Source organism: Sapajus apella, unplaced genomic scaffold (assembly GCF_009761245.1).
Source record: "Sapajus apella isolate SASKATOON/1434 unplaced genomic scaffold, GSC_monkey_1.0 scaffold62, whole genome shotgun sequence".
NCBI lineage: Eukaryota > Metazoa > Chordata > Mammalia > Primates > Cebidae > Sapajus > Sapajus apella.
Window position 1 is genome coordinate 5146964 of NW_022437002.1, and position 70993 is coordinate 5217956.

At 49.1% G+C, this 70993-nt stretch overlaps 1 protein-coding gene across 2 annotated transcripts; it reads right to left on the bottom strand.

Annotated features, from left to right (window-relative positions):
- Nucleotides 1-15923: 15923 nt before the first annotated feature.
- TRIM62 (tripartite motif containing 62) lies at nucleotides 15924-51414 on the bottom strand. Of its 2 annotated transcripts, none has more exons than XM_032246821.1 (5): nucleotides 50340-51414; nucleotides 34090-34185; nucleotides 28343-28599; nucleotides 27268-27383; nucleotides 15924-18289 (listed from the first exon to the last, which is right to left on the bottom strand). In XM_032246821.1, the coding sequence occupies exons 1-5, from the start codon at nucleotides 50745-50747 to the stop codon at nucleotides 17739-17741; spliced, it is 1428 nt and encodes a 475-aa protein (XP_032102712.1). In that variant the 5' UTR covers nucleotides 50748-51414; the 3' UTR covers nucleotides 15924-17738. The 2 variants fall into 2 exon arrangements, with proteins under 2 accessions (XP_032102712.1, XP_032102713.1); XM_032246822.1 differs by lacking the exon at nucleotides 50340-51414 and adding an exon at nucleotides 34385-34804.
- Between the last annotated feature and the right edge of the window lie 19579 nt (nucleotides 51415-70993).

Here is a 70993-nt window from a genome sequence, read left to right on the forward strand (position 1 = left end):
AACTAATACAGAGGGATTAGAAGCAAAGAGAGAAGTAGGGAAATTAGGAAGGGGTGGTTGTTGTAGGCCATCTCTCTAATAATGAGAACCTGAATTGTGCAGTGGCTGTGCGGATAGAGAGCAGCAAATTAATTTGAGATATGTCTGGAAAAAGAATAGAAGACATTTGGCAATGGAGTTGGATGTGGAAAGGAGGGAGAAGGCAGAGGAGAGAGCAGTGCCAGTGATGGTAATGTGGGGGATGGTATTTTCTAGAGCTGCCAGCATGCAGGTCGCTGGGGATGAGTTTTAAAAGTGGCTCCTTGAGATTTCTGGCAACAAGATAGATCAACAAAGCCGACTCAACGTTGGACAAAGAAAACAGCCACTGTGGTCTGGGGAAAAAAAAATGCAGAAAAATAGAATCAAGGAAGACCTGGAGGGAATTCTTTCTTGAGTTTTATTTACTTGTCAAAGTGTATGGCATACCACCCTCCTCTTCATCCAGCCATTCTCTCCACAAATGTTTACTAAGTGCTTTCTCTGCGCTGGGCACTGGGGACACACAAGTGAACGCAAAGTTCCCTGCCTTTATGGTGTTCATAACTTGGTTGCAGAGAAACAATAAGATTTTTAGCTTGTGAATGTCACGCTCTCCAACACTGCTTAACTGTTTTAATCTGTTAATCGTTAGGATTTCAATATACGTAGGGATGATCCTTCCAACACTGTCCTCTCAGTTTCTTGACTTAGACCTTGACCTCTGTCCAATTAGCCACCACCTATGGTCATACCTTAGCCGTTCTTTCTAAGCAACACTTCCTGTATTTCCAAGTTTTCTGTCTCATATTCAGACTCCCTCAATCCTTCAACACTAGAACTGCAACCCATGAATCCTCCATATTGCATGATCTCTCTCTCTGCTAATGTCTTTTCTTCCAGCTATACAAGTCAGAATGGGCTAAGTGGGGCTACAGCAACAATCAATCCCAGAACAGTGGCTTACATTTTAAGGTTTAACACAAGAAATCTTTATTTCTTGTTCATACAAGAAAGTCAGAGAAGACTTTCTTGAGGGAGGAAAGCAACATTTACTTAATTGATCTCCTACTGTGAACCACTTTGTGTCCATAACTACCATGGACTGTGTCTCCAAGATTGAAAGGGATTTACTTTTTTTGGTTGCCAGAGAGAAAAAGGGAAGATATTTGGGTTGGAGTGGTGGGAAGAGATGTTCAAAGATGTGCAGGTGAAAAATAGCTTTAGTGTGTACAGGCAACACTGATGATGAGGGGTGTTGCTTCGGCCTCCTAAGCATCTTTTGAATTCACTTGCTTTCGATGGCCCTGCTGCTACTGCCAGGCGTCCAGGCTATCACTGTCCCTTATCTCTTATTTGGATTACTTCAAATGCCCCAACCTCTCTCCCGAACTACAGCCTCAACTGCTGTCCCATTCATTCTTTAAGTGGAAGTCAGAATGATCTTCCTAAAATGATTTTTTTTTTATTGAGACAGAGTCTCGCTTTGTCACTCAGGCTGGAGTATAGTGGTGCAATCTCAGCTCACTGCAATCTCCACCTCCTGGATTTAAGAGATACTCATGCCTCAGCCTCCTGAGTAGCTGGGATTACAGGTGCCCACCACCACACCTGGCTAATTTCTGTATTTTTGGTAAAGATGGGGTTTCACCATGTTGACCAGGCTGGTCTTGAACTCCTGACCTTAAGTAATCTGCCTGCCTTGCCCCCCCAAAGTGCTGGGATTACAGGCATGAGCCACCATGCCCGGCCCCTAAAATTAAATTTTGATCATGTTACCTTCTGGCTGGAATCCCTTCAGGGGATTCCTACTGCTCTCAGAATGAGGCTAGGACTTTTTAACCACTCAGGCAGGGCTCTGAGGGTCTAAATCTGTGCTGTCTGTTATGTTAGCCACTGGCCACCTGTGACTGTGGGATACTTGAAATGTGGCTAGTCCAAATTGAATGTGCTATAAGTGTCAAATACACCCTAGATTTAAAACATGTAGTTCAAAAGAAAAGATTGTAAAATATTTCAATAATTTTAAAATATTGATGAATATTAATTTTAGTATTATCACTGGATAACATTTTGTTTATTTAAAATAAATAAAATATTATTCAATTATTTAAATTAATTTCATTCATTTAAAAAGAAATGAGTGAAATTAATTTAAATAATATATTTTATTTATTTTGGCTATTAGAAAATTTAATAACCAAAATATGGCTATTAGAAAATTTAAAATTATATATTAAATATATCACTCATTGTATTTATGCTGGACCTCACTGACTAAACTTGTATTACCTACCAATGGGAAGTCTCTCAATGACTTTAATTTTAGTTAATGAAAGGTTTTTTTTTTTTTCATTGAAAGTAACAGAAACTTTGAGGGGAAATGAAAATTAAAAGTTAAGGGAATTGATTGCAAGAGCCTTCTGAATTAAAGGCACGGCCGATTGAGCAGTCTGGGCGAGGAGCAGGCTCCAGGAGCCTCCGCAGCAGAGCTTCACCGGCGTTCATGTGACTGGGCTCCATTTTTGAATTTGACACCCCACATTTCCAATTTCTGAGAAGATAGACTGATCAGCTCAGTTTAAATCAGGTGTATCTGCTCTGGATCCAGCTGCTATGGCTGCAGGAAGAACACACGGTGAGCTGCCTATTGCTTCCCCCCACTCCCTTACCCTCTACCACTATGTTCCCTAAAAGGCAGAGCTCTCCAATCTCTAGGGTCAGCACACCTTTTCTTTCAAAGGCCAGATAGTGAATACTTTTTTTGCTTTGTTAATCATAGGGTTTTTTTTTTTTTTTTTTCAACTACTTCATTTTGCTCTGCAGAGAAAAAGCTGCCAGAGACAATACATAAGTGATTGGACATAGCTGTGTTCCAAAACCAAGAGGTGGGCCATAGTTTGTCAACCCCTAGACTGTCCCCTCTGCCTGGACTATCCTTTCACTCCTTCCTTCCAGCAAGCGCCTAGTCATCCTTCAGGTCTCAGTTCAGATGCCACTTCCTGGAGGCGTTCCCGAATCTTCCTCTCCTGACTGGTTAGTTGTTCCTTCTCTGTGCTCCCACAGACCCCTGTATCCCATCCATGCCCTTCTCATACTCTGTTTTCATTGTTCTTTCCTAACCACTAGCTTACTAGTTCTGGGTCTCATTTGTTATAAACTCACTGCCTGGCCCACCTGGGGCACATGGCACACACTTGAGTGTCATTGGATGAGTGGAAGAAACCATGAACCTTGAGGTTGACACATAGTCAGACTAGACGTCCTGAGATCTTGGGTAGTGGTGAGAATTCTGGGCTTTTAAAATTAGCTGCATGAGAGGCACCTCCTGTAACTCCGTTACTTCAGAAAAGCATGGGAGGATGTTTTAAGATAGGACAAGTGGAAAATTCTAAGGGCTGCAAGCCCTGGATAATGTGATAAGCCACACTTCATCTGGGGTGAAACCAGGAGTACATTCCTTGGAGGAGGCTTGTGCTTCTTGGTAAGGCTCCTGTGGAGGCCCCATCAGGCCCAGGGGGTCAGGAAGGAGAGAGTGTGGAGCCTTGGCCCATAGTCACTTAGGGTCACAGTTATAGGGCAGCAGAATGGACATTCCTTGACCCAAGGGCTTGGTGAATAACATCCAACAGATCCTGAACAAGAGCAAGAGAGGCTGTGAGTCCAAAGACAGTCTTCATGGCCTCTGTGAGGCTTTATCTGGCTGAGCACATTGTCCCTGTTGCCTCAAGAGAGTAAGGAGTGTCTCCTTTTAATGTTACACTTAAATGTCACACCTTTGGGTAATACAGACTTGGTAGGGCCTTTCCTGGGTATTTTGCACAAGAAGACCAAAGAGTAAAAGAGAAATGGATCTTCCATGTCATAGTGGACCTTGAATGGCTTACCTGGGCCCCTCATGGGGATGGTGGGCTGGGGCAGGTGACCCGGGACCACCGGCGGCACGTCTTCCATATGATACAGCTGATGACCAGCAGAGTGGATGAGGAGAGTAGGGCTGGGATGGTGATCACTGCAGCTTGCAAGCCACCTGTGCCAGGACAAAGGGATGGGGCATCAGGGCACTGTAGCTTGTAAGCCAACCACGTCTGGCCAAAGAGATGGGGCATCAGGGCAGGGGTAGTGGACTGCTCCCCCAGGGCAGTCTGTGCCCCTGCCCTCAGCAGCCTTGGCCCACACAACATGGGGCTCCCATGACATGGACGAGGCACGGTGCAGAGCAAAAGCAGGCTGGGAGGCAAAGATTGAGTGACCTTGGGCAAGTGGCTAATTGTTCTTCCCCTAGTGTTTGGCACTTAGAAGGTGTGGGTATCTGTTGTGGACTCAAAGGGAGAGATGTGATCCTAATACCACCAGATGCTTTACGTGTCTTATCTTACTCAACCTGGCAAGCTACCACCACTTACCAGCTGGTGAAGCTGTGATCAGAGGCTGGCTTCTCTGAGGTTAAAATGTTTGTAAGGGGCAGAGGCAGGATTTGAGCCCAGGTCCACATGCTGCTAGGCCTTCACGCTATTCATGTGCTTCCCTACAGCATGTTCTGAACACTTACCTTGAGCCAGGCCTGTGGCCAGCCCAGTAAGATACTAGCTAGCATGTGCCAGTCACTCAATAAATTCTAGTTGTCATTAGGCATTACTATTATTTTGACTCATTTGATCCTCACAGCAACCCAGCAAAGGTATTATTTTTGTTCCTATTTTCCAGATGGGAAATCCAAGGCTATCGTAGCGAAGTGTCTTGCCTAAGGTCACACAGCTAGTTAAGTGGCAAGACCAAGAGTTAAGTGCAGGTGGACTTCCCTTTTCCCATGTCAGCTTAGGTAGCAGGGGAATCCAATACTACTGCCTCTGTGTATTTAGAATCTCTACTACAAATACAAAAAAATTAGCTGGGTGTGGTGGCATGAGCCTGTAGTCTCAGCTACTTGGTAGGCTGAGGCATGAGAATTGCTTGAGCCTGGGAGGCAGAGGTTGCAGTGAGCCAAGATCATGCCACTGCACTCCAGGCTGGGTTACAGAGCACTGTCTCAAAAAAAAAAGAAAGAAAAGAAAGAAAGGAAAAGAGAGAGAAAAGAGAGAGAGAGAGAAAAGAATGGGAAGGAGTCCTTGGAAAAGGAGTAAGCAGAGGGCTTTAAAGGACTATCCTATGGGAAGGAGGGAGGACAGAAGACAGAACTAGGACCACCAGAGACACAAGGGAACCTATGGAAGGAAAGACCTCCTAATCTAGTAGTGGAATGGGCTGCTGCACAGGTAGTGAGCTCCCTGGCACTAGACATGTTCACCTAGGGATACTGTGGCGTGGGAGATTGCAGGAATCAAATTCTAGGTTCACTTGGTACTAGAAGCACATGCAGCGGCCCTGGGCTCTTGGCCCACAGCAGCTGCCAGCTTGCTGCACCTGCCCTCTCTGGGGCTTTGTGAAATAGGGGAGTGAGGATGAGTTGTCAGCTCTGAAACAGCCCCATGCTCCAAGGAGAAATCTCTGGCTCTTCACTTCCTCTGTCTTCCACTTCCTCTTCCATCCCACCCCCAACCTCAGCCTCACCAGCACCAGCCTTGCTGCTTTCTCTCTGGGCTCCCTCCCTGCCTCCAGCTGTGTTCCACTCCACCCTCCTTCCCTACTTAAAACCTTTCATGAGGCCAGGTGCCATGGCTCATGCCTGTAATTCCAGCACTTTGGGAGGCCCATGTGGGTGGATCACCTGAGGTCAGGAGTTCAAGACCAGCCTGGCTAACATGGTGAAAGCCCATCTCTACTAAAAGTACACACACACAAAAATTAGCCAGGGGTGGTGGCACATGCCTGTAATCCCAGCTACTTGGGAGGCTGAGGCAGGAGAATCGCTTGAACCTGGAAGCAAGGTTGGAGTGAACTGAGATGGCGCCACTGAACTCCCACCTGGGTGACAGAGCGAGACCCTGTCTCAAAAAAAAAAAAAAAAAAAAAAAGACCAAACCAAACCAAACAAAACAACCCTTCATGGCTCTGTGTTGCCCACAGCATGGCAGGACTCAGTCCTGCTTTCCTCCCCATTGCTCTGTCCTTGGTCTCACATTGGATCCTCAGCCACACAGCGTCATTGCCAGCCTCCTGTCCCTCACACATGCTGTTCCTCCTTCCGGGATCACTTTGCCCGGTGCTTACTCAGCGCGCAGGTCTCAGCTTCAGCAGAACCTCCTCCAGGAGGAACCTCTTCTCTGAGTTGCTGAGAGCCCCTCCTGTTCTCCTGAGTCCTCGGCATATGTGGTATGTTTGCCTGGCCACCAGCAGCTCTTTGATATAGAGCTGGGATGCGGCTGTTGTTTCCTATCACAGTGCCCATCAAGCCGTAGGAATTGTTGGGTAATGCATGAAATGAGGGAGTAAGGGAGTGAAGAGCACAGTGAGGGGTCCACTGGCCCAGCCCCCGCTCCCCCACTCTGCAGGTAATGTATTTCTTTCTTTGGGCCTTGCCCAAAGCCAATACTTGTCTGGACTGAGCTGGGGAAGGTGGACCAGAGCTGGGCTGAACAAACATGGCCTTCCCCGCCTGACTGCCCCCATCCCTCTTCAGTTCTGAGCATTTGACTCCAGCCCAGGGGCCAGCCCTTTCTTTCTTCCTCCCTCCCTTCCTCCCTTCCTCCCTCCCTTCCTCTCTCCCATTCTCCTTCCCTCCCTTCTTCCCTTCCTCCCTCCCATCCTCCCTCCCTCCCTCACTTCCTCCCTCCCTCTTTTCCTCCTTCCCTCCCTCCTTTCCTTTTCCTCCCTTCCTCCCTCCCTCCCTCCCATCGTCTCATCCTCCCTCCCTCCCTTTCTCCCTCCCATCCTGCCTTTCTCCCTCCTTCCCGTCCTCCCTCCCATCCTCCCTCCCTTTCTTCCCTCCCTTTCTCTCTTCCTCCCTTCCTTCCCTCCTTCCTTCCCTCTCTTTCTTTTCCTTTCTCTCTCTTTTCCTTTCTTTCTTTTCTTTCTTTTTTTTTGAGACAGTGCTCTGTAACCCAGCCTGGAGTGCAGTGGCATAATCTTGGCTCACTGCAACCTCTGCCTCTCAGGCTCAAGCAATTCTCATGCCTCAGCCTACCAAGTAGCTGAGACTACAGGCTCATGCCACCACACCCAGCTAATTTTTTGTATTTGTAGTAGAGATGGGGTTTGGCCATGTTGACCAGGCTGGTCTTGAACTCCAGCCCTCAAGTGATCTGCCTGCTTTGGCCTCCCAAAGTGCTAGGATTACAGGCCTGAGCCACTGTGCCTGGCCCCAGGGACTGTTTCTGGTTCCCCAACATCTGTCTATGAAAATCAGCCAGTTCTGGGTGGGAGTAGGGGAGTGACGATTGGCCGGGAGACACAGAGCCTGGATTCACCCAGCTGTGCCATGAACTTGCTATGCGACCCTAAGGAAGAAATTGCCTTTTTCTGGCCTCAGTTTCCTCAACTGTAGCAAGGGAAAATGATCCCTACACCCTCACAGAGTAGTATGGGGACTGGAGGATTATAAGGAGCACGGGTTTGGGAGTCACACAGCCCTGGGTTCAAATCTGGACTCTACCACATAAGCAAAAAGTTATCTTAACTCTCTGGACTTCGTGTTCTCATCAGTAAAAAGGGGATAAAATGGCATCTCCTCTTAGGCTTGTTGTGAGGATTAAATGAGATGACAGCCCATAATAATTATGTGAATGATATTTCAAACCAGACCTGGTCTATAATTTGATTCAACTGATCATAAGGTATACAGGGATTTTGAGAGAAAACAGAACATTTGAAAACATGGATTCCAATTGGGTTTTAGAGTTTCAGAGCCAGGAAGGTGCCTTAGAAATCAAGTGGCTATATTTCCTCTTGTATAATTGTAAGAAGACTGATCCCCAGAGGGGAGATCTTGCCCAACATCATACTTAACCACACTATTTGGCTAGTAAATTCCTTGGGCAGAGTACAGGCGTGGACTGGGATGCTGGGTATTTGCTTTGGGAACCAGAAAACTTTCAAGTGGCTCAGCAACCTCTTTGGCCCACCTCTGGCATCTACCTGCCCCGTGCCTTCCTCAGTCCCATCAATTCTGAGGGAAAGCTGGCCACGGTACAAGGGCAAGTGGCACTGTCCCTTGCCTGGCTTGAATCCAGAGGCCCTCCCTTGCCTCACAGTCAGGACCACCAGGCCCCCACCTCCATGCTCCCCACTCTGGGTCTTGGGTTGGCAGCAGAGCTGAGGAGCCCAGGGTCCAGGGAGGTGACAGGGGAAAGGGGCGGGCTTCTACTTACTGCACCGGTGGGCAGCGCTGGAGAAGTTGCAGGGGGGCTGCATAACCATCAGTAGGGGGTGCTGGGATTTCAGCTCAGGGGAGGTGGAGGAGGCAGGTGCTCAAGGACTTCCCAGGGCATTTTATTCCTGAAAGGGAGCCAGTAGGCAGAGGTTACACCCTGCAGCAAGAGCATTCTGGTCATCTGCTGTGGCAGGTGCCCTATTCAGAATAGGGGTCAGGAAAGGTAGGCCTCTAAGGAGGCCCTGAGGTAACACAGCATACTAAACTGATGCCATAGACTAACATGGAAGAACAATCTTTTTTTTTTTTTTGAGACGGAGTTTCACTCATGTTACCCAGGCTGGAGTGCAATGGCCCGATCTCGGCTCACCGCAACCTCCGCCTCCTGGGTTCAGGCAATTCTCCTGCCTCAGCCTCCTGAGTAGCTGGGATTACAGGCACGCACCACCATGCCCAGCTAATTTTTTTTTTGTATTTTTTTAGTAGAGATGGGGTTTCACCGTGCTGACCAGGATGGTCTCGATCTCTTGACCTCGTGATCCACCCGCCTCGGCCTCCCAAAGTGCTGGGATTACAGGCTTGAGCCACCGCGCCCGGCAACAATCTTTTATTAAGTAGAAAAAAACAGATTATGGAACAATAGGTAAAGTGTTTTGATTTATGTAGAATATACTCACATAGAAAAAAGACTGTGCTAGATGCAGTGGCTCATGCCTGGAATCCCAACACTTTCAGAAGCCAAATGGAAGGTCACTTGAGACCAGGAGTTCAAGATGAGCCTAAGCAACATAGCAAGACCCTGTCTCTGCATTTTTTTTAAATTAACATGCCCAGTAGTAGCCCTAGCTACTTGGGAGGCTGAAGCACTGTGATTGTGCCACTGCGCTCCAGCGCTCCAGTCTGGGAGACAGAGCGAGATCCTGTCTCTAAAAAAAAAAAAAAAAAGACTGTAAACCTTATCATCAAAATGCTAGCAGCAGTTATCTCTGGACAGTGGCTGATGGATAATTTTTTTTACTTTGTGTCCTGAGTGTATTTTCCAAATTTTCTGTAATGAGCATGTTACAAGAAAATAAAATGACTCAGTAAATCAACACATTTTATGAGAAAATCTTTTGACCAACAATTCCATTTGTAGGACTTTACACCACAGAACGCATAGAAAGATGAAGAACAGTATGTGAAGGATGATCATATTTTTGTAGAAGGATGACATTTTGTTTATGTGTAAGCAAAAATGCCTGCAGGACTCGCGCTGCCTGTTAATAGCTGCTGACTTCTGAGACTGGGGAAGAAGGAGAATGAGGAGAATTTCTACTTTCTACTCTATTTTAATTTTTTAAAAGGAGCACAAGTTATGTTATAATTTGTTAAAAAAAAGCAAACAAATAACTTTCCTAGTCTCTGATTCTTTTCCTGGCTCTCTCTGCACAAAATCTGAGTGTGTTTGGCAGGGTGGTCAGTGGGGCTTGCTCTGGGGGCTCAGCATCGTCAGGGAGGGGCTGTCTCTGGTCTCTAAGATCCCTTCCATCTTGGAGATGGGTGGTTTCATAAGTACAGCTTGACATTAGCCAGTTTCATCCAGAAAACATTTCTGACATTCTCTCTGCACCCAGCATGCAGAACCATAGGACAGATCCCCACCTTGAGATGCTCATGCCTAGTAGCAGTGGGAGACCCAGAGTCCTTCTTGGAAAGCCCAGGATCAATGAATCTCCTGGACATGGATGACTGACACAGCCCGCCTTGAGTGGGACATGAAGGATGAGTAAGATTTCAATGGTAAGGAAAAGGAGGGCATTAGTTAGGGGGAAGAGTATTCCCAAAGCAGATGTGTTAAGGCCAAAAATATGCTTATCATTCTCCACTTGGCATCTTAAAGGTCCACATGGTCTGATGCTAACATCATGTGCATAGGTTGTTTTCCTCCTGCAGAGGAAGCCTCTGCGAACAGAAAGGCTGTGGTGTGTGGCCATTAGCCTGTATTGGGCTGCTGGTGGGGTGGACTGACTGCTGAGGACTGGGGCAAGAGTGGGACGGATCAGCTGGAAAGGTAGGACCCACTAGCACCTGCTGTAGTGGTGCCATATGGTGTCATAAGAAGTCCCCTATCTCTTTCTATACTCCCCATAATCTTTCCCCCACTGCTTGTCAGGGTGTCTGAGATCCCACCATCACCTACTCTTCTGGGAGTGGTTCCTATTATAAATGTGCATAGGTTGTGAACAGGGGCACATCTTAAGTCGTAAGCCAGTTACCCTGCGGAACACAGGAGGGTAAATTTAATGGAGGAATAAAAGAAGTGGGGAAGGACTTTCCAGGAGTGTGGCAGAGGGGGTTCCCTAAGAGGAAAGTCGAGTGATAGGGTGGGGGTACCATTGGACAAACTCCAGGAAGCTGCCTCAGGGTAGAACCTTTACTCGTCCCTCCTGTTGAGCTGAAGAGAAACAGGGATGCTTAAGGTGTGATGAAGGAGCTGTCCAGGGTCATTGATGAGTCACAGATGGAGCTGGGGTTCACCCAGGTCTTGACCCACAGCCCCACCCTCGTGAGAGGCACACACCTCCAGCCTGTCTGCTTTTTTTGGTGACCTTTTGGGTCCCACATCTGCTCCCTTCTCCCAATGGCAAGAACAGAGCTGCTGGGCCCCAGGACCTTGCTTCTGGTTGGCAGATCTGGCAGCTTGGTGAGGGAAGGCCTTTGGCCTGGTGTATGTGGTGAGCAGAGGAAGTAGGCATAGGGACTCAGCCTGCAGGGAGTGAGGGGTAAGAGCCCCTTTTCTGGGGAAAAGGACTCCAAAACCTTCAAATCACCTGATATCCCAGGGTTTTCTCTGGTGCCATGAAATCAGGGGACCCCCTTGGGCCATCAGTCCCAATGCCCTCACTTACCTGGGACTCCCTGCAGCTCCAGGAGCTGCCTGGGCTGGGCTTTGTCCTTGCTCTGGCTGGTGCTAGCTCTGAACTCTGTTGCCAGCGAGGGAGGATCAGATGTGGGCAGGCATGAAGTGGCTCTGCCCTGGAGGTCCAGGCCAGCTCTCTCTTCTCCTTGGGGAGGATGACAGAGGAAGGCACCCAGCTCCTGGTGCCTGGGGTTGGCGGAGCCCTGCTTGCTTTCCATCGCCTTCTGCTTAGGCTCCAGTTCCCAGGGGGTAGGAGGAGGTACCAGAATCCACAAGAGGGAGACTGAAGTTTGCTTGAAAAGAGCCGATGGCTGGGAGTCAGGAGACCTGGATCTGGGCCTGACTGTGCCCCGCAGGCTGCTGTCTTTGCATCTAGGTCTCAGTTTGCTTCAGGGATCTCTCATCAGCCATGCCGTGGTCCGTGATGCTGACTGGCGTGTTCACCCCAGGAAGGACTTCCCGATTTGGTCACCCCTTTAACTCCTCCTTCTCCTCTCAGAGGAGCTGCACTCCCCAACTCTGATAGGCACCCTTGTACCCCCACAGACCTTCTTAGATTCAGGACCCTGAGCACCTCCCTCCTAAGCCCTGCCCCGGCCCCTTCCAGCCTGCCCTGTGCTCCTTTTCTTTGCCTAGGCTGGGGCCCTCTCAGCTGGTCAGTCTCCCTCCGCTGTGTGCTGACCGGGAACAAGGACACCTGAGTTCTACTCTCAGCTCTGCCGTATGCTGTGTGATGTGGAGCTAGAAACTAACCCTCTCAGGGTTTCAGATTGGACTAAAGGATCACTCAAACCCTTCCAGCATTCAGATTCGATCACATCTAGTCCCACAGTTTTGGGAAGCTCACCAGGACCTGAGGCTTTGTGTCTCTGATGCCAGCTTCCTGAAAGGCCCTCCCCAGCCCAGGTCATGACATCAGGGTAGGAAGTCCCTGGGTCTCTGGTCCAAAGTATCAGCCCTTCCCCCACTTCATCTAATTTCAAGGGATGGGGGAGCATTTTGTAATAGAAATATGATAGAACTGTCAAAATTTTGAAAACAGATAGAAAATTATTTGTTCTGATGTGTTCTGTGCAGCAAACCACCATGGCGCACATTTACCTATGTAACAAGCCCGCACATCCTGCACATGTATCCGGGAACGTAAGATTAAAAAAAAAATTGTGCTATTTTGTTTCCAGGGTTAAAAATACATTCTTTTCATCAAGATAGAAAACAAAAACAAAGGAAAATGAACACATTTCAAAATAAAAGTACTTCCCCCCTCCCTCTCCTGAGTTTTTTTTTGAGGCTGTGCCTCCCTTTTGCGGTTCAGGATTACAGGGAGATTGTGTAGAATCATCAGTGTCCTAGAGTAAGGGGAAATAACCATGTCCTGGTGGGCAGAGATAATTCAGCACCTTGGTTAGTACTCCACCTTCCTCTCCCACCTCCCACCTCCCTCCTAGCCCTCTACATTTAAGCTGTGATGCGGGGCCTTTGCAACTGACCTCGTGGTGATCAGAGCTGGGACCCAGACAGGAGGGGAGGAGGCAGAGAGTGCTGCCCAGGTGTGAGCAGTCAGCCTCTCGAGATGGCCTCCATGGGAGGAGGGAAGGCCCCATCCCCAGAGCCCCTAAGCGGAGTTCTGTGCTGTCGAGAGAACTTATCTCTGTTATTTTCTGTCCCTGCTGCTACCCCAGAGAGAAGGAGCCAGAGCTAATGACCTTATTAGGTGCTGAGCAGGGCAAGCTGTGGTACCTAACGTAGATTTACAGAATCCTGGACCATCAGAGGTCAGGCCCTGGCAATCAATCAACCAGAATAGATACCTAACCCTTCCCCAGTAGAGATGGGGAAACTAAGGACCAGGGAAGGAGAGAGACTTGTTCAGGGTCACATGGGGCCTTTATAACTCCTACCTCTGGCCCCGGGAGATACTTGAAGCTTGGCTCACAATTAAGACTTGACTTAGAATTGCACAATTCCACAGTGGCGTGGAGCCTGCTTTAACCTCCCACTTTGAATCCCAAGGGGATCACAGTCCTGGTGGTTGTTGCCTGTCACAGAGCCATCCTCAAAGTTGAGAAGCATTTTCAGAGAGGTCCAGTAAAGGGACCTCTGGCTGTAGCTTTGGATGGACCTGGTCTGATTTCTAGCTCTGCCAAGTACTGGCTGTGGGTCCTCTGGGAAGTGATGTTTTCCTGCTCAGACACTGAGATAATGATACCACTCCCAGGGACGTGTCTCGAAGGTTAGATAAGGTGTAAAAAGTACCAGTACTTTGCTTGCTGACTGCAAATGGGAGGCTCCAGCTGGGGTTACTGCCATTCTATCAGTTTTTATCTGCCGTGGGTAAGGCCTTTGTTGATCCCTCCTTGATCCCTCCTTCCTTCCCAAGCCTGGCCGTTGTCCCCCCTCTTAACTGTGTTAACACCTGGGGTTCCTGATATCAGCCTGACAACCCTAGATCTTTCATTCAGGAGTTTTCTAGACATGTATGCAGATATATCTCTTGGAGGTACCCCCATTTCCAGGAGTCCCCAGTAGATAATGCAAATTAGGCCTCTATAGTTACTTCCAGACTCTTGAAAACTGTGAGTAAAGCCTGGGAAGTGGACAGCATTTCTTGGAGCTGCTGGTGAGGCTGAGTGGGGAGAAGGTGGAATGCGCCATGGAGTGGGTGCTCTGAGCCCAGAGGGAGAAGGCTGAGCACAGACAGATCCACTGAGCCAAAGTGGGAGGGTGTGGTTTTAGGGCAGTCACAGGGATCTGAGAGAATGGGGAAGAGCTTGGGATAATCTAGTCTCAGAATCACCCCAGTCATTTCCCTGTGAGCAGGTGCCCTCCATCAGCCAATCAGAGACCCCTCCACCCACCCCTGCCAACAGCCCCTCCCCCATCCTCATTCTCATCCCTCTTCCTAGAAACCCAGGCAAGTCAATTACTAGGGTGGTTCCCTCTCCCCTCACCCCAGCTCCAGGCTGTAGATGAAGATCCACCTGTGGCCTGCAGTCTAACCTCCCTCATTCTGCAGGTGAGGAGGCCAAGGATGACTTAGGGTGAAAATGACTAAACAGAAAGCCAACACCAGTCCAGGACTGTAATCACTGCATACTGCAGAGAGTGCTCTGTGGCCTGGGAGACAAAGTAGCAAATGGAAGAAGCTGCTTCTCTCATTTCTGTTTACCAGCATAATTTCACAAGCCTCTGACTCAGTGGCCATGAGCAGCTCTCTGGAGGGATGTTTTGGAGATAAGATGGGAGAGTGGGCATGGCCCCCCATGTCTCTTGCCTGAGTTACTATATTTCTTGACAGATAAATGAACCAGGCCAGGCACGGTGGCTCATGCCTGTAATCCCAGCACTTTGGGAAGCCGAGGCGGGTGAATCATGAAGTCGGGAGATTGAGACCATCCTGGTCATGGTGAAACCCCATCTCAAAAAAAAGAGTTCAAGACCAGCCTGGCCAACATGGTGAAATCCTGTCTCTACAAAAATAAAAATTAAAAAAAATTAGCTGGGCATGGTGCCGGATGCCTGTAATCCCAGCTACTTGGGAAGCTGAGGCAGGAGAATCGCTTGAAACCGGGAGGTAGAGGTTGCAGTGAGCTGAGATTGTGCCATCGCACTCCAGCCTGGGCAACAAGAGCAAAACTCCGTCTCAAAAATGAAACAAAACAAGAAATAAAAAAAGAATAATGAACCTAGTCATTGCCTTTTCCTGTACAGAAGACAGCATCTCGTTTGTGATTATGCCTCTGTAATCTATAACCCCAGCGCACTCTTACATGGAAACGTTGACATGATTCCACTTTAATGTTACTTCTGAGCAAGTCTGATGTGATTTTGCATGTACTAAACCCCCACCACCTGTATATAAGCAGTGGGCTAAAATACTGTCCTGGGGCCAACTGATAGAACCTCTCTAAAGGGACACTGCTGGGCTCTAGGCCTGTCTATAGTACTCAGTAAGACTTCTAAGTAAAATGAACTTTAATTATTTAAAAGCTTGGTATTTTTCCTTTAGTCGACAGTCTTTTCCACTTAAGTGTGCACAGCCCGTGTGTCTACATGCAGAGCCTGTCCTAACTCCCAGCCAGTATGCTTCCCTGTCATTCAGAGGTGGGATGGACCTCAGGACTGTCCTGGCCTAGGTGGTCCCATACCTGTCACAGGCTACAAGGAGGAAGACGGACTTCTTAGGTCAGAGCCAGCCTAGAGGTTCAGGAAACCCACACAGCTCCAGGCACTGACTCTGAAAGGTAGCTGGGGGGATAGGTAGGGCCTCAAGCGCACTGCACTTTACAGCTTACCGATAAATAACGTGAAATGGGTGATATTATCCTCGTCTTCCATGTGGGAAAACTGAGGCCCAGAGAGGGTCGTTATTTTTCTAAAGTCACACAGTGATGGAGCCTGGATTTGAGTCCAGGTCTGTGTGGTTCCCGAGACCGGGCTTCTGCCACTGCCCCATGGGCTTCTCCCTGCCTGCTCCCAAGACTGCCACCACCTCTCCTCCAGGTAGGGACTAACAGCCTTCCTTGGCTGGTAAGTTTTTCGACAGGTTTGTGGTGTGGCACTTGTCAGTGTGGGATATGGGACTCCAGGCAAATCACGGCGTCTCTCTGAACCTCATTTTTCCTCCTCTGCAAAATGAACATGGTACCATTTACCCAGCCAGGCTGCTTTGTGGAATAGCTATGTTCATGCGTGTGCACTGTCTGGGACGGAGCTGGGTGGGCCTGTGTGTTCCTCAAAATGAAAGGAACTGGCTACTGACATCTGTAACTTTAATACAAATTCATCATAACTCATAAAATGTGTAACATTTTAAATAAAAATACTGCTGGGGTGGCCCAGATTCTGGTAGTTGAAGGGGTGGGGTAGGGCGCTGACAACTCCTCTTGCCCAAGGGAGGCCCCAAGGGGGCAGCCATTGTAAGAGCCCCCTATGTTCAGCTCTTCTTGCTACCTTGGGATGGTGTGTTCAGAGACCCCCAAGTGCAGAATCTAGGCCCCAGGACTAGAAAGAAAAGTCAAGGCCAGGGAAGCATTGCGGCTCAGTCTTGCAGCCCACTCCTCTGGTTCCTGCCTCTCAGCAGGGATAGAGCCCAGGGGAAGGACAAGCCTAGATGCAGACTCCACCCTCTCCCGAGTTCTTCACGATTGGATGCTGTGGCAAAAAAATGCAGGTGGGGCTTGCTCAACCCCCGCTAACTTCCTTCTAGTGTGTGTGCCTTTTTTGTATGCCTGAAGTTGGAAAGAGGAAAATGAATTTCCCAGACTCCCTTGCAGCCAAGGTTCTGGACCTGACTTCAGTTCCCCCAAACAGAATCTCTTGTAAAAATTTAGATTTGGGAACTGAGTGAAGTGGGAGAGAGGCAGGCCTCAGGACATCCATTGGCTGGCACAGACCCCGGCAGAGAGACACTAGTCCTGCAGTCAGCAGCTTTCTGGTGCAGTGACTTCCTGCAGCTGGGGGCAGCTTTCCTGGTCACAGTAGACATGATGAATCTGGCACTGGGAGTCGTTCCTGGAAATTCAGCAGAGTCTGCTTCTCCAGCTCTTCCTACAATTTTTGCAAGCCACCAGGGGCCAGGTAATAAATCCTCGTCTAATTAAACCAGCTACAGTGGCTCTTGTTTTCTGCAGCAGAACCCTAACTGAGATAGATGCCAAATCTGACGAGGGGTCCCAGCCAACAGCTCCTCCCAGTGCTCGGGTCCTAATTACAACAACTGCTCCCGGAAGCCTCCTGCACCCTAGCAAGTCACAGAAGCCTGGCTGAAGAGGGTTGGCTGGACTGTTGTTCAGAGCTGCTGGGGACCTCGATCGTCCAGTGAGGCTTGAACTACAGTTGCTTTTAGGCTAATGGGCTCTGCATCAGCTTTGGGACCTCACCCTGTCCTTAGGCCTGTGGGCAGGAAGGTCATGGCACATGACTGTAGTGTGTGGTCTCAACTACCAGGTGCCTTCCACAGGCCACAGCATCATCACTGGCCAGCAGATCAGTGGGAAAAGTAGGAACCATATAGTTCCTGGTGGGGGTGGCACGAGAGGCTGGTTCTCAGATAACCCTAGGACCAGGTACCACCTGTGTCCACTGTGGACTGGCGTCAAGGGTAAATGACCCATTACTGGCTTGGTCAGGGGCAAGTCTTAGGCCATGGGGCATAAGAGGGTGCTGTGTGTCTTTAGGGCGGCCAGCAGAGTACTGGCCGTACTCTGACACTTCCTGAGGCCAGGGCTGGGCAGGAGGGAGACACTGGAAGGTAGTCCCCTGCCCCTGAGAGGGTAGGGATGAGGGTTGGGCAGGGGTTGCCCTGAGGAGAAGCCATGTCACATCCTTGGATCAAAGCTGTATCCCCATCAAAGTCAGAGCTACAGAACACCGATGTTGGAAAAGGGTTTAGGAAGTAGGGAAAGCAGCCTCCATTTTACAGACAGAGAAGTGGAGGCTGACGGGTAAACAACTGGCCTGAGGTCTCCAGTGGCCACGGTGGGCCCGGAGTCCAGGTCTTCTGTCTCCTGGGCAGGGCTCTTGCAGGTGGCAGTGGCCCCAGGAGGCTGTGGTCTCCTTCCGCCTGGACTAGATGCGGACGGTGTTGATCCGCAGCGGCTGAACGTTCTTGCCGTTGGCGTGGCTCTGGCCAGGGCTGAAGTAGGAGCAGAGCTTGCCAGGAAACTTCTCGCGGAAAGTGTAGAGCCAGGACATGTCGTCAGCATTGTAGAAGATGAGCAAGCCTTGGTCGTAGTCCAGGAAGACGCCTACCTTGTCAAGCTTGTCCCGGACGTTGAGCCGCGTCCAGGGCTCGGTGCACGCGCTGTACTGGTTGCCGTCGTGCATCACGATGCAGTAGAAGCCGCGGCTGGGCTGGATCTGGATGCTGCCCTTGCGGCTCGCGGCTTCGTGCGCCAGCCCGATCACCCACTGGGTCTTCTCCGCCACCACCACCTCCCAGTAGTGGACGCCACTACTGAAGGCTTCGGAACCCAGCACCGACACCTCCACATCGAAGCGCTTTGGGGAGTCCTGCAGCGGCTGTGGGTGCAGGTTGCCGTAAGCCACAATGGTGCAGTCATCCGACAGGATCAGGCGCTGGTGGGCCGTGCCTGGGTCCAGGGTCAGAGCAGCTGGCACTGTGTGGGGTGGAGGAGGGAGAGAAGATGAGTGGGGAGAAGGGCGTGGACCTGCCATGCAGCTCCTTCCTGAGGGCAGAGTTCTGGCTGGTACCCAATCTCGGCTCACTGCAACCTCCACCTCCCAGGTTCAAGCGATTCTCATGCCTCAGCCTCTCGAGTAGCTGGGATTACAGGTGCCTGCTATCATGCCTAGCTAATTTTTTGTACTTATAGTAGAGACAGGGTTTCACCATGTTGGCCAGGCTGGTCTTGAACTCTTGACCTCAGGTGTTCCACCTACCTTGGCCTCCCAAACTGCTGGGATTACAGGTGTGAGCCCCTATGCCTTCTTCTTCTTCTTCTTTTTTTTTTTTAAATAGAGACAGGGTCTCACTCTGTCCCAGGCTGGAGTGCAGTAGTGTCATCATAGCTCACTGCAGTCTCCAATTCCTAGGCTCAAGTGATCCTGCTGCCTCAGCCTCTTGAGTAGCTGAGACTACAGGCATGCATCACTATGTGCAGCTAATTTTTAAAGTTTTTGTAGAGATGAGGTTTCACTATGTTGGCCAGTCTGGTCTCGAACTTCTGGCCTCAAGTGAGCCTGCTGCCTCAGCCTCTCACAGTGCTGGGATTATAGGTGTGAGCCACTGCACCTGGCCTGAAATTCCTTAGCTTTATTTGTGCCCTGCTACTGGCGTGGTATATTATCTTCTGTGATCACATTTTGCCCTATTTCCATTTGTACCAAGAGGGCAAGGACTGTGTACTGTCTAACTGGGTTCTCCCTTGTGTGTCCAGAGCCCAGCCTAAAGCCTGGCATGTGACATGTTTCCGGAAAGACTCACCAAATTAAATTGACCCTGTTTGTGTTGGGCAGGTGGCATGGGCTGCATTGCCTGGCTCTGGGCTGGCCACACCAGCTTAGCAGGTCTGACTCTAAAAATCTCATGAACTCTTGTTAAGGCCTGTTTACTCTCTCCTCCCTGAGGGAGCTGATAACCAGCCAGAGGAGAAGGAGGAACCTGGGATTGGCTTTCCTTAGCCTGAATGACACTTCCAGGCCAGAGCAAGACAGAGGTGAGGAAACGTGGGAAGAAGGAATTTTGCCTCCGTTCCTTGGGGTGAAGGACTTGGACATCCAGCTCTCTAGCTCTTTACTGGCGAAGTGGGGACATGGTTATGCTCGGCTGGAGCATTCCCCCTACTTCAGTTGCCTCTGTTGGCTGGGTTTATGCACAGAAATAAGATGCCTCAATGATGGGGGCTGTCTCCAAAAGGGAGCCCCAGCCAGTCCCTGAACTGTGCCTCTGTTCATATACCCTGGACCGCTGAACTGTGTCAAGCTCCTTCCATGATCCTTGTCAGGAGTCAGTTTAGTTTTGCATGTTACCCTCTTCATTTCTGTCCTTTGGACTTAGAGGGCTGTATGGAAGTAATTAGCCCGGTGAGTAGAGGGGTCAATGGAAACACAATCCTCCGTCCAGGGACATAGAAGAGAAGGAGCCAAGAGAGGACTGACATTGAGTTGGTGGCTAGACGTTTTACCCTGTGGTCTGACAGGGCACAGGCAGCTTGTCAGAACCAGGGGGCCCCTGCTCCGTGGAATGTGGGGAATTCCCACAGTGGGGTTGGGAGGTTAGGGGGGAGGGAACAGTAGGAGGAGCGTGTGGTAGGGGAAGAGTTAGGGTGAGAAAAGGAACCTAATCAGACGTAGGTGGCCCACCCCTACGACAGTGGGATGTGGATCACACTCAGGTGTGACAGTGGAGGGGCGGAAGACCGATGGGGCACAGTGCCCAGGTGTGAACAGCAGCAGTTCAGAGTGCTGGGGGACCTAGGCACTCTGGTTCCCTGGGTACCTGGGTGATTCGAGACCAGCAACAGGCAGCAACCAAGGCTCAGGGCAGAAGGACGGGTGTGGGTAGGGGTGCCCTCAGCAGGCATGAGGTCTCGGCCTCAGACTTATAGCTTACGTAGGGCAATGTGGGCCACCTGCAGTGCCACTGATGAGTGGGAGGGCACCGTAGGAGGGAGACAAGGGGGCTCTCAGTGGGTCTGAGACCAGTAGACAAAGATGAGCCTGCAGATTGGAGGAAATCCTGACACCCTGAGTGCCAGCTCTGGCGAGTGGCCCTGCATGGCTTGAAGTCCAGGGGACAGGATGAGTACTGGGCCTGCCACTCACTGGGCCTGTCGCTCACTGGGCCTGCCGCTCACTGGGCCTGCCACTCACTGGGCCTGCCTGGGCCAGGGTCTGCCGCTCACTGGGCCTGCCGCTCACTGGGCCTACCGCTCACCGGGCCTGCCTGGGCCAGGGTCTGCCGCTCACTGGGCCTGTCACTCACTGGGCCTGTCACTCACTGGGGGCCGGCCTGGGCGAGGGCCTGCCACTCTCTTAGGCAGAGGGTGTGGCCTGACTCTTAGGAGGCTTTTATACCCTAAGGGGTAAGACTAGGGCAGGGCCTGGCACCCCGGCTGGGGCCACCTCCAACGCCTTGCACGCATCATTGACACAGGGTCTTTGCTCCTGGGGCTCCCTCCTTGAGGCTAGGTCTAACAGAAGTAACAACCTTCCGACCAGAGAGGGTCCTGGAAGAGGCATGGCAACGCCCCTTCCCCCTCTAAGAAGTCAGTCCCTCCATCTGTCCCTTATCCCCAGGAGGTGACAGGCCCAGCGAAACAAGCGCAGTCCCTGGGGGCTCACTATTCTACAGGTCAGAGGTCATTTCTAAGTCCTGGGACCCCAAGATTTATAAAAACAAAAAGCCAGACACTGAGGCAGCCCGTCTGGTCTCCAGGTGTGTTCTCCATTCATTTACGCCTCTCTGAGACCTTGAGGTCAAAGGCATTCAGGAAGGATCATGGGCCGTGGAGGTCCCAGGAGATGTTTCCCGGCCACCACCGAGCAATCACATTCTGCCCAGGCAGTGGAGAAAGCCCTCCTGGGGCACAGCCCAGCACAGCTGCTTGGCAGTGAGTGGCTTGTGTTTCTTTGTTCTCAAGAACAGAGGCTTGGAGCATGCAGAGGCCTGACAGAACATGAAAGGCTGTCAGCGTTTTCCTCTGGCAGGGCCTTTAAAAAACCAGGTTCCTCAGTCCCTCAGATGTACAGGGCAGGTATTTGCAAAAACATTCTCACACTCACAAGCTTATGGGAACACCATGGACAGTCCCAGGGGCACAAATATGCCCCTGGGACTCTCGTGGTGTTCTAGCCATTTTTCAGAAGAGGAGACTGAGGCTCCCAGGGGATGACTCAGGTAAGTGACTTGCTCAAGCTGCCACCTGGGGAGGAAGCAGAGTTAGAACTTGGCTGAGGTCTTTTCACACCATGTTCTTTCCAGTATGTGGTCCTAGAAAGCCCGTTCAGCAAGACTGGGGAACCATGTGGATTCATGATCATAATAACAATAAACAGACAGGAATCAAGTACTTACTAAGTGTTACGAACAAATAACTTAATCTGCATATCTGCCCTGGGAGAGAAATGCAACTATCCTTGTTTTTCAGATGTGGAAACTGGGGCTCAAAGAGGAGTGCATTGCCCTGGGTCACACAGCTAGGCAGGGTATGTGCTAGGACTCAAAATGACTAGATTCAGATAAGCATGAGGAGGGCAGAGAGCAGCCCAGGATGGGGAGGAGGAAGGAGCAAGGCGGGCAGTGTCTGGTGTCCTTGGGACAATGGGCTTGGCTGGCCTGGCTGGGGAGGCAGTTTGTGCCTGGGAGCTGGGAGATTTAGACCAGGTGGGTAGGAAGGTGACAGTTGGAGGAGGGCTTCCTAATGTTAGGCTGGGGGTGGGACAGGGGTGGGAGGCGGGGACAGTGGAAGTACCAGAGCAGGGGAGTGACAGGTGCTGGATGGGGTTCTCAGGTGACCCAATAGGAAGCCTCTGCTGGAGGGGAGGAGCAGGCAGGAAACTGCTAGAATCCGTGGGCTAGGTCCCTGGGGGCACCCCTCCCATCTGGACATAAAGGGCTTTGGTGCTGGCAGAGGAGCCAGAGTGACTTCACAGGCCCCACAGACAAAGGAAGGGGCCCAGCCAACTAGGCTGCTGCTCTCTGAACTCCCCAGGGGCCTCTGCTCTGGGCAGGATGTTGGAGCATAGGCTGCCCTTCCCTCAGCCCCTCTCCGGCAGGCAGCTTTCTCTGGGCCAGTGGTTCTCAGCTGGGCCAGTTTTGCTTCTCAGAGACATTTGGCAAAGTCCGGAGACATTTTTGGTTGTTAGAACTGAGTGGAGTGGCTACTGGCATCTAGTGGATAGAGGCCAGGGACGCTGCTTAACATCCTGCAGAGCTCAGGGCGGGGCCCTGCAACAAGGAATGGTCCAGTCTCCAGTGTCAGTTGGGCTGAGGCTGAGAAGCCCTGCACTGGGGTGATGGCCAGTTCCACATCCCTTTGCTGACTTGTGAGGGAGTTGAGAAGGGAATGCAAGCATCCCTATTTTACAGAGGAGGAAACCGAAGCTCCGAGGAGGCAGTGACTTGTCCAAGTCTGTGCGGCAAGTTTCTTCAGTCAACAAATATTTACTAAGCACCTACTTTATGCGAGGCACTATTCTAGAAACAGAACTGGGACTAGGACCCATTCATTGGAATTTGCTGTGCTGGCTGCTGGGAGTGAATCAGACCTAGCCCCTGACCCTCAGAGTTCACAGTCTACTTAGAGTGAGACAGCCACACAGACAATGACAAAACATTGAGACCAGGTAAGCCCAGGCTGCCTTGAGAAATCCAGGAAGGCTTCTCGGAGGAAGTGTTTCTAAATTAAGATGCCAAGGAGAGCAAGAGTTGGTCATCAAAGACTAAGGATTGTGTAGAGGGCTCCAGCCAAAGGGAACGGCATGTGCAAACATGTAGATGAGGGAGAATATGGCTCATTTAAGATCTAAAGATGGGCTGGGTGTAGTGGCTCACACCTGTAATCCCAGCACTTTGGGAGGCTGGGAATAAGTTCCAGGAGGCAAAAGTGCATTCAGGGCTTTGATTCCCTCCCCAGTCACTGACCCAGGAGAGCACTGGAGCAGGGAGCCTGGGGAGCCTTCTAGCCTCAGCTGCCACCTGCTCCACGTCTGTCACAGCTTGGAGAGGCAGTCCAGGCACTTCAGCCTGGCATTCAAGGCACTATAGGATCTGAGCCCTGCCAGCTTCTCATTCTCTCTTCCGTACCTTGCTCAGCTACATGGTACCATCTTTAGATCTTTTTAAAATATGTAATTTTTTTTTTTTTTTTTTGAGATGGGGTCTCTCTCTGTTGCCTAGGCTGGAGTGCAGTGGTGTGATTTTGGCTCACTGCAGCCTCCACCTCCTGGGTTCAAGCAATTCTCCCACCTCAGCCTCCTGAGTAACTGGGACTACAGGTGCACGCCACCATGCCCAGCTAATTTTTGTATTTTTAGTAGAAACAGGATTTCACCATGTTGGCCAGGCTGGCTCAAACTCCTGACCTCAAGTGATTGACCTGCCTCAGCCTCCCAAAGTGCTGGGATTATAGGCGTGAGCCACTGTGCCTGGCCTCCCCTGACTCTTGAATGTGCCTTGAGGGACTTTTGATGTTTGTGGAACAGTAGAATGAATCCAGCCAGATGGAAGGAACTCTGACCCCTGTGTGACTGAGGGAGTCAGTGAGCCTCCCTGAGCCACGGTCTCCCCAGCCTCCTTCCTGGTGTGTGTGAGGTTGGAGAATGTCCAGTGAGCTTAGTAGGTAAGGAAGGGCACAGGCTCTGGGGCCCGACATTGGGCTTTAAGTCCTGGCTGTACCATTTCCAGGTTGTGACCATGGACAAATTCCTAACAGCTCAGTGCCTCCGTTTCTTCATCTGAAAAAATGAGGATAATAACAGTGCCCACTTCTTTTTTCATTGTTGTCTGTTTAAGACAGAGTCTTGCTCTGTCACCCAGGCTGTAGTGCAGTGGTTCGATCTTGGCTCACTGCAACCTCTGCCTCCCAGGTTCAAGTGATTCTCCTGCCTCAACCTCCTGAGAAGCTGGGACTACAGGTGCATGCCACCACGCCTGGCTAATTTTTTTGTATTTTTAGTAGAGACAGGGTTTTACCCTGTTCACTAGGATGGTCTTGATCTCCTGATGTCATCATCCACCTGCCTTGGCCTCCCAAAGTGCTGGAATTACAGGTGTGAGCCACCGTGCCCGGTCTAGTGGCCACTTCTTAGGGAAAGTTCCCTTCTCTATCCAGGTCTCTTCTCTAAAGGACATTGTGCCTGGCTCAGGAACACACAGGGTTCTCTGCTGCCAGTTGGTTTGAATCTGCCCTTGAGGGATCTGTGATTTTGGGAAGGCACTGATTTCCCAGTCTCAACACCTGATAAGTCCACTAGAAACCTGTTTCAGACCTTGTCTCTCTGCAAACCTCCCATCCCCTGCTCCCATCTCAGCTGATGATCTGGCTTCCTACTTCACTGAGAAAGATGAAGCCAGAAGAGAATCCCTCAAGCGCCCACCAGTGCCCCACTGGCTTTGGTGCCCACTTACTCTACTTTCTCTGGGTTCCTGGAGATGAACTGTCTAGGCTCCCAGCGTGCAGCAGACCACAGTCAAGGCTGGGAGGCAGTGAGGCTGTCACTCCCACAACTCCCTCTCCTGCATCCGTAATTCTGTCCCCTCTACTGGATCTTTCCAATCATTTCACAGATATGCTGTATTTCTTCCATCACCAAAAACAGCACTGCCACATTCTCTCTCCCTTGCCTGAGTAAAATTCCTTTAAAGCATTGTCTCCACCTCTCTCGGACCAGCTCCAACTAGGCTTTGGCCTCTATTGCTCCACCCAAACAGCTCTCGTCAAGGCCAGCAGTGACTTTCCTGTTGCTAAACCTGGAGAATAGTCCGTTCTGGGTTCTCCCACACTTGGCTCAGCAGCCTTTGTCACTGTAAGCCACTCTCTCGTGGAAACGCTTCCTCTAGGCTTCCAGGACATACTCAGGTTGTCCTCCTATCCTGCCAACTGCTTCTTCTTGGTATCCTTGGCTGGGTCCCCCTCCTGTCCCTGACTTCTAGGAGTGTCCCGGGGCTCCTGATGTTACAGCAACCCTCTGCTTTCCTGTCTACCCCCACTTCCTAGGTGATCTTGTCCAGGCTCATTAAATGCTGTCCATATGCTAATGATGCTGGTGCTGACCTTCCCCTTGTATTGCAGGCTTGTCACCCCTAGTTCCTTTTCAACATCAGTGCTGAGAGATCTAGTCGGCATCACAGACCTTACAGACTTACAACTTCATCCTTGTAGTCACTTGGGCCGAAATCATTGCTATCTCCCTTGTCTTCTTTCTTTCATGTCTGGATTTGCTAATCTGCTAGCAAATCCTGTTGGCTGTCCCTACAAAATATGTCCTAAATCTGACCCCTTCCCACCCCGTTCACTACCACCATCCTGCTCCATACCCCCCTCACCTCTTGCCTGGGTTATGCAGTGATCTTCTAACGTGTTTCCCATTCCCCATCCTTCACCCTCTTCAGTCTGTTCTCAACCCACTAGCCAGAGGGATCCTTAAAAAACCTAAACCAGGCCGGGCGCAGTGGCTCTTGCCTGTAAACCCAGCACTTTGGGAGGCTGAGGCAGGCAAATCACCTGAGGTCAGGAGTTCGAGACCAACCTGGCCAACATGGAGAAGCCCCATCTCTACTAGAAATACCAAAATCAGCTGGGCATGGTGGTGCGTGCCTGTAATCCCAGCTACTCAGGAGGCTGAGGCAGGAGAATCGCTTGAACCAGGAGGTGGAGGTTGCAGTGAGCCAGGATCGTGCCATTGCACTCCAGCCTGGGTGACAAGAGCAAGACTCTGTCTCAAAAAAACCAAAAAACAAAAAACCTTAAGCCAGCTCACGTCATTTCACTGCTGCAAGCCCTCCATTGGCTCTCATCTCACTCAGCACAAAATCCAAAGTTCTCACAATGGCCTACAGACCGTCGTGATCTGGCCACTGCTACCTTCTCTACCTCTTCACCTTCACTCTCCTTCTCACTCATCTCCCTCCAGCCACATTAGCCTCCTTGCTCTTCCTGCCTCGGAAACAGCAAGGAGACTGGTGAGAGTGAGATGTGCTCCTGCCTCAGGGCCTTTGCACTTGCTGTTCCCATGCCAAGAACACTCTTCCTCCAGACACCTACGTGGCTCACTCTCCTTCAGCCCTTGACTCTAATGCCTCCTTCTCAGCGTGGGCTGCTTCCTGGACACCCTGTCTAAAATCTCCATCCTGTTTCACCCTCCGCAAACCCCTATCCTTATTATTTGTCAGTACTTAATATGCTCCGTATTTTTCTGATTTACTTTTGTCTACTTTCTCTCTCACACCCTAGGATGTAAGATGCACGAGGGCAGGGATTTTTGCCTGTTTTGCTTACTGTGGTTTCTCCAGCACCTAGAACAGTTCCTAGTGTGAACTGTTATATACCCATTGTATAGAAGGAGTCTATGAAGTGCCCAGGCCTCAGTCATTTCATCTGGAGAATGGGTTTGCTAATGAAACATATCTCATGGATTTTTTCTTTCTTTTTTTTCCAAGATGGAGTCTTGCTCTGTTACCCAGGCTGGAGTGCAGTGGCCAGATCTTGGCTCATTGCAACCTCTGCCTCCCGGGCTTAAGCAATTCTCCTGCCCCAGCCTCCCAAGTAGCTGGGATTACAGGTGCCCACCAGAATGCCCGGCTGATTTTTATATTTTTAGTAGAGATGGGGTTTCACCATGTTGGCCAGGCTGGTCTCAAACTCCTAACCTTGTGATCCACCCACCTCGGCCTCCCAAAGTGCTGGGATTACAGGTGTGAGCCACTGTGCCCGGCCACCTCATGGGGTTTTGTGAGGGTTCACCGAGCTGAGTGATTGTGCAGGTGCCCAGGACGGGCCCTGGAACACATGAGGTGCTCAGCAAGGCCCTCTGCTCCTTCCTCCCCACTGCCCCATGCTGTGTTTAGGACACCGGGCTGGCTGGGCTGGGCTGTGCCCCACTTAGCTCTGGCCCATGATAACCCACGCCTTACCTGGGTGGATGTCCTGGAACAGGGACTTCCAGATGGTGAACTGCAGGGGGCCTGTGTACTTGGAAGTCGGGAAATCTTCATATGTGAGGTTGGTCTCATGGATTTTTCCCTTGAGCCTGGAAGGAGGGCAGGAGAGGGGGCTGCACCAGGGACTGGATTCCTGCCCCAATGCCAGGGGCCCCGCAGCCACCTTCACGGCAGCTCACATAGGACGTGGTCATGAACCAGAAGTCTGTAGGACTCAGATTCAAGTGCCTGCTTGTGCTGCTTCTGGCCTCTCTAACCATTCCCTTGGTCTTCTCATCTTTAAAATGGGTGATACGCTAGCATCAGCCTTTTAGGCCTTTTGTAAGAATGACATGGCGTAACACATACAGATGCTCAGCACAGTGCCTGGCTCCTGACCAACGCCAAAGTCATGATGTTAGCGATCAGCCTTGATCACCAGCAAACCAATGACTAAGTGTTGTGCCTACTAAGGGGGGCTTTGGGGTCACAGAGATCCAGGCTTGAATCCTGGCTCCACCACTTACCACATGGGGGGACCTTGGCCAATGGATGTAGCTTTCCTGAGCCTCAGTTTCTACATGCAGGAAATGATGGTGACGGTGGTAACTACTTTCAAAGGGACTGAGAGAGTTACAGTAATATAAAGCCTTTATATAATAACATGTAATGCCAACATTATCATAAATAAAATAATATATATTTAGAATATATGATTGTAAACACTACTGAATGTTATCTAGTATCTATAATATACACAGAATGTATTGCAAATATAGTGATATAAATACGCAAAGTCTTTATCCCCAGCTCCTTTCTCTCCTGCACCCCTATAGCCATTGGAGCAGGGTCAAAGGTCTAGATGTTTTTCAAACACGCTGCTGCTCCTCTAGTTCAAGCCTCATTGGCTTCATGTTCCCACCCATAGCAGATGCCCCATAAATGTTTGACGAAGATTTGAGTGAAGGAATTCTCTGCTAAGGATGCCATCTGCCTCCACTCCCACTGCCCAGCATGGGTCGGGGAAGGGACATCCAGCTGGGGAGGGCCCCTGGCAGGTGGCACTTACCGCTCGGACAATGAGGCCACCCCAGCCAGGAAGGTGTGCCGGTCGGTTTCGGCCAGCCGCTCCTGCAGGATCTGGGCTCCTTCCTGCACCTTGCGCAGCTGCTGGCTGTAGCGCTGGACTTTCTGCTCGATGTCGGTCAGCGTGCGGGCCGTGTCCGCCTCCAGCTCCTCCAGCATGGCCTTCTGCCGCTCTCGAAGCAGCCGGTGCAGCCGCTCAAAGGCTTCGCCAATAGTGGTCCGCAGGCTCTTGGTGGAAGACTGTGGGGGACAGTTGTCAGGAATTATGGCCAGGGGAACAGATCGGGTGACCTCTGGGTGGGAGGAGGAAACCGAGAGCCTTGACATGTAGAGAGGAAAGGGTGGGAAAGGCACGCGTGGTGGGGGGAATGGTACACACAAAGGCATGGTGGTCGGCAAGAACAGGCATGTGCCATGTGGCCCATTAAATAGCTAATGAAATGGGCCACACAGAATATGGTGAGACAACGAGGCTTGAACTAGAGGAGCAGCAATAATGGTGAGGAACACGGTTTGAAAAACATCTAGAGGGCAGCCTCTTTGACGCTGCTGTATTGGCTGGAGGGGTGCAGGAGAGAAAGGAGCTGGGGATCACGCCCAGGTTTCTGGCTTGGGGGTAGGAGGGATGAGGGAGCTGGAGTGAGGGCTAGGGGGCAGGGTGAATATGTTGAGTTCTCTCAGGGACATAGTGAAGCCTTTAATTGTTTTTCTTTTATTATTATTATTATTATTATTTTTTGAGATGGAGTTTTGCTCTTGTCACCGAGGCTGGAGTGCAATGGCATGATCTCAGCTTACTGTAACCTCTGCCTCCTGGGTTCAAGTGATTCTCCTGACTCAGCCTCCCTAGTAGCTGGGATTACAGGCATGCGCCACCACGCCTGGGGATAATTTTTGTATTTTCAGTAGAGATGGGGTTTCACCATGTTGGCCAGGCTGATCTTGAATTCCTGACTTAGGTGATCTGCCTGCCTTGGCCTCCCAAAGTGCTGGGATTACAGACATGGGCCCTTTAAAGAAATCATTCATGGAGCTCATTCATGGGGCTCAAGGAAAGATGAAAAGGAGATCACAGACATCAAAGAGCCTTGTAAATTGCAATATGCTGGGAAAACCTTGGTGGTCACTCACTCTGTCCTGTTACCTCTAGGACCCTCTGGCTAAGGAACAGGAACTGGTGTTTATGGACAGAATCAGGGAGGTAAGCATGAACTTCCCTGGTTCTCTCTGCTTCCATGGGCACCGTGAAGCTCAGGAACGGTGGAGTATGAAGGGCACAGGTTTGGTGCCCAACAGCCTGCGTAAGGATTCTAGCTTTTGGTCTCTAGCTATGACAATGTCAGTTGCCTAAGATCTATGAACTTAGTTTTCGTATCTGTGAAAGGGGTAACAAAAACCGCATTGTGGTGAAGATGAAATGAGGGGCTATTGTTGTGACACAGCCCAACTTGCAGAGAAAGAGCCTGGTTGCACTGTTATTGAAGAGTGCATTTCTAATAAGCGTGTCCTGGAAGTCTTCAGTGAGAGTTGGCTTCTGAGCTGGGGCCTGAGGGATGGGCAGGATGTCAGCTGGGGGTGGGGGCAGCAGGCAGAGGGAGCCGCGTGAGTAAAGGCTTAGCATCAGGATGACACGGGCTACGGGAATGCGGCCGGGCTGTGGCAGCATGTGGGGCCTGCCTCTGTAATTTTACTTTATGGAATTCTGGCTGGGAGTTCATGGAGTCAGGAAACCCCACTGTGTTCAGTGCCCAGGGCTCTGTTGGAGACTCCACAAAAGCTCAATTAGGGCCTGTTCCCTCCCCGACGCGGCTGCTGGCCTGCAGGAAGAACTGCTGATGGCCAGCCAGGCTCGCTGCGCATGCCCGCCCAGAACACCAGGCAGACAAAGAGGGGGCGGAGGAGAGGCTGGGGATGCACGGCCAGGCTGCTGTGGCCTTCCTGAGTCCCCTCATCCGGGGAGGGCTGAGGTTTCTGCAGTGGCATGTTGCTGATGGGGAAGATGGGGTCCATTATCCCTGCACCACCTGGAGCTTTCCTCCACAGGCACCCGGATTCCACAGCTGCTGCTCTGGCTCCTCCTAGACTACTCTGCAGCAGCACTTAGCCCACTGGCCACTCTCTCCTAACTCAAAGTTCTGCTTTGCCTCCCATCTCTGTGGCTGCCACCTCTCTGCCTCCCATGTTCCTTGGGACTCATCCAGGTCAGTGCCTTCCATCCTCACCCTCTACACCCGCCCTCATCTTCAACTCGAACTGCCGTAAGGATGGTTCCCAAGTCCATGTGGATGGCCTCGCCTGTCTGCTGAGTGCCACACCCATTTTTCCAACGGTCTCCCCAACACATCCCCCTGGGGTCCCTCAGGTCTTTCCAACTCACTTGGTCTACACGTCAACTCTTGTCTTTGCTGGCAAACTCACTGTCAGAGTGATCCTTCTGAAGTGCCAACTGGATCACAGATGATCCTGAGTTTAGGAACCTTCCTTAGCTTCTTGATGCATAGTAAAATGCTGAACTCTTTAGTCTGGGATTCAAGGCCCTTCTCAATTTAACCCTAGCTTATTTCCCTAGTGCCACTGCATTGCAACAACACCTGCCTAGAATGACCCTACCCAAACCCTGTATTCAACTGGCAAACTCCTACTCATCCTGCAAGACCTAGCTTAAAAGTTACTTCCTTGGAGATAAATTTTCTTTCTTCCAGGCAGTTGGATGTTCCCAGAGCCTTTTGTCAACAGTTTTAATACACTGTCCTACATTTTCTGTCTCCCTGGCTAGTGAGTGAGCCCCCCTGGGTAGGAATGACATCTTCCTCAGCTCTGTACCCCTGTGCCCATCCCCAGGCCTGGCACAAGGCTGGCAATCAGGAGTTGATTGAGGGGTGAAGGAGGGAATGAGGGGAGAGTCTTGTCTGAGACTGCTCCTCAGATTTGGCTTTAGGCTCTGTCTTCTTTCTAGGCTGGGGTTTCAATGTCCCCAGGACAAGGGACGATGGAAGGGAAAGGGGGAAAGGCAGGGACAGGGCAGCCAGCAGTAGAATATCAGAGTGACAGCCACCCCTGGAGCCCCAAGTACATTCCCTATGAGTCCTGCTGACCTACCCGGCTTGCTGACCACAAAGCTGTAGCTCTTTGAGGACCCCAGGAGATATCCCAGCTGCGATATGCACTGGGCTCTGACAGGACTTGACGGTAAGCTCCCAAGTTGCCATTTACTAGCATGGGATTTCAGGCTGGTCCCTCAACCTCTCTGTGCCTCAGTTTCCTCACTGATAAAATTGAGATAACAATAGTTCCTACCAGGGATGATTTCTCTCTCCTTCCTTCTTTTCTTTTTTTTTTTTTTCGAGTTTCACTCTTGTTGCCCAGGCTGGAGTGCAGTGGTGTGATCTTGGCTCACTGCAACCTCTGCCTCTTGGGTTCAAGCAATTCTCCTGTCTCAGCCTCCCCAGTAGCTGGGATTACAAGTGCCTGCCACTATGCCCATCTAATTTTTATATTTTTAGTAGAGACAGGGTTTCGCCATGTTAGCCAGGCTGGTCTTGAACTCTTGACCTCAGGTGATCCGCCCACTTTGGCCTTCCAAAGTGCTGGGATTACAGGCATGAGCCAACGTGCCTGGCCAATTTTCTTTCATTTCACTCATGTTTTTTAAATAACTACTTGTTGTGTGCCAGACACTATGTCAGGTTTTAGGGAGTCCTGCTCTCGTGGAGGTGACATTCTGTAGGGTTGGCAGGACAATAAAGGTGAACATGATTCTCAGCAGAAAGAAAAGTTCTGCTCAGCTGATGTGCCCCATTTATTCTAGTTCTTTCTAGGGCAGAGTCACCCTTTCCCCAACCCCCTCCTTTCAGTGCCGTGGCTGGGGAAACAGCCCCCACCCCAACCCACCACATCCCTTGGAACACCCTGGGGCCTGGAGGTGCTGGGGCCCTTTCGGAAAAACACCCTGCCAAGAATGCATCACCCCACCAGGGTACCGACCAAGGAAAACACAGGGCCTGAGGAGGGAGAGCAGACAGGCCCTCAGGCTGGGCCATTGGAGGGGCAGGCACAGCAGGAAAGCAGAGTAAGGCACCAGGTGAAATATGACCTCCAAAGCATCCATAGGCATTTCTTATATAAACAGCCCAGTCCAGACAGGAAGTGGGGCTGGGGGAACTGGAGGGGGACGTGGTCCCACAGGACCCCCCAGAGGCAGACAGATGGACAGGAAAGCGGGGGAGGAAGAGGTCAGTGGAGAAAAACAAAGGGTGGGGGTGTGGAGAGAAGAGAGGAGAGTGCTGCTGGGGAGAAGGAACAGCCCATAATACTCCCCTCTCATCCAGAGAGAGGCTTCCATTTGCTTCTCATCATCCAAGAAGTACAGAATCACCAGACAGATGGGGAAACTGAGGCTTCGAGAAGCAATGAGGCCAGGATCCTATGACTGTTTATCATCTGTTGCCCACTAAGAGGCCTGCCCAGAGGCACTCTGGAATGTTCTGTGAAGAATTATTTGTCATGACCTTCTTGAGACCCCACAGTGGGTTGGTGGCCAAGCTAGGGCACAGATCTGGGTTTCCAGTGGTGTCTCCAGGCCCAGGCTGACCTCCAGAGGCCCAGCACATTCCTAAGGCTCCGCTGCAGCTCCTGCTGACAAAGTGGGGCCAGCCTGAAATTACCTCATTACACAGAGTCACTCTGTACAGTGGGGACCCCACTGGGCACATTCCAGTCCCAGAGTGCTGGACTGAGCCTGGCAGTCCCTACTGGACAGATGGAAAGACTGGGGGCCCAGAAAAGCATGCAATGTACCCAACGTCTCCCAGTGAGCTAGTGGTGGGATCAGAACTCATGTCCTTCTCAAGTCAGTGGGAAGGTTTATTTGTTTATGTATTTCCCAAACCACTGTAGCCAGAGACTGCAGAGTTTAGCCCTACCTTTCAGAGTCCCCATCCCATGGCCTGAGCTTAAAGGGAGACGATACCAGGGCTGGGCCACATCTGGAGGGCTTTGAGGGGACATGTTCAGGATTAAATCCTAGGTAATGGGCTCATTCATTCATGCATTCATTTTAGAGACAGGGTATATCACTGTCACCCAGGCTGGAGTGCATTGTCATGATCATGGCTTACTGCAGCCTTGCACTCCTGGGCTCAGGCAATCCTTCCGTCCATCTCATTCTCCAGAGTGGCTGGGACTACAGGCATGTGCCACCACGCCTGGCTATATTAATATTTATTTATTTATTTATTTATTTTTGCAGAGAAGGCGTCTGGCTGTATTGCCCAGGCTGGTCTCCAACTCTTGAGCTCAAGCCATCATCTCACCTCGGCCTCCGAAGAAACTGGAACTGCAAGTATGTGTTACCACACCGGGCTTGGGGGTTTTTAATAAAGGGAGAGGAAAAAGAGACTGGGCACATTCCCCAGCCCTTCAGCATGATAGGGGTTTCCGGAGGGTCCCTGGACCCGCCTCAACTTCCACCTAAAGTAGGAAGGGAGAAATGGCCTTATCCTTAACCCAGGGACCAGCTCAAATCCTTGGGGGGTGGGTCCCGCCCCATTTAACTTCACAGAAGCCCCACCCTCTTCCCCACCCTGCCCTTGTCACTCCAGGTTTGGCTCCGCGAAGCCTGGTTTCCACTGCACACCCGAGGCCCCGCCCGTCTTCCCCAGCTGGCCCCGCCCCTCGAAGCCCTGCCCTCATCTCTGCCGGCCCCGCCCCCCGCGCCCAGGTCACGCTTACCTTGGTCTCCGCCAGCTGTCGCTTGAGCAGCTGCAGCGCCTCGGTGTGCTCCCGCTCGCTGTCCTGAAGGGCCTGAAGTTGCTCCTTCAGCTCCCTCTGAAACACACACAGGGCTGGGATGGGGACAGAGGCCATGCCTGGCCCAGGCATTCAGCTCTGACCACTGCAGGGCCTCGCGGTTAGCCTGGCCTCTGTCCCCAACCTCCAACACTTGTCTCCCGTCACAGTTCAGCCACCAGCAAGTCCTGTAGAGTCTGTCTCCTAAATACCTCCAGAATCCGTTCCTATCTTTCACCTGCATCTTTGCGACAGCCTCCCCCTCTTTGGCCATCCTAGAGGCTTCTGTGACAATCAACCTCCATATACACACTCTTCCGCTCCTCACGCTTGGCCCTGGATCCCCGCTTAGAAGTAAGGCAGGGGTCCCCAACCCCCAGGTCACAGATGGGTACAGGTCTGTGGCCTGTTAGGAGCCTGGCCGCACAGCAGGAGATGAGCCTTGGCTGGGAGGAGCAAAACTCCCTCTGTATTTACAGCCACCCCAGTCGCTGGCCTTACCACCTGACTCCACCTCCTGTCGGATCAGTGGTGACATTAGATTCTCATAGGGGCTTGAACTACACATGTGAGGGATGTAGGTTGCCGACTCCTTATGAGAATTCAATGCCTGATGATCTATCACGTCTCCCGTCACCCCCAGATGGGACTGGTTAGCTGCCGAAAAACAAGCTCAGGGCTCCCACTGATTCTATATTATGGTGAGTTGTGAAATTATTTCATTATATATTACAATGAAATAGTAATAGAAATAAAGTCCACAATAAATGTAATGTGCTTGAATCATACCAAAACCATCACCCCGCCCCACTCCTTGTGGTCTGTGGAAAAATTGTCTTCCATGAAGCTGGTCCCTGGTGCCAAAAAGGTCGGGGACCGCTGCTCTAAGGAATCAAAACTGTACCAGCCCATTGCTACAGACTAGCTGCCAACATTCTCCAAGGGCTGCAGTGGGCTGGGCACTGTTCTTAGCGCTTTGCTTCTATTAATTCACTTGAGCCTCTCAGTAGCCCAAAGGGGGGCACGATTACTATCTCCATCTTCTGATAGAGGAAAAGGTACAGAGATGTCAAGAAGCTGGCCCAAAAGCATACAGATAAGCATAAGGGTAAGAAAGGAATTGGGACACCAGGCAGCCTGGTTGTGGAGACCATGATCTGATGCCAGGTGACACGTTTTCTACCATGATGACTCCCGTGATGAATAACAACAAATCCACAACAGACAAGATATCAACATTTTAAATAAAAACATGATCAGCATCACTGATTTTTTTTCTTTGTCTTAGGTACCACTGTGGCTCAGCAGAGCAGTTAGTGATCCTAGCCTTATTTGAAATGTTGATATTTTGTTCATTATGGGGTTTCTTTTGCATTAATTTTGATTTAAGAAATATTGCATTAAATGCTGTTCATCTCGATTGCTGAGTTTGGGGCACCCTGAGATCTCACCTTTGTCTCCACCACCCTCCCCCATCACTCCCATCCAGCCAGTGGTCTTCTTCCTGTGCCTCCACCATCCTGAGCTCCTTCCAACCTTCAGACTGTGCTCTGGCTATTTCCTCTGGCTGGTGGCCTCCACTCTCAGAGTTTCCCATGGTGACTCCTTTGTACCATTAACTTAACTCAGATGCCACCTGCTTGAAGAGTCTTGCCTGACCACCACGCACAGTGACGCCTCCTCATACCCTGTCGTGTGTCTGGATTCACAGTCTTCTTGCACCTTCCGCTGTCTGAACATATTTGACTGTGTTTATTGCTTGGCTCCTCACTAGAATGTGAGTTTCATGAGAGTAGGAATCTTGCCTGTCTTGTTCCCTGCCATATGCCCAGGGCCTCAGTGATTATTTGTCAAGTGATAAATGGGGTGTGGAGGTGAGTGCTCCCCAGCACAGAGTTGAGTGCTCCCCAGCACAGAGTCCAGCTGTCTGCATGCATTGGGAATCTAGCCCATTGTGTTATCATCGGTTGTTCTCCTGTCTGTCTCTTCTTCATCCCCATATTAGCCCACGAGTCCTCCAGGGCAGCTCCTACTGCCCCCTTTCCATATATCCCACACCCAGCAACAGGCTGGCACTGAGATGGGACTGATGTAGCTTGCCGTGTGAAGGAAATTCCTGGAAATGGCCTCTGAGTTCCCCAGTCAGCCTGGGCTGTGAGCGGTGCCAGGAAGGCTGACTTACCTGTTCACATCCACCTCCCTCCCACTCATCCAGCTTGTCAGAACAGGGAGGGCCTCGGTTAATGTCTAGTTCAATTAATTTTACAGACTACGGAGCAACATGGGAAAATAGTCATGATGACAGGCCGATGGAAGAATGCAGGAGACAAAATTGTCTTTGATTACTACCAGTTAGTCATTTGACAAAATTTCTTGGGCAACTATTATGTACCAGGCACTGCTGAGACACTGGGATACAGCAGAGGACAAGACAGACACAGTCCCTGACCATAGGGACTAATCTAGTGGGGAAGACAGACAACAAACAAGAAAAATAGTAAAGAAGTGAGGTTACCAATATGGTGTGTCCTCCAGAGAAAATAAAGCAGCGTGGGATGGAGGGGATTTTAGGTAGGGTGGCTGGGAAGGCTTCCCTGAGGAGGTAACACCAGAAGGATGAGGAGGAGCTAGCCATGAAAATGGGGGTAAGATAGAAAAACACAAGCAGCTTCTTTTAAAGAGCCCATGCAGAGGCAATGGTTGGAACTCTAGCAGCCATCTCAGGCCATGAGGCAACTGTAAAGACCCAAGTCACAAGCTGAAACCAGAAGAGCGTAAGGAAGAAGGAACCTGAGTCCCGATAACTGTGGGGCTGCCACACCAGCGCTTTGCTCAGTGTCATGCTGGAAAGCTGGCTGTCTGAGTAAAACTTTTTTTTTTTGAAGCCCCAACAGTGTTTGCCAATTTCCATGGTGTAAATGCTCCCACTCAAGTGGATTTCAAGCTATCAGTGTGAAGTAGTTGAATACGGCATTGGGCTGAGATGCACAGTCAGCACTCGGGAGCCAGTGCAACCTGCTACAGCACACCCCACCTGGAGCTTTTCCTAGAGACTTGTCTTACATGAGAGAGAAATGCACTCCATCTGACTGCAGCTACTTCAGCCAGGGCTCTGTTACTAACAGCTGAATGCCATTCCTAACATTCATGTGCAGCTTGAACAGAAGCAGTCCTTGGAGCAGAGAATCTTATTTGCCTAAGAGAATAGAAAGACTGCTCCTCAGGTGCCCCTGACAGCCTTGGGCTGTCCAGGCTGGGACACTGTGGCTGAGACGCAGATGTTGAGGAGCTGGGCTGAGTGCTACAATTCTCCCCCTTGGTGGTCCCCATGGGTCCACAGAAGACCCAGCCACCCAGGCGGCTCTTCAGCGTTTCTGAGAAAGTGCCTTGGAGGCTGTGTTCCTCACATTGCTCAGGGCACTTGAGGGACCTGGATGAATTCCTCCTCTGATTTTGGAGTCAGGGAAAAAGGATAGTAGGCTTGCTCCTTCCTCCTAGATCCCGAGAGAATCAGAATACTCATTTGCCCATTCCACAAACATGTGCCGAGACCTTGGGCCCCGCAGGTGCTGTGTCAGGGATGCGGAGAGGGGTGAGGCATGAGTCTCAAACATGATGCCACGAGGTGTACATGTGTTGGGGTGACAGTCAGGGACACAGACACTTACATCACAGGGAATGCTGCGATCGTGTTAGGAGATCCCAGACTTGCTCCTCTCCCCATATTCCCCATCTCAGTGAAGGGCACCCCTCCCCCAACTCCATCCCAGCCAGAAACCTCGGAGTGGGAGTCATCCTTGATTCCTACCGCCTCCAGGCCAATCCAGTCAGTCACCAGGTTTGCTCTGGAATTTGTTCTCTCCTCTCTATGCCTACTGCCTCTGGTTTGGTTTTCATCACTTCTTTTCCGGACTGTGGCCCCAGGCTCCTCCCTACCTCTAGCTCTCCCACTGCTCCAAGTGCCCTGCACAGCAGTTGTGATTGTTCTAAAGGGCAGATCTATAAATGCTTTCCCCTGTCACTCTCCCCATTGTGCTTGTCCACAGGATTTCCACATTGTCTGGGAAGAAAGGCACAAAGCCTTAGGGTGACATTCAAGGCTCTTCACTGCTGGCCCCGACCTTTTCCTCTCCAGTCCTAGCTCTTGGTCCAGACTTGTGCTGTCCAGTATGACACACGTGGCTATTTAAATCACAATTAATTAAAATGAAATAAAATGGAAAATTCAGCTTCTCAGCCGCACTGGCCACATTTCAAGTGCTTGCTGGCCACATGGGCTGCTGTATCACACAGTGCAGCCACAGAACTCTCCATTCTCCCAGAGAGCTGGAGTGGACAGTACTGCTCCAGACACACTGAGCGACCTGCAGGGTTCTCTAGGCCCTTGCAAATCTCTCAAAACTCAGATCAAATGTCACCTCTCCTGGTAGTCCACGTCTCAAACTCTGTGATATCCTCAGAGTTTTAAAGAAACGGAGTCTCGCTCTGTCACCCAGGCTGGACTGCAGTGGCACGGTGGCAGGGGGAGAACTGTAGCACTCAGCCCAGCTCCTCAACATCTGCATCTCAGCCACTGTGCACTCTGCGTGCACAGTGTCCCACACTTGTACCCTGATGGCACACACTGCGTTTTGATTACAGGGTTACCTGTCAATCTCCCCTACTAGGGTGGGTGCGGTAGCTAACTCACGCCTGTAATCCTAGCACTTTGGGAGGCTGAGGCTAGTGGATTACCTGAGGTCAGAAGTTCCAGACCAGCCTGGCCAACATGGCAAAACCCCATCTCTACTAAAAATACAAAAATTAGCAAGGCATGGTGGCAGGTGCCTGTAATCCCCGCTAAGATCATCCCAACGTGGAGGTTGCAGTGAGCCAAGACCGTGCCGCTTCACTCCAGCCTGGGTGACAGAGCGAGACTCCATCTCTTAAAAAAAAAAATCTCCTCTACTGGGTCGTTCGTGGGCTCTTGAGGCCAGGGACTGTGGAGAGGGGAGATTGTCACACTCTCAGTACCTAGGAGAGGGCCACGTACCACTGGCCTTACTGAGTCTGCAGGATGTCCCTGCCCAGGGATGAGGCTAGGCTGGGTCAGAGCTTACCTCTGAAAAGGTGGGAGGGGAGAGAGGGCCCTAAGCAGGCAAGATTCCCTGGGTGGGCCAGGTGCAGAGCCCAAGGGAACAGCTAACGTAGGAAAACTAAACCCTAGCGTCCAGAAGGCAGGACTTAGAAGGCTGCCAGAGCTCTGTCACCCCTGCCCCTCCAACGTGTCTCCTTCTTCTGTTAGATGACTGGCTCTACCACCCACTAGGCCGTTTGACCCTAGGATGTCACCTAACCTCTCTGTGCCCCAGTGCCTTGTCTGAAAAATGGGGATAATCACATCTCCTACGGTTGGAAGGGTAAAATAAGACAACAGTAAGAAGTGTTTAGCCTCACAGGGCACAGAGCCTGGCACACCCTGCGTGCTCGGGAGACAGAGCAATCACTGTGTATCGTGTGCGGCTTCCCAGTCGCTTCTTTGTATCTTCATCCCTCACTGTGTCCACGTGGCCCCTCCCTCCCTCCCTTCTCAGATGGCCAGAGCAGGAAGAGGCTGCAGGGACCATCTGGTCCAACCCCTTGGATTGCCAGAACAGGAAACACAGGCCCAAGGGAAGGGACTGACCTGGCCCGTGGCCACACAGCTTGACAGAGGAGAACAAACTGGAAATTTTACTCTAGCAGAGAGGTCACACAGGAAACTGGAGCCTGATAAACTCCCAAGTGATACAGCTTAACCACGAGGAAGGACACCAGTAACAGCAGGGATTCAAGACCAGAGGGGCTGGAGGCAGGTGTGGTTTGGGTTGAAATTTCATAGGCATCTTGTCAACTATTTATCACAACAATCCACAAGGTTAGTAGTGTCTTTATTGCATCCATCTCACAGAGGGGGAAACTGAGGCTTTGAGAGTTAGCTTGCCTAAATTCACACAGCTAGTAAGAGGCAGAGGGAAGGCTCTCAGTGGCTCCAAAAATTGGTGTTCAGAATCTCTTGGCCTCCCTGTCTCACATGCAATTCAATGCAGCAAAAATTTCTGAGTACCCAATGAGTGTCAGGCTTTGTGCTGGCCGCTCCAGGGGTGGGTCTATACATGGTCCTTGAAGAATTTGCAGTTCGTTGAGGAGGAAGAAACTTGAATAGGTAAAATACAAGGAAGAACAGGATAAACATGGAGGGCCTGCTAGGATCCAGTACAGCTGTCAACACCTGGCTGCGCTCATGGTGCCCTCCCTCCACCTCAGTTCCCAAATCTGTAAAGTAAGATCTTTTTTTTTTTTTTTTTTTTTTTTTTTTGAGACGGAGTCTTGCTCTGTCACCCAGCAGGCTGGAGTGTAGCAGTGTGATCTTGGCTCACTGCAACCTCCGCCTTCCGGGTTCAAGTGATTCTCCTGCCTCAGCTTCCTGAGTAGCTGGGATTGCAGACACCCCACCCCCCAACGATGCCCAGCTAATTTTTGTATTTTTAGTAGAGACAGGGTTTCACCATGTTGGCCAGGTTGGTCTTGAACTCCTGACCTCAAGTGATCCATCCACCTTGGCCTCCCAAAGTGCTGGGATTACAGGTGTGAGCCACCGCGCCCGGCCCCAAATCTGTTAAGTAAGACCCAACAGCACCTGCTCCATAGGCTTGCTCTGGGAATGAAATGACTTAATTCATGACCTGCATGACATGCAGGGTGAGCTCAATCGATCTTAGTTGTCATTATCATTATAGTAATTATGTGTAAAGTTGGGAGTCAGAATTGGGGGAGCTTCAAGGAAGGACTTTATTTCTGATGGCAGGACAAAGGAAGATGGATGGGCAGGGTTCCTTCAAGTCTCTAGGATGGGCCAGGGCATTGCAGATGGGGAAAACTGCAGTTAGGTAGGAGCCCACCCTCACGTGTGCAGGAAGTGGGGGTGGTTGGGGATGGCTGCAGCCAGGCATGTGACAGGTGGGTGGAGTCACAAGCTGGAAAGGCCAGTTGGGGCTAGCTGGGGCAGGGGTGGGCACTGGAGGAGGCCTTGAATGTCAGCCTGGGAGAGCTGAATCACACGGGGCCCCATGAGAGCAGGGGCAGGCAGGGAGGGATGAGGTGACTGGGGAGGGAGGACACACCTCAGAGGGTGGGGCTGTGGAGTTGCTGCAGCCCTGAGCACACAGTTAAGCAAATATGCCAGCTTTGTGGCTCTGGGGCTCTTGATTGTTATGAAGAAGCCAGGATTGAGGCCACAGAGGAGTTGGGGGGCACAGAGAGGTGGGGCTCAAATGTTCCCAAGGCCAGATCTCTCCTGCTGTGAGGCCATCCCTCCCTCGGACCCAGGGGACAAAGCAGCTGTGGAAAGCCATCTCAGCTCTGGCTTCAGGGACTCTTCATCGGAAAAGCCTGGGTTCACATCCTGACTGCGTGACCTTGGGTGGTTCGCTTCTTTCCCTCAGGGCTCACCTCCACAAGCTTTCACAGTGTTGTGGTAAAGGCTGAGGTGGCACCTATGACAGGGTCCAGCATGGTGCTGCACACAGTAGGTACTCAAGCTTCCCCTTTCCTCCATGCCCAGGTACTGCTCTCTCTTTCCATCTCTGATCAAGGGATGCCAGAAACCTGACCATGACAAACTGAATTTGCCTCTCCCTTTTTCTCCCCAGCCCCAATCCTAGAACTGGATGCTCCTGGTCCTCCCGAAGACCTGAATTCTACCCTGCGCACTTCCCAGCCACACAGTTTCTGGCAACATCTGGCCACTCCCTGCTTCTAGGGTCTCCCACCTTGCACACTACTGCAGAGTGCTTGGTCCATGACGCAGGCCTGGCCGGGCTGCACTTGCCTGCTCACGTCTGTTTCTGGCTTCTCAGCATCTTCAGGATCAAGCTTGGTGGGTACACGCATGTGCGTGTGTATGCATGCATGTGTATATGTGTACGTGTGTGTGTGCATGTATGTGCACATTCAAAGCCCTTCCTGAGCTGGTCAAGCCTCGATTTTCCATTCTTACCTCCTCCTGCCACACCCTCCCCTCCAGCCACAACGAACCACATGAATATGTGCTCACCTTCATGCCTGTCCCTGGTCACACTCAGATAACCTGAGTTCAAGTTCCAGTTGCAGGGACAATTAGTAGTTTTCTGACCTTAGGCGCAGTTTCTTTTTTTGTTTCCTAATTAAAAAAAAATTTTTTTTATAGATAAGGGCTCACGCTGTTACTTAGGCTGGAGTGCAATCATAGCTCACTACAGCCTCAAACTCCTGGGGCTCAAGTAATCCTCCTGCCTCAGCCTCCAAAGTACCTAGCACTACAGGCATGCACCATGCCTGGATAGTTTTCAAAAATTTATTGTAGAGGCCAGGCACAGTGGCTCATGCCTGTAATACCAGTATTTTGGGAGGCTGAGGCAGGTGGATCACGAGGTCAAGAGATCGATACCATCCTGGCCAACATGGTGAAACCCCATCTCTACTAAAAATACAAAAATTAGCCGGGCGCGGTGGCTCAAGCCTGTAATCCCAGCACTTTGGGAGGCCGAGGCGGGTGGATCACGAGGTCAAGAGATCGAGACCATCCTGGTCAACATGGTGAAACCCCATCTCTACTAAAAATACAAAAAATTAGCTGGGCATGGTGGCACGTGCCTGTAATCCCAGCTATTCAGGAGGCTGAGGCAGGAGAATTGCCTGAACCCAGGAGGCGGAGGTTGCAGTGAGCCGAGATCGTGCCATTGCACTCCAGCTTGGGTAACAAGAGCGAAACTCCGTCTCAAAAAAAAAAAAATACAAAAATTAGCTGGGCATGGTGGCACACACCTGTGATCCCAGCTACTTGAGAGGCTGAGGACAAAGAATTGCTTGAACCCGGGAGGCAGAGGTTGCAGTGAGCCGAGATCCCACCACTGGATCCAGCCTGGCAACAGAGTGAGACTCAAAAAAAAAAAAAAAATTATTATGAAGATGGAGTCTCGCTGTGTTGCCCAGGATAGTTTCGGACTTCTGGCCTCAAACGATCCTCCCACCTTTGCCTCCCAAGAGCTTGGATTAGAAGCATAAGCCACTGTGCTCAGCCTCTTTTTTAAAAAAAATTTTACCGAGGTAAAGTATACATATATAATTTATCATCTTTACCATTTTTAAGTGTACAATTCAGAGGTAGTTAATACATTTATATTCCTTTTCTCCCTTTCTTCCTCCCCCTTCTTTTCCCTTCTCCCCTTCCAGGTCCTTAGGCACAGCTTTCGGTTTTTTTTGAGACAGGGCCTCACTCTGTTGCCCAGGCTGGCTGGAGTGCAGTGGCATGATCACAGCTCACTGCAGCTTCAACCTCCCGTGCTCAAGCAATCCTCCTCCCTCAGCCTCTTGCATAACTGGGACTACATGTGTATGCCACCATGCCCAGCTAATTTTTTGTAGAGACAGGGTTTTGCCATGTTGCCCAGACTGGTCTTGAACTTCTGGGCTCAAGCAATCCTCCTGCCTTGACCTACCAAAGTACTAGAATTACAGGTGTGAGCTACTGTGCCCAGCCAGGCACAGTTTCTGAGCCTCAGTTTCTCCATTTATAAAACAGAGATCCATCTCATAGGGTTACTGTTAGAATGAAATGAGAGGTAGGATGGGGGAGAGAGAGAAGGAGAGTGTGCCTGCCTGTCAAAGCCTTGAACCCTGTCCCTAGCACAGTCTGTACCAGGCCACATGGTAGCTGCGCATGCTTTTATTCCCTCTGTCTGAAACATCTTTCTTTCTGCTCCCTGGCCTAAAGCACTCAGCACATCTTTTAGGATTCAGCTCAATAGAGCAAGCCTCAGTTACAGCAAACTTTCACTTTATGGGCCTATCTCCCAGGACCACACAGGGCCAGGTCTTGTGTAGCTCTCTCCTGGGCCCAACACAGGGCTGGCCCTCTGTAGCCATGGCACAGATACTGGCTAAAGAAAGTATATATGTATTTATTTGAGATGGAGTCTCTCTCTGCCACCCAGGCTGGAGTGCAGTGGCATGATCTTGGCTCACTGCAATCTCTGCCTCCTGGGTTCAAATGATTCTTGTGCCTCAGCCTCCCAAGTAGCTGGGATTACAGGCACGAACCATCGTGCCTGGCTAATTTTTTTTTTGTATTTTTAGTAGAGATAGGGTTTCACCATGCTGGCTAGGCTGATCTTGAACTCCTGGCCTCAGGTTATCCACCTGCCTTGGCCTTCCAAAGTGCCGGGATTACAGGTGTGAGCCACTGTGCCCAGCTCAGAAATTATTAAATGAATCCCTCAATCCAAGACAGAAGTCACCTCCAAATCCTCCTCATCCATTCTGAGTGTTCAAGCAGAGATGGAAGTGAGGAAGGCAAATGGTACTAGGAAAACACCACTGGACTGAGAGTCAGGAGAGCTGACCTCTGGTCTAACTGTGGGTAAGGCAGTTTCCCCATCTGCAAAATGGGGAGAGTATCAACCAGATGGTTTCTCAGGTTCCTCCCTATTTGGGTGCTCCCTGGGGCAGTTGGTGTGGTGGGGAGGAGGGTGAATTCTGAGTCAGTAAGACCAGTTTGAATCTCAGCTCTTCCTCCTACTTGCAGTGTGATCTTGGGAAAGTTACTGAATCTCTCAGCCTCAGTTTCTTTCTTTTCTTTCTTTCTCTCTCTCTTTTTTTTTTTTTTTTGAGATGGAGTCTTGCTCTGTAGCCCAGGCTGGAGTGTGGTGGCTCAATCTCAGCTCATTGCAACGTCCACTTCTTAGGTCCTGGTTCAAGGAATTCTCCTGCCTCAGCCTCCTAAGTAGCTGGGATTACAAGCACATGCCACCATGCCCAGCTAATTTTTGTATTTTTAGTAGAGATGGAGTTTCATCATGTTGCCCAGGCTGGTCTTGAACTCCTGACCTGGTGATCTGCCCACCTCAGCCTCCCAAAATGCTGGGATTACAGGTGTGAGATACTGCACCTGGCCATGTTTCTTAATCTGTGAGATGGTACTGATCTCAGTCCCACTCAGGGAGTAGAGAACAAAAAAATATTTGTAAGGATCAATGCCCATAACAGAACAACTGGCACATGGTAAGTGCCCCATAACTTACTTTGTGCCCCCAAAACTTGGGCTATTATTTTTTAGAGTCATTATTATGTCATTGTGGGTCCCTACCAGATCTTTTTTTCTTTCTATAAAATAAATATCTTGGAGTCCCCAGTGTCGGCCCTAAGTTTCTACACTGTGGCTGGTGTTCAGCCAAGGTGTCCTGGTTGCCCAGACACCTGTGAAGAAGGATGCCGAGATGCCAGTGGCCAGCTCTGAGTTTGACCCACAGCCAGCTTTGCCCCCACAGAGGCTGCCGTTGGCATAGAAATCCTGTCCTCTCCTTGGAAAAGTAACAGCAGAGCCACTTCCCCAGAACACAGACAACCCAGCTGCCTTCCTGTCCATGCTACAAAATAAAGTAACTTTGAATCTGTCATTTCTGTGGATGTTTAGCAACTCTTTCTCCTTCTTTACATATAAAGTGGGAGAGCTAGTTCTTACTTCCATTTCTCAGATTGGGTAAGAGAGTACCGCCCCCACTCCTGGAAGAAAGCAGTCGATATTTGAACACAGCCGCCAGCCCTGCCCCCTCCTCAGGTGGCTGCCTTGGTGTCACTGGATCACCATACCCCGCTTGCCAGGGTTTGTGTCCAAGGCTGATCCACTGCTGTCTTCGCTGGCATGAAGGAGGCCTTGGGAAGGGCTCCAATGGTCACATGAAGCCTGGAGGGGGTGGCTAAGACTGAACTGAATCCCCTCTCTGGGGGTTAGGAACCTGAGATGGCCAGAGAGCCGGATGCCACGCCTGGCCTGACCAAGATGACGTCCCAACCACCTGCCCTTGGGGCATCAGCTGACACAGATAGCCTAGCCCTGTCAATACAGAACAGGACAGGTGTCAGGGAGACCAGCCCTCAGAGGCAGCTCAGGGACTATATGTGGCCTAGTCAGACTGGCTTCAAATCTTGGCCCTGCCATTTACCAGCTGGGTGACCAAATGAGTCACCTAATTCCTCTGAGTCTTTTTCTTCATCAGTAAAATAAATAGATAACAGTACCCATCCCACAGGGTGCTGTGAAGATTAAATGAGGTAATGCAAGAAAAGCTCTTAGTGCAGTCCCAGGCATTGAGACTGGGCCCAATAAATATTGGCCAAGAAGCCCCAAACCCTTTAGAAATGGGCTCCCTTCCTCCACTTTGCTCAGTGGTCCAGGTACTCGGCAGCGGAGGTGAGGAAGAAGACACCAACACACACACACACGCACACACGCACACAGGCACACACATGCACATGCACACATACACAGGTAACATAAAAATCCTTCGAACTATATAATAACTCCTGCCATGTTTCAGGAGTATGATTACGGGAGACTTTAACTTTCACATTATATAGCTCTTCTTCTTATGTTAATTTTATAGTAAGAATAAAGATATTTAAACATAATTTTGGGGTGCCCTCCATGCCAGACACGGTACTAGGCACTTCTGATAAAGGATCTCCAGCCCTTACAACATTCTTCTCAGGAACGTCATACCCTCATGTTATAGATGACCCTTAGAGAAGGAGCCTTAGGGAAGCAAAGTGATGTGGCCAAGGACACGAAGCATGTCAGGATCTGACCCCTGTAATGGCATCTGGAGTACAAAGTGATTGTGCTTGGTAGGTCAGGGAAGGCTTCACAGAGGAGGTGATATTTGAGCTGAAGTTTTAAAGTTGAGTAGGGCTTCTCTAGGTCAGGTTTCTTAACCAGAGGTGATTTTGACTCCAGGAGACATTTGCCAATGCTTGGAGACAGTTTTGGTTGTCACAACTTGGGCGGTGGGTGGAGTTTGCTACTGGCATCTAGTGGGTAGAGACCCGGGATGCTGCTAGACTTCCTGCAACACACAAGACGGCCCTGCACAACAAACAGTTATCTAGCCCTGAATGTCAGTGGTGCTGAGTACGATGTGACCTACTAGAGCTGTCATTTATTGAGTGCTGCAAGTACAGTACCAAGTTTTTATAAACATCATCTTGTTTAATCCTAATATAATTACTTCCATGCTGTCCATGACGAATCCGAAGCCCAGAGATGGTAAATAATCTTCCTAAAGTCACATAGTAAATGGTAGAGTCAGGACTGAGATGACCTGAGTACAAAGCAGAGCTCTTAATTTCTCTGCTCTGATACCTCAAGGATTTATAATAAATGAAAAAGCTTCAGGCCAACCACTAGGTAGGGTGTTGGGAGACTCCGGCTGAGCATAGGCTCAGCCTCCTCTGGCTTATAGGCCTTGGGAAAGTCCCATTCTTCCCTCTCCCTCTACTGTTTCCCCACTGTCAAGTGGACATGGCACAGATGATCTCCATGGCCCTGCCGGCTCTGAGTCTGTAATTCTGCAGGAGAAGGGTCCCAGCTCCATCAGTCGCTGGGAGAGAAGGGGATGTGTGAGGATGGGTTCAGCCTTATTTCCGCTGCATAAATAGCTAATAAACCTTGCTTCCCCATTTGGAGGGGGATGCTGGTGGGGGTGAAGGGTGGCTTGAACCTCACTCAGGAGCACATCCTCTCCAGAGGGGAGGCAGATTTCTCTGCCACCAAATTGCCAAGCCCAGAGGACACACCATAGGAAGGCCTCCTTCTCGGGCCAGAGGAGAGAGTCTGGGCATTCACTCAGCTGGGGACATGAGCTCTGATAGGCAGAAAGAGAAAGGGTGGGCTGCATGTTGTTCTAGCCCCTACTATGTGCTTTTGAACCTCAAATAGCAGGTTCATCCCAGGTCAGCCTCATGAAAGTCCTGGTAGGAAGGAAGCATCCTGACTCCATTGTACAGACAGAGCTTCAGTGTTTACATGAAGTGACTTGCCAGTGTGCACACAGTGCCTGCACCAGGTTTGGAACTCAAGTGTGCCCAACCCCACGACAGTGCGCTAGAGAGTAAGCAAGTGGCAGTCCTTTTTTCTTATCACCCAATAATGAAAGCATTTCAACAATATTTGTGGGTAATACATGTTCAATTTCTCCTGTGTCCCCCAGGTCATGGGATATAGTACAAAAGCCCAACATACAGTAATTTGGATTTCCTGGTTTGCAGACAGGAGAACCAAGGCTCTGAAGCAGAGGCTAGAGAGTCAGACAGGGAGATCAGAGAAGAGGGATCTGGGTCAGGCTGTGCCCTCTAGCCTTGGCTCTCCCACTGTCTGGAAGTGTGGCCTTGGGCAAGTCACATCACGTCTCCAGGCCTCACTTTCCGCTCCTACATGATGAAGAGGTTGGACAGATGGTTTCAGACAGAGTCCCTTCAAACTCTTCCTGCTTATGTGACTCCATAGACAGGGAGATGGACAGTAGCAGTGCCTACCATGAGGGCTCTGGGGGTGGAGGGCCAAGCCTTGTGTAGGGTCCCAGAGGCCCAGGCCCTTGCTCACTCTCTGATGGGGCCTTCATTCTCAGACAGCTAGACTGGAAGGGAGTCAGTTGTAGTTTCAAGATAAAAGGGACAGGGAGGGGGCAATGGTGAACATGGGCCACTTCTCCTGAGGCCCATGGGCATCTGCTGGGTGCAGGCTTACTCACAGACTCGTGTGTGGAGGGGTTGGGAGCCCCTATAATACAGGGGAAAGTAGTTATGTAGTTCCTGTTTGGGTATGTTGAGGCCAGAGAGCTCATTACCTCTCAAGTTAGCCTACTCTGGTTTCACAAAATGTTTGAACCAAAAATCTTCTGCTTCCAAATGCTCCACAGTCTGGTTCAGCTTAGGCCAGGGTTGGTCATTCTTTCATTCATTAATTCAGCCTTTATTGGTCTGTACTGTGGGCCAGGCCTTGCGCCAGGCTTTGGGGCCATAGATAGGAGAAATAAGATCCTGTCTCTGGCATTGGAGAATTATGTGCTCGACTAATATCCCAAAGCCAGGAACATGGGACTGCTGGATTTAAGTGATTTAGCTTGAAAAAAGGATTCCAGGCCCAAATAAACTGGGAACCATTTTATTAAACACAATAAAATAGATTTATTTGCTTTTAATAAAAGCTTAGATTTCTCTAAGCTTTTAATATGCAAACATACACTGAAAATTCTCCAAGGGGGTGGGTATAAAAAATATACTTTGTTTCCCATACGTATTAATAGAGGCCATTTGGGGAAATGCAGTTCTAATGCCTTTTTAAAAATTGTTGATTGATTGATTGATTGATTTTGTCAGTGGAGCTTGCAGAAGGCTTCACAGAGAGGATATCTGAGCAGGGCCTTAAGAGTTGAGTAGGAATTTGTCTTAAGGGAGCCAATTAGAGTTCTAGATCAACTATGCTTAGGTCACACTGCTAATACCATTTCACTTAGTCTTCAAAGGTCCTGACGTAGGGGACAGGGCCAAAGAGGTCATCAAAAACCCCTGGAGACTCCTAGAGGTCTAGCCCCTCCCTTCTTGAATCACCTTACATCTGGGCCTTATTCTCCAAATCTTTACTTTTCAAGTCCTGGCCCCACTCAACCTGGTCTCTACTCTGGCCTAAATCTAAACTTGTTGTAGAGTATCTGGACCAGATGTCAGTCAACCCCTCACACAGCTTGGCCTAACCCTCGGCACTCAAACCTGCCTTCTCAGCAGTTTGGCACTCTAACTTACACCCCTCTATTAGGTTTTACCCTCACCTGTCCAGCACATTCTAGCCCCCGTACTCCCCTTAGTCCTGATGCACATCTGATCCAGTCTCTGCCCCACAGAACCCCCAGCCTGCCAGAGCTCAGCTACCCGGGTTAGTACGGTCCTATCCTCGTGGCCTCGCCCTCAGTCTGACAGTGGCCCTGCCTTTGCCCAGCTCTGATTCAGCTCCGTCCACAACCCTGCTCCAGCCCAGTACCTGGTCCACCTCTGATCTCACTTGCTCCCGCTGTCCCATCCCCGTCCTGGACCTCTCCCTAACCACGGACCAGCCCCTACTCCAGGTCAGTCTCAGATCCCGCGGGGTACGGACTGCCCAAGGCCCCGCCCCCTGCCCCGACACGCCGCGGCCCCGCCCCTCCCTGCCCCGCGTTACTCCTGATAGGGCCCTAACCCTGCCGGCGGCCCCGCCCCGGGACCATTCTGACTGGGTCCGCCCCGCGGTCCAGCCCTGACCCCACCCCCGTCCCAGCCCCACCTCCAGCCCGGCCCCGCCCCCGCCCCAGGCCGGCAGGGCAGCGCACCTGCAGCTCCTCGAACGCGTCGTCGATGCCGGTGACCTGGTGCTGCTCGTGCAGCGCGGGCTCGTCACAGAAGAAGCAGAGCAGCGCGCGGTCCGTGAGGCAGAAGAGCTTGACCTTGTCGTGAGCCTGGCAGGGTCGCGCGGCGCGGCGCGCGTTGAGGATGGCGTCCAGCGGGAAGGCGCTGTAGCGCTCCACGATGTTGGCCAGCTTGAGGCTGGGCGCCAGCGCGGGCTCGGCGAAAGTGCGCCGGCACTCAGGGCAGTCGCGGGCGCCCTGCGCCTCCTGCCGCACCCAGTGCTCGGTGATGCAGCGGCGGCAGAAGTAGTGCTCGCAGCCCAGGCTCACTGGGTCCTGGTAGATGCTCAGGCAGATGGAGCACAGCAGCTCGTCCTTGAGGCTGCACGCCATGGCGCCGGGGGCGGCAGAGAGAGGGGCCCGAGGGGCGGCGGGGCGGCTGAGAGAGCGCGGCGCTGTCGGGTGCAGCACCGAGGGCTGGGAGCCGGGACGAGGCCCGCACAGACAGGGGTAAGAGCTACCGGAGAAGGGAGGGGGTGCTGTCCGGGAGGAGGTTAACGCAAGGAAGGGGTGCGCAGCTGAGACTCCCCAGGACGCCAGCCCGGGAGGGAGGTCTCGAGGTAGTGGGCAGCCCAAAGCGATGGGCGCCGGAGGGAGGAGGCCGTGGGCAGCTTAGGGACGGGAATCCTGGTGAGGAGGTTCTAGGGGGCGGGGCAGTCCGAAGGGATAGGAGCTGGGAGAAGGGGATCCTGGAGGGTGTTGGAGCCCTCGAGGGGGTCGAAATCCCGGGATGGGGGCGGTGGGGGGAGGGTGAGAAGCTGGGGATGGGAATCCTGGGGGAGGGGGCAGCCAGGCTGAGCCGCACATTGGCTGTGACCCGCAGAGAAGAGGAGGGGTGCCGGCCCGCTCAGCTGCCGGATCCCGGCTCCAAACCCTGGCCCGGGGAAGCCCCTTACCCCCGCGGGCTTAGCAGCCACCGCTTCGGTCCAGCGCAGCCTCTCAACCCGGAACCAGCCGAATCCGAGCTGCTGGCCGTGGCTGCCTCCCCGCCCCCGTGGGCGGGACCCAAGCAACTCCGCCCCCGCAGCGGGCGGGGGAGGGGCGGGGCCGCCAGCCGTTTGACCCCTCCCGCCCCGCCCCCATCATCCTCCAGCTCCGGGGGAGGCGAAGCCCAGCTGTTCCTTCGGGGTGTGTACTTGGAACTGCATCCAGGTCTGGCTTAGGGTCCCCGCGGCGAGGCGGAGCGGGGAGAGCAGCTAATTTGAGAACACAACAAGTAAACAAGGAGCATCTTTCTGGATCATCCATTTGAAGATTTAGAAGAAATCATATTTTGTATTATAACGAACAAGAATATGTTTGGAATACAACTTCTGCATAAAATATAAAGCTAAAACTCTTGAAATGCCCTGCTTGTTTAGAGCAAGTTCAGGGCTCTCACACTCCTAAGCTCTGGGGTCCCATTTCCTCTTCACTTTCTTAAGGAGTGCTTGGGGAGAAGTTTGGAAAGCCCTGGCTAACGTCTGGCCTCGGGGGCTGCCTCCACTGGCAAACAATTCTGGAGTGCTGTAGTGTGTGTGTGTGTGTGTGTGTGTAAGGCATGGGGGGATGAAGCTGGAGAGAGGGAGGAAAAGTAATAGGAGACTTTGTGTTGTGTGCCAGATGGAGAGGGGATAAGGGATTTCTAGGCAGAGGAGACAGCCTGTGCGAAAGCATAGAGGCGTGAAAGGGGAGGGTGCGGTGAAGGAAGTGCAAGTAATTCTGTACTGTTGGGGGTGGGGTGGAGAAGGGGCCTGGGTGGGCTGGAGGGCCTTGTGGGTCCTGGTAAAGAATTTCTTGAAGGCATCAGGCTTTCAGGCAAGGAAATGACCTTGTCCGATTGGGTTTCAGGAAGTCTTGGAGATAATCATTATGCCATCTGCAAGGTGAAGAAGACAGGGAGTTTTTCCAATGTGTCTGCGTATGCACAGCACTCAGCACAGAGTAAGGGTGTGTAGCTGAATAACTGCAGCAATGCCATGGGTTGCAAGAGGAAGGAAAGACTGAGCATCCCTGAGGTGCTGTTGTCCTCGTGTCTAGAGGAGGCCAGACCCAAACTGGGGCCCGGACAGTGGGTAAGGAGAGAAGGCTAGGGTATTACAAGTACAGACCCGGTGAAATTTGGTGATGGTTGGATACAGGGGTGAGGGAAATGAGGCATCGAGGGTAGCTACCAGTTTCTGCCTCTCCAGAAATATCTTCACTGGTGTTAAACTTTATTGAGGTACAGTTTATGAAAAAGCTCTCAGTTTAGTTCTCTGTTGTTAACACGTTCTCCATCACACTCTCATCTGGCCCAGAATCTCCATCATTGCCAGAAAAATGCTTCGTTGCTCATGTAACAGCTGTTGCTCAACTTTTTCTTATGGGCAGAGCCCTGATTTTGTTCAGGTGGCCCCCTTCCCTATGTGACCAAAGGAAGGCTGAGCCCAGCCCATATCCGGGAGTCAGTCTTGTTTGGTACAAGTCCATTATGGTGGTCTCATTCCTCTTGCCAGTGATGGTTTGGGAAGATCTTAGTCTGAAAAACTAAAGGAAGCCTATGGCAGAGAGGGGAGTTCAGGAAAGGGTCTCTTTACTTTGCAAAACAGTCTGCCCCCTTTGCTGGGATATGTTTGGGAGCAGTGCTTGGATTTGCAGCAGCCATCTTGCTCCCAGTCTGAGGATGCAGCAGATACAGAAGGGAGGAAGAGTGCCAAGAGAGTCCTAGGGAAGAGAAGCTTTTACTCTGATGCAGAGTCTGGACTTTAGGATATGTGAGATGGTTCATCTTATTGCATAAGCCAGTTTAATAGTAGTACACTGTCACTTTGCAACCCAGAGTCTCCCAACTGATACACTGATGGGCACTCCTAGTGAGGAGGTGGGGAAGGTAAACAGGGCAGTCTAAATTATTGAAGCATTTTGAATGAAATGAGAAAAAAAGGCTTGATGGTGGATGAAACAGCGACTTCATTATTCAATTTATATTTAGTGATGCTGACTCTGAGCAGGTCTATGTGAGGGGATGCAATAAACTGTGCTCCTTCCTCCCAAGGAGCTGGCAGTCTAGAGGGAAAAACAATGAGAAATTCTTTTCAGGCACAGTAGGGCTTGCTAGGCATTCTCACATATATTACTGGATTTGAGTCTCAAAGCAGCCCTAACTAATTTATATCATTATCCTCATTTTATAGAGGAAGATACCAAGTCTCAGATAAAGGAGGTGTGGTGGAAATTGCTAGTTGTCCACTAAAATCCGTCCTCCTGTTCTATAGTAATAGAGTAGCAGTCAGAGCAGTGGCTGGTCCACTACAGACCATACATCCCAGCTGTTCTTGCAGCTGAGTGAGACTTGGTGACTAAGCTCTTTCTAATAGAACGTAAATAGAAATAGACCTTAAGGCATGAGGTTTTTGCTCTTCCATGCTCCATTTCCTCTTCCCTTGAGTTGGAACACAGATGTGTCAGGGACCCATCTTCAATAATGCTTCAAAAGGGCTGATGGAGCAAAGATATGGGAGGAACCTGGGTTCCTGAATGACTGCATGAAGTACAGACACCTACAGTAAACTTATTTTCTAAGAGGAATTATATTTTGGGTTTTCGTTGTAGCAGCCCAGCTTGCACCACACTATTTTTGTAGCTTTATTTACTTATTTATTTGACATGGAGTCTCACTCTGCTGCCCTAGCTGGAGTACAGTGGGGCAATCTCTGCTCACTACAACCTCCGCCTCCCAGGTCTAAGTGATTCTCCTGTCTCAGCCTCCCTAGTAGCTGGGACTACCGGTGCATGCTACCATGCTTGGTTCATTTTTGTATTTTTAGTAGAGACAAGGTTTCACCTTGTTGGTCAGGCTGGTCTCAAACTCCTGACCCTGTCATCTGCCTGCATTGGCCTCCAAAGTGCTGGGATAACAGGTGTAAGCCACTGTGCCCAGCCAATTTTGCAGCATTTTTAGAAGAGGTTCTGGTACTATTTTACACTACTGTCTAAATCATTTCAGTAGATAGTCCTCTTAATATGTAGCTCTAATCTCCTTCAAAGGATATAGAATATAGTTTTCTCTGGCTGAAAGTCACAGTCTCCCTCTCTCTTTTTTTTTTTTCTTTTGAGATGGAGTCTTGCTCTATTGCCCAGGATGGAGTGAAGTGGCACAATCTTGGCTCACTGCAACCTCCACCTCCTGGGCTCAAGTGATTCTCCTGCTTCAGCCTCCCAAGTAGCTGGGATTACAGGTGCCCACCACCATGCCAGGCTAATTTTTGTATTTTTAGTAGAGGCGGAGTTTCACCATGTTGGCCAGGCTGGTCTCGAAATTCTGACCTCAAGTGATCTGCCTGCCTTGGCCTCCCAAAATGCTGGGATTACAGGCATGAGCCACCGCATGTGGCCCATAGTCTCTGTTACTTTACTTTCACTTCACTTTCCAGTGTTCAGTCCTTTTATCCCCTGAGCAGTTCTTCTCTTGACCTTATTCCATCTCCATTAAGATGCAGAACACTAAAACTGTTGATTATCTTTGCGTTTGGCAAGTCATTGCTATCTCCACATTTGATGTGGTTGAGTGGTCTGAACTAAGACTTAGAGATCCTGACTGCAGTGTATGCCATCTGCTTCCATTCATACTCCAAAAATTAATGTTAGGATTTTTTTTTCTGGAAAGCTATCCAAGAGCTATTGTTAAGTGAAAAAGAAAGAAAAGAAAGACCCAAACACACATAGACACATAGACACCCACACACTTAAACACAATCACAGGCATTATTTGCATAACAAAAATTCTATAGAACTTATATTCTAATTGTGTTCATCTGTGAGCTGAGATTATGGAGGGACTTTCACATTTGATAGCTCTGTTAATTATACATATTTTACAATCAGAAAAAAGATACAGTTGATCCTCATTATTTATGGATTTCATATTTGCAAAATCATCTACTTCTAAAATTTATTTGTAACCATCAAATCAATACTTGAGGCACATTTGCATTTATTTGTGGACATACTTATGTGCAGAGGTGAAAATCTTGACTTACCCACACATATGTTCACAGCTGAGGTTGAACAAAGGGACATCCTGCCTTCTTGCTTCATAGTGTAAACAAGTATTCTTTTTGTGACTTATTTGGTGCTAATTTTTCTTATTTTTTAGGCTTTTTATTGGTAGTTTTGCTCTTTAAAATGGCCCAAGCATTGTGCTGAAGTGCTGTCTGGTGTTCTCAAGTGCAAGAAGGCTGTGATGTGCCTTAGGGAGAAAATACGTGTGCTTAATAAGCTTCTTTCAGACATGAGTTACAGTACTGTCGGCTGTGAGTTCAATGCTAACAAATCAACAATATAGATATTAAATAATCTTTAAGCAGAAACACACATTAAACAAAGTTGTGGCTGGGCGTGGTGGCTCACACCTGTAATCCCAGCACTTTGTGAGGCCAAGGCAGGCAGATCACTTGAGGTCAGAAGTTTGAGACCAACCTGGCCAACATAGCGGAACCTCATCTCTACTAAAATACAAAAATTAGCTGAGTGTGGTGGCAGGTGCCGGTAATTCCAGCTACTCGGAAGGCTGAGGCAGGAGAATCACCTGATCAGGAGGCAGAGGTTTCAGTAAGCCAAGATCGTACCACTGTATTCCAGCCTGAGGGATAGAGAAAAACTCTGTCTCAAAAAGTGAGAGAGAGAGAGAGAGAGAGAGAGAGAGAGGAAAGAAAAGAAAGAGAAAGAAAGAGAGAAAGAAAGAAGAAAAGAAAGAAGAAAGAAAGAAAGAAAGAAAGAAAGAAAGAAAGAAAGAAAGAAGGAAAGAAAGAAAGAAAAGACAGAAAGAAAGAGAAAGAAGGAAGGAAGGAAGGAAAGAAAGAAAGAGAAAGACAACAAAGTTTTGTGTTGACTGGTTGCTGAAAATGTGGCCAGAGACTCACAGGAGTCTGATGCTGTATTTCCTTTTAGGGGCACAGAGAGTAATGAGAGTCGGCTGTATTTAAAATTGTTGTGTGTAACGGCATCCACCAATACGAGGTACAACATCCACATCCCTTCCTATCCGGGTTACATTTGCTCAAGCCCACTTGAAGGTGGAGGAGCAGGAGAGGTAACATTGAGCAAATTCTGAGTGCCAGGCACTGTGCTAGGTGCCTCATGTGTGTTATTTGATTTGATCCTCACAACAGGATTCCAGACATGACTTGTTTCTCCCCACTGGCAGATGAGGAAACTGTGGCTCTGAGCGGGGAAGGGACTGACCTAAAGCCAGAGCAAGTAAGTGGCACAGGCTTCTCCTGTGATTCCTCCCCTGGGGCCCAAGCAGCTGGAGACTCCACATCATGCAGCCTGGCTGGGCCACAGCTGGGTGGTCAGCTCCACCCAGCAGACTTTATAAATGGGTCAGCTGGGCTCTGTCTCTCAGTGCCTTTCCCCTATTTCAAACCTTTGCCTGGCTCCTCTAACCTCACATTAACAGCCCTGCTTCCTCTCAGTGGGGGACCTTGTCTCTTGCATCGTGGAGGAAGTGGAGCCCCTCCGTGGGGATGTCTTAACTTCCAGTCCCTCCAACCTATCAATTTATCTCTAGAAACAGCTCAAGTCCTCAGTGAAACAAGGCAGCGAGTAGAACAAAAAAAATGGCTGAAATAAATGCATTTCTAACATTATTCATTGTCACCCCCTTCCCTGGTCCTGTAGGATGAAGCTCACCTTCTGTTGAAAACTGATTCTTCCCTTAGGGCCCCTCAGATCCCCTCAGGCCTCTTCTGCCACCTGACTCCTTCAATGAGCCCCCTTTTGACTGTATTTTTGTCTCCTTCCTTGTCATTGGCTGCTTTTCCTCAGCCTAGAAACAGGCTTAAGTTCCGCTTAAAATGATACTCTACAGTTGCCCCACCTTTAGCTACCATCTCATTTCTTGCCTGTCTCTAGCCCGGCACCTTGAGACAATTGTCTGTGCATCCCTCCGCCCCACCACCAGCCCACTGCAGCCCCCGCATCCTCCTGCCCCACCACCAGCCCACAGCAGCCCGCGCATCCTCCTGCCCCACCACCAGCCCACTGCAGCCCGCGCATCCTCCTGCCCCACCACCAGCCCACTGCAGCCCGGACATTCTCCTGCCCCACCACCAGCCCACTGCAGCCCGGGCATCCTCCTGCCCCATCACCAGCCCACTGCAGCCCGCGCATCCTCCTGCCCCATCACCAGCCCACTGCAGCCCGCGCATCCTCCTGACCACCACCAGCCCACTGCAGCCTGGCCCTGCTCCCCACCACTCCACTCATCATTTCCTAATTGCCAATTAAAATACTTTCCATGACACAGTTGCTGCTGTAGAAAAACAAAAGAGAGGAAAACTAAGAAGAAATTTGGAGTATTCATGATTCCACCATTCAGAAAGAACTGTTATTCATACTTGGATCGTATCCTTACAGATCTTTTTCACATATTCTACATGTGTGTGCACACACACTTGGGTTTAGGGGGAAGGAGAAGGGGAGTCGGGGAGGGAGAAAGAAAGAGAAAGATTTTAAAAAATATAGAAATGAGCTCACTCTCTAAATTAGTGCTTCTCAATGCATAGTCCTTGAACCACATATGTCTTAGCTTTGGTTCTTCGAAGAGCTGACCTTAAGATAGGGACTAATGTGAAAATAGTTTATTTGGGAAGAACAGGTAACACTAATAGGGAAGTGGAAAGGTGATACAGGGAAGGGAAGGCGGCCCCATAAAGGTGCACTGTTATCACAGAGTTCAGTTGCCCTCAACTGAAGATTTATCCTGCAGGGAAACTCTGGGAAATGGTACAAAATCTCAGAGTGGTAGATGCCTCGGAAGTATCCCATCCAAAAGGTGAGGGAGCTGGGGTACTTATACACCATCTTCGAGTGTTGAGTCTGCTCCCCAGTGGTGTTTAATTCCTTGGCACTTGTGAACTGTGATGTGTAGAGTTAGCTCTCTGTAGTTCTGGGAAAATGATTTATTAACTACCATATGGATGCTGGCAGTCGGAAGTCTTGGGAAAACATTGACAGGTTTGAGGGACAATGGCAGGGCATTGACAGTATCTGTCACAGTTCACCCTTGCACATGCTCAGATAAACTTGCATTCACATTAAGTTTCATGTTCTGTCACTCCTTCTTTGGGTGGTGGAAAGTCACAATTTGTTACAAAAAGGAGGGAGAAGAAGGAGGAGGAAGAGGTGGAAAAGACAACAGGTAAGAGGAGGGACAAGCTCCAGACCCCACTGCTGTAGCTGGTCCTGAAGTGTAACTGATGTTCAGTTACCGCCCCTTCTAGACGTCCCCTACCTGGTCCAGCAGGGGTCACTTATCCCTGCCAGTTCAGGAACTCCTTTCTTAGCTTGCTGGTCTGCTGTCATGAGGATCCCAAAATTGCCAGAGGCAAATATAATTTTAGGTTTAGTAAAACCATAATTATGTCCTCTGGTAGAAATGATCTCTCCCTTCCCTCTGGGAACTAGGATCTCTAGTTCAATAGAGCCTAAAACTTTGGAAATAGAAAGCATAAATCTGCCAATTGGGTCATTGGGAAGGAAGGTGAGAGGGGCCACTCCCTTCTTGGCTTCCAGACCTATGTATTCTGCCTGTCAGGGATGTAGCACCCTTATAATAGCTATTGGCTCAATTATAGAAATACATGTAAGGACAGCTCCTCAACCCTATGTTCAAGCCGATGCCTTAGCTATGCCTTCAAGTGGTTATTCCAACATTTTCTCAGGATGCAGCTCTGGTTGATATAGTAAATAGGAGGACCAGTGAATAACGTGGTCATGTGCTCACTTCCTCCATGGTCACGCTATGAGGGAATCCATGATGATAAATTGCACACCCTGGGGACTCTGAGAGAGTGCTGCTGGCCAAGACATTGTGGACAGAGAAGGCAAATATGTATCAGTTCTGTGAAGTCATAGAAGAGTCACAGCCCCTCCAGGGTGGCTGGGTCCAGTGTAATCAACTGGCGCCATGTGGCTGGGTGCCTTCCTTGAGGGGTGGTACCATGTCGAGAGCTCAGCCCTGCCTCTGCTTTGACAGATTGGACACTTAGTAGTAGTAATACCTAGGTCAGCCTTGGCCAGAGGAAGCCTGTGCTGTTGGGCCATGTGTGGCTTCCATCCCTGCTACCGTGGCTTCTCGGTTCATGGGTCTGTTGTGCATGCTCTGGGACAGCTGAGGAGAGAGGTAAGCTCATTTCCCCTGGATGAATCATCTATCTATCTGATTGTTCAGCACCTTCTCTGCAATGGGTACCCTCTGGTAGACAATGCAATGAGACAGAGACCCACATATTTTTGTGTCTTTTCTCAAAGATCAATCCACATGCTTCTTCCTCAGATCTCCTTAACTGCAGTTTTTCAGTCTTGCTCTTCACAAGTCCCTGAACAATCAGCTGGATTGTTCACTACTGCCTGGGAGTCCTGACCTCAGGCCACCTCTCTTTCTGCACCAAGTTGATGACTCAATACACCACCTAAAGTTCTGCTTCTGGGAAAAATTCCCCTTATGACTGTTCTTCAGGAGCTCTTGAGTGGGGCTGGAGTGCAGCAAGAGTGCATTTATGTTTCCCACTAACCTATTGTGCCAACCTGTCCATAAACCAGGCCCAAGCTTTTTCCTTCTCTGTCACCTGGTCATCAGGAATGTCTCATGAGTTCATAGGTGTGAGCTGAGGGGAGAGGTTCCAATGCAGAGGTCACAACAGGGGATTCTGGGCCTGCTTCTGTAATTTATCTGTGACTTCTGGTCCTGCTCAGGTCTAGTCCTGAATGTTCTGTGTCCAGCCTTCAATGCATTACTGTTGCACATACCCAACTATGTAGTTTGCTGGATCTGACAGACTTACAATGGGAAGCTCTGGCTGTGTAATCAGTTGATCTCCCATATATAATGTGTGTGTGTGTGTGTGTGTGTGTGTGTGTGTGTGTGTGTATACATATAGTTGTTACCTCTGCATTGGGTGACCCTTGCCAGTTTCTTTACAGATTAAGAAACTGATGTGAGATTTCTACCACCTGCTGAGTTTACTAATCCCAATTAAGTATTCAGGGATGGGAAAATGATTACAAGAGGGTGTGAAGACCCATTGGACTCACTGTAAAATGGGCTTTGGGAAAGACTCCATTTATCATCTTGCCTCCATTTCCCCTTACTTTAACAGTAGGGCCATGGTGGCAATTTGGATACCCTGGAATCAGTGTCAGTCTGGACCCTGCATCCCCAAACTATAGAAATATATGGGTTTTTTTGTTCTCCTATATGCAGTGACTGTGGTACTGGGTCTGAGGACTAGCTTAAGCATAAAAAACGGGTGAAGGATGGTGATTTTCCACTGTGATGGCTCACATCAGTCTTCAGATCACATGCTCTTGATCTGTTTTTATTATATTGGGTAGCAATACCCTTTTCAGCCACCCATTGATGTCGTTCTTAGGAACTCCAGGGTCTATTAGCAATCCCACAGATCTCTGTGGGTAAGGGCCCCTTGGTTGACTTTCTGACTCTGCTGCCCATTATGGTAATTCCATACACCAGGCATCTGATGGTTAATTGCTGCTACCTGGCCTCTGCTATTCTGGAATCCTATTGTTACCATTAACGAACAGTAGGAACTCCAGTTCCCTAGCAGTTACAACATAACACAGAAGGGACAGCCGCCACTGAGTTGCTCGATGATGCCAGTGCCCCTTCATGAGCTTATTCTTTATTGCTCCAGTGAAGGCGTACCAGAAACATCTCAGCTGGTGGTCTTTTGGTTTTAGGCAATACATTTCTCATCCGAACTTTTGGCTGCTTTCTCCAGTTCTGTCAGTTCACACATTTCTACATCGTTTATTGCAACTCTTCTTTCTGTCAGTTGTTAAGCTGTTGCCTCTTAGCGCCACACCCGCCCGTCTATATCAACTTGCGTGGTGCTGGAGCTGGGGTTCAGAAATTCATGTTCCAGCATTGCCAGTTGCTCCCTGTTATGCCTGCCAATGAAGAGGGCAGGAGGGAATTGATGTCGTGGCAGCAGGACGGAGGGACTTGCTTCTTCCTATTGACTTCCCGTCAGCTTCCTGCTCCTGTGAGCGTCACCCTAGCAACACTGCTTCACCCTGGCATCAGCAGCATCTTCCCTTAGCAGCAGCTGAATCCAGTTTGCAGTTTACCAACACATCCTAGGACCAGTTTCCAACACTTGAGGGTCCCTCCTCAGAGATCTGAGTTTTGGCTTCTTGGAACTTCTCTTCTAAGCTTCTAAATTTTGATAATTCCACTTTTTATTTTGTTTCACCAGCCCTGGGCATGGTATCTGCTCCTGTTATTGCTACCTTTATGATAACTTAGCATTCTCTTTTTACCTTTGCAGTAACCTACTTACTAGCTTTATACCTACTTAACAATACACTACACTAGACCTCTGTTTAAATTAGTGATGTAGTTTCTACCTTCCTGATTGGACTCTGATCCTTTTGTACTCCGAACCATCCCAGCTCCAAGTGTTCTTGCCAGGATGGTAAATGCAGAGGCTCAGGAGACTGCCTCCATATCAACGACGCTTCTCTTCTCCATCCCTGTGTTCCATTCCCCTTCTTGACAAAGCAGCCTCAAAGTCCATTCCCAGGCACATCCTCCAGCTTTATATTGGTACCTATGAGGCAGGTCCTGCAGTTCTTTTAGTAAAAATATTTTCTTTCTGTCCTTCCTTCCTTCCTTCCTTCCTTCCTTCCTTCCTTCCTTCCTTCCTTCCTTCCTTTCTCTCTCTCTTTCTTTCTTTCTTTCTTTCTTTCTTCTTTCTCTTTCTTTTTTTTCTTTCTTTCTTTTTGAAATGGAGTCTCACTCTGTCACCCAGGCTGGAGTGCAATGGCCCACTGCAACCGCTGCCTCCCAGGTTCAAATGATTCTCCTGCCTCAGCCTCCTGAGTAGCTGGGACTACAAGTGCACACGCCACCACATCCAGCTAATTTTTGTGTTTTTAGTAGAGATGGGGTTTTGCTGTATTGGCCAGGCTGGTCCCAAACTCCTGACCTCAGGTGATTCATCTGCCTCGACCTCCCAAAATGTTGGGATTACAGATGTGAGCCACCATTGCCGGGCCAAAATCCTGTCTCTTTAAGCAGAGATAGTACTTCCTCAGTGGTCGAGTGATGAGATTTGACCCTAGTGATTGACCTAGAAGACGCAAGAGAAGGTAGAAGCAGATCTTGAAGAGGGCGTGTATCATCTTGCAAAGCATCTGCCTTAGAGGAGGCCTCTGCATAGTTTCCGGGTAAGAGGAGGAAGCCTACTATCTAGCGAAGGGGAGTGGGACACTTCTACTACTCTCATCATTAGGCTCTGGACATAGTTTTCAGACCTATCTGCCCTCCAGCTGCAGGAAATTGGGAGATTTTGAAGTGCTATCATAGTGGCTTTGTAGCTTTCATACCATCCCCTAGGCTGGTCATTGACTAATGTGACCCTATCATTTTCTTCCTTTAGCACTTCAATGGTACTTAACAACAACCAACAAACTCCACCAGTTCTTTAACTACCATTGCCTCCATATCAGATGCTAGAGAGATTTCATAAATGGTTGTATCCCCTTGTATCTGTATTCTATCCCCCAATTCATCATAGGCCTTTACAACATGTTAAAGACCACCACCAATGGATGGGATCTTGTTGTCACTGGCTGCCTAGAATCCTTCCTTGGGATCTCCTTTCTAAGACCACTTCTGATATGAACTTAGAAGACCAGATACAGACCATCACACAAAGATTTGAGCTTAATTAGCTTATTTGGAAAGCGACGATTTGGGTAGAGAAGTGGGAAGTGATAAAGAAAAGGAAGGCAGCCAATAAGAGTGTGCTACCACAATAGGTTATTAAAGGTTAATTTAACAGGGAGACTCTGGGAAATGGTGCAAAACATGCCTCAGAAATAACTCATCTGAAGGGTAAGGGAACTAGGGTATTTATACACCAATGCTGGGAGTCATTGGTTAAGAGTGGGTGCTAACAGTTGGTAGGAAAGATCCAAGGGATATGGATGGGGAACTGACAGCATCTGCAACAACCTGCACCTATATCCGAGTCCTCTGATGACTTGCTAAAACACAGATTCCTGAGTGCATTCCCTGAATGCAGGGAACGGAGTGACGTATACTCGGGAGTCTTCTGCAACTTCCTATGAATCTGTAATTATTTCAAAATAAAAAGTTAAAAAATAGATAGCATGACCAAGAATATAAATTATATAGAAATGCAGTTAAATATATATGTAAATATATGCATATATATGTGTGTACGTATATACGTGTGTGTATACATATATATATGGAGTATACATATATATATGGAATATATATATATGCAGTATATATATAGAGTATACATATATATATAAGGGGTATATATATATATAACCTGCATATGTATATGTATATATATATGTGTGTGTGTATACATACATATATATATATATATATATATATATATATATGCAGGTTCCAGGGTTTATTTTCCTTGACTATGGGGTACTGTAGAAAGAACAGAAGTCTCTTTTATCTCTTACTCTAAATAAATATAAATACTAGATAAAATATAACAAATACATTAAAAATATATATAGCTGAGCCCAAAAGCTCAGGTAGAGCAAGAAAAGGTAGAAAAGAGATAGGAAAGAATCACCTGGAAGCAATTGTAATGGCAACCTGCATTAGTGTGGGTGTGAGGATTAAGTTCACAAGTTTGCATTAACTGTGTGATGGTGGCAGTGGTGGTTGGGTGAACCCTACCAAGAAACCGACATAAAGTTTGTCTTGGAACTAGTTAAACTCACAGAGCGTCTTGGGAAACCACCGATGGTTCTCCTCCACAATGCAGGGCACACAGGACTGCTATAGAAAACAATTCCCACTGAAGATAATCTCACGGTAAAAACCTGTACAAAGTACAAGAGGAAAAGGATTGCTAGAAGATGAAACAACTTGGATAATTCACATGCTCTTTTAGTCGGGTCCTCCAGAAAGTAAATGCCTACCAAAGGGCTTCCTGAGGGGTAGTGCCTGTAAAAGACAAAATGGGGAGAATCAAGATTGGGCAGAGAGAGCCTTAGAAGGGACGCAGATGTGATAAAGTCTTGGCTAACCCAAAAGGGGACTATAGAGCAAACACTGCCTGTTGGAGGAAGTCCCTTGTTGGGCAGGAATAGCAAGACTGTAGCACCACTGCCATGTTCATAAAGTTATCGCTTAGGGACTGCCAAGGAAGAGCATAACTTTAACTAAAAAATGGAGGCAGATCTTGAAGGCACTAATAGTACTAACAGCTTGAGGTAGTTAGCCACCTGTGCTTGTGGCTGAAGAGCAAATTCTTTCTTGAAGGGTGATCTGAATGGCGCATAAGCCAAAACTTAGGATTACAGAACAGCCTGAGAGACTTTAATGTCAGTATGTTTAAAAGAGATAAAATTAGGAATAGAAGACAAGGCAAGAAGGAGAGCTTTTGAAAAAAGAAGCAAATAGAAATAGCAAAAATGAACGATTAAAAATGCAATAGATGTATTGAAGAGTAGGTAAGACACAGATGGAGAGAGAAAATGAGTACACTCAAATCAATCTGAAGAAATTACTCAGAAGGCAGCACAGAAAGCAGCACAAAGAGATGAAATTATGATAGTGTAGAGTATTAGTGGAGTGGGCTGGGCACGGTGGCTCACACCTGTAATTCCAGCAGTTTGGGAAGCTGAGGCAGGTGGATTGCTTGAGCCCAGGAGTTTGAGATCAGCCTGGGAAAAATGACAAGAACCCTATCTCTACTAAAAATACAAAAAATTAGCCAGGCATGGTAGCACATACCTGTAGTCCCAGCTACTTGGGAGGCTGAGGTGGGAGGATCACCTGAGCTTGGGAAGTTGAGGCTTTAGTGAGAAGAGATTGCACCACTCCATTACAGCCTGGGTGACGAGTGTGTGACCCTGTCTCAGGACAAAAAAAAAAAAGAATATTAGTGGAGTACATGGGCTCTGAAGCCACACACCTGGTATTAAGTCTCAACTCTGATACTTACTATTAATAGCAACAAAGATTCAGGTATGTTTTTAAACCTCGTTGTGTGTCAATTTTCTCATCTATAAAATGGAGATATGCTATAATATTACGGTACCTACCTCATGGTGTTACTATGAGGACTCAGTGAGTTTATAGCTCCTGGAACATAGTGAGTGCTCAGTATTATGAGTAATGGAAAATATGAAAGATAAAAACCATAGAGGAGAAAATGAGAAGTTCCAAATTTTATATTAGATTATTAGTTCTACAAGGAGAAAATCAGGGAGAAGCAGCACCATTTGCAGAAATAATGATGAAGAATTTTCTGCAAGTGGAGAAAAATGAGCCTCTAGAATTAAAAGGCACACTGAGTTCTGAGTAGAATAAAAAATTCCATTTCTAGACATATTGAAGGGACTGAAAAACAATAAAAATTTAAAAAACTGAAAAGCCATCAGAAATGAAACATCTACAAATGAATGATGTTCTCCCTGAAGCTCATTTCTCATCGGCAATAAGAGATGCCAATGGACTAATACCTTCAAAGTGATCAGAAAAACAATTAAATTCTACATTCAATTAACCAACATTTAAGGGTAAATGTAAAATAAAGACATTTTCAAATATGTACAGACTGAGTTTTACTAATCTCAGACTTTTGCTCAAAGAATTTATGAAGGATGGACTTTAGCAAGAAAAAACTTAAGCTCAGAAGGAAAGAATCTTCCAATATAAATGGAAGAATAAGAACCAGATGTACCCTTCTACTTGCAGGAACAAATAAAACTGAACAAAATAATTATTGTCGATAATTATTTAATGATGAAGATGTATTCTGAGAAATGCACCTTAGGTGTTTTTTGTCCTTATGCAAACATCATAGAGGATACTTACACAAACCTAGATGGTAGGGCCTGCTACACACCTGGGCTACATGGTAGAGCCTGTTGCTCCTAGGCCACACACCTATACAGCATGTTACTATATTGAATACTCTTGGCAATATTAACACAATTGTGTTAAGTATTTGTGTTTAAACATATTGGCCAGGCACGGCAGCTCACGTCTATAATCCCAGCACTTTGGGAGGCTGAGGTGGGCGGATCACAAGGTCAGGAGTTCAAGACCAGCCTGGCCCATATGGTGAAACCCTGACTCTACTAAAAATACAAAAGTTAGCCAGGTGTGGTGGCAGGCGCCTGTAGTCCCAGCTACTCAGGAGGCTGAGGCAGGAGAATCACTTGAATCCGGGGAGGCAGAGGTTACAGTGAGCCAAGATCGTGCCGCTGCACTCCAACCTGGGCAACAGAGTGAGACTCTGTCTCAAAAACAACAACAACAAAACATATCTAAACATAGAAAAGTCACACTAGAAATATGGCACAAAGATTAAAAAATGATATACCTCTATAGGGCACTTACCATGAATGAAGCTTGCAGGACTGGAAGTTGCTCTGGGTGAGTCAGTGAGGGGGTGGTGAGTGAATGTGAAGTTGTGGGACAACATGTATACTTCTGTAGACTTCATAAACACTGTACACTAAGGCTACACTAGATTTATTTTAGAAAGTTCTTTCTTCAAATAGTAAATCAACCTTAGCTTACTGTGACTTTTTTACTTCAAAAACTTTAAAAATTTTAAAAACTTTTGGGCTCTTCTGTACTAACACTTAGCTTAAAACACGTACACATTGTACAGCTGTACTAAAATATTTTCTTCCCTTATATCCTTATTCTATAAGCCTTTTTATATTTTTAAAATTATTATTCTTGTTTTTTACTTTTTAAACTTTTTTGTTAAAAACGAAGACACAAGCTGGGCGTGGTGGCTTATGTCTGTTATCCCAGAACCTTGGGAGGCTGAGGCCAGCAGATCACCTGAGGTCAGGAGTTCGAGACCAGCCTGGCCAACATGGTGAGACCCTGTTGCTACTAAAAATATAAAAATTAGCTGGGTGTGGTGATAGGCACCTATAATCCCAGCTACTTGGGAGGCTGAGGCAGGTAAATTGCTTGAATCCGGGAGGCGGAGTTTGCAGTGAGCTGAGACAGCACCACTGCACTCCAGCCTGGGTGACAGAGTGAGACTCTGTCTCAGAAACAAGCAGACCGGGCGTGGTGGCTCACACCTGTAATCTCAGCACTTTGGGAGGCCCAGGTAGGTGGATTGCTTGAGGTCAAGGGTTCAAGACCAGCCTGACCAACATAATGAAACTCCGTCTCTTCTAAAAATACAAAAATTAGAGCCAGGCATGGTAGCAGGTGCCTGTAATCCCAGCTACTTGGGAGGCTGAGATAAGAGAATTGCTTGAAGCTTGGAGGCAGAGGTTGCGGTGAGCCAGGATTGCACCATTGCACTCCAGCCTGGGTGACAGAATGAGACTCCGTCTCAAAAACAAACAAACAAAAAGGCACAAACATATACATTCGCCTAGGCCCACACAGGGTCAAGATCACCGATATCACTGTTTTCCACCTCCCCATCTTGCCCCACTGGAAGATTATCAGGGGCAATAATATTCATGGAGCTGTCATGTCCTATGATAACAATGTCTTCTGGAATACCTCCTGAAGGACCTGCCTGAAGCTGTTAAGTTAACTTTTTAAAAAATTAAAATAAGTAGAAGGAGTACACTTTAAAATAATGATAAAGTATAGCATAGTATACATAAACCAGTAACAGCTGTTTATTATAGTTATCAAGTATTATGTACTGTTCATAATTGTATGTTAGGCTTTTACATGACTGGCAGTGCAGTAGGTTGTTTACACCAGCATCACTACAAACACGTGAGTAATGTATTGCACTATGACATTTTGATGGCTAATATTAGGTGTCACCTTGATTGGATTGAAGGATGCCTAGATGGCTGGCAAAGTACTGCTTCTGGGTGTTCCTGTGAGGGTGTTGCCAGAAGAGACTGACATTTGAATCAGTGGACTAGGACAGGAAGACCCACCCTCAATGTGGGTGGGCGCCATCCAATGGGCTGCCAGCATGGCTAGAACAAAGCAGGTGAAAGAAGGTGGGATTGCCTTGCTCGCTGCATCTTCTGGCTTCCTTCTTTTTTCCGTGCTTGATGCTTTCTTCCTCTCCTCCTGCCCTTGCACATCAGAGTACAGGTTCTTCAGCCTTTGGACTCTGGGTCTTGCACCAGTGGCTTGCTGGGGGATCTTGGGCCTTCAGCCACTGACTGAAGGCTGCACTGCTGGCTTCCCTGGTTTTGAGGCTGTCAGACCGAGACTGAGCCACTACTGGCTTCGCTCTTCCCTAGCTTGCAGACAGCCTATTGTAGGACTTTGCCTTATAATTGTGTAAGCCAATCCTCCCTAGTAAACTCCCTTTGCTATATACATATACCCTATTAGTTCTGTCTCTCTGGAGAACCCTGACTAATACAGATGTCTATGGCATCACTGGGGGATAGGAATTTTTCAGCTCCATTGTAATCTTTTGGGACCACTGTCATATATGCAGTCCATCATTGGCTAAAAGTCATTATGCAGTGCATAACTGTATATGAAACAATGGTTCTCAAGGCACTGGACATCAGGGAAAAAGGGGGGCAATCTCTGGGAAACAAGCAAGGTGAGTTACACAGTTTCCCAGCTAACTGCCTAGAAAGAGTTTCCAGGCCACAGCACAGGGAGGGGGAACCCAGGCTAACCCTGGAGGTCTTTCTGAGAGAAGGAGACAGAGCTGAGAGGCCAAGGAAGCCAAGGAAGCTAGCATTTGCAGGGCAGAGTCCCAGAGAGGAGAGCGCTTCATAGTACTGAGTACTGATCATGTGCATGTGAGGAAATGACCCAAGCCTGGGGAAAGAACTTCACAAAAGGAGTAGAGAAAAACATTCTCAGAGTTCACATGTAGTCAGGAATGGTGACTTCCCACCAGCCACAGTAGAAAAATTCCATAACTCTCGTGGCATTGGGTGGAGCACTCAGAAGGGTTTTGCCTCAGTAATAAGGAAATTTAACTCTTGACTAAATGCTACTCTGGTTCTGCCAAAAATGTTAAAAACAAGACTTGAAAGGATCAAATTATGTCAGAGTAACTTAACCACATTAAGAACAAAGCTAAATAATACTTATGGGAATATAAAAATTATCCAGGGTCCTCCCAAAAAGTAAAATTTACAATGTCTAGCATCCAATAAAAAACTACCAGGCAAGTAAAAGAGCAGAAAAATACTATGTATAAAGAAGAGAAAAGTTGGCCAAGCATGGTGGCTCATGCCTATAAATCCTAGCACTTGGGGTTGGGTGCGGTGGCTCACACCTGTAATCCCAGCACTTTGGGAGGCCAAGGCGGGTGGATCACCTGAGGTTGCGCGTTCGAGACCAGCCTGACCAACATGGAGAAACCCTGTCTCCACCAAAGTTACAAAATTAGCCAGGCGTGGTGGTGCATGCCTGTAATCCAAGCTACTCGGGAGGCTGAGGCAGGAGAATCTCTTGAATCTGGGAGGCAGAGGTTGCGGCAAGCTGAGATAGCACTATTACACTCCAGCCTGGGCAACAAGAGTGAAACTCTGTCTCAACAACAACAACAAAAAAACCGAAAACAAAGCCAAAAAAATCCTAGAACTTTGAGAGACCAAGGTGTTTGAGCCCAGTAGTTCTAGATCAGCCTGGGCAACATAGCAAGACATTATCTCTATTCAATTTAAAAAATAAAAACAGAAGAGAAGAGTCAAGGTGGCTCATGCCTGTAATCCTGGCAGTTTGCAAGGCCCAGGTGGGCAGATTGTTTGAGCCCAGGAGTTTGAAACCAGCCTGGATAACATAGCAAAACCTCATCTCTACAAAAATACAAAAATTAGCTGGGTATTGTGGTGGATGCCTATAGACTCAGCTATGTAGGGGGCTGAGGTGGGAGGATCACTTGAGCCTGAGACGTTGAGGCTGAAGTGAGCTATGATCATTCCACTACACTCCAGCCTGGGCAACAAAGTGAGATCCTGCCTCAAAACTTAAAAAAGAGAAAATTCAATCAATCAATAAACCAAAACTGACCCAGAAATGACATATGATAGAATTAGGAGGCAAGGACTTTAAAACACCAATTGTAACTTAATTCTACTGTATGTTCAAAAAGCCAGGAGAAAGAGTAAACATATTAAAAAGAATAATAAATGATATTTTAAAAATACTCAAATCAAGCATCTAGACATGAAAATCACACTGTTTGAAGTGAAAAATATACTGAATGAGATTAATGGCAGGTTTGACACTGCAGAGGAGGAGATTTGTAAACTTTAAGAATATAAAGTATATTTTCTGACAACAATGAAATGGAATTAAAAGTCAACAATGGAAAGATCTCTGAAAAATCTGCAAATATTTAGAAACTAAATAACATACTTCTAAACAATCCATGGGCTAAACAAGAAATCAAAAGACAAAATATTCAGAATGGAGTTGAAATGGTAATACACATATTAAAATATGTAGGATGCTGTTACATAGTACATAGAAGGAAAATTAAATGCTCTATATTAATCAAGGGCCTTAGCTTTCACTTTAAGAAATAACAAAAAGAGAAAATTAAATGTAAAGTAAGCAGAAGAAATAATAAAGATGAAAGCAAAATTCAGTG

What these genes read in the sequence shown, in the direction of transcription:
- TRIM62 (XM_032246821.1), bottom strand. Translation starts at nt 50,747, where the DNA reads ATGGCGTGCAGCCTCAAGGACGAGCTGCTGTGCTCCATCTGCCTGAGC. An exon ending in ACGCGTTCGAGGAGCTGCAG is followed by an intron (nt 34,186 to 50,339) that starts GTGCGCTGCCCT and finishes TGTGTGTTTCAG; the next exon opens with AGGGAGCTGAAGGAGCAACT. An exon ending in GACAGCTGGCGGAGACCAAG is followed by an intron (nt 28,600 to 34,089) that starts GTAAGCGTGACC and finishes TGTCCCCCACAG; the next exon opens with TCTTCCACCAAGAGCCTGCG.